The 58,394-nt window shown below is 36.3% G+C and overlaps 1 protein-coding gene across 1 annotated transcript; it reads left to right on the top strand.

Moving 5' to 3' along the window:
- The first annotated feature begins 28,612 nt into the window (after positions 1 to 28,612).
- Positions 28,613 to 32,423, top strand: LOC132271055 (probable LRR receptor-like serine/threonine-protein kinase At3g47570). The gene is made up of 9 exons (XM_059772312.1): positions 28,613 to 28,775; positions 29,143 to 29,196; positions 29,277 to 29,452; positions 29,547 to 29,569; positions 29,699 to 30,232; positions 31,145 to 31,246; positions 31,334 to 31,482; positions 31,696 to 31,938; positions 32,065 to 32,423. Exons 1-9 carry the CDS (start codon positions 28,613 to 28,615, stop codon positions 32,421 to 32,423), a joined length of 1,803 nt encoding a protein of 600 aa, XP_059628295.1.
- Positions 32,424 to 58,394: the final 25,971 nt, after the last annotated feature.

Here is a 58,394-nt window from a genome sequence, read left to right as displayed (position 1 = left end):
AATAAAAATAAACTAATCTACAAGTGCTAAGTTTAACGTCTCTAGTAGACGTGTGGCCGTGTGGGTGACTCACTAGTCAAAACTATCAAAAACGGGATATAAAACATCCACATTTAACCTCTTATCAATTTTCTCCATTACCTCCTCACTTGTAACATTAAAATCATCTTCCAAAGGAATAATTTGAAAAAAAATGGAAGATTTAATATCGTTCCCTTCATCCACAATCTTGAAAACAAAATCAACAATGGTCTGCCTTACATCCTTGTTGTGCTCTGGAAGTATATTCAAAGAATTACTTCCTTTGTTATTTAGCAAGACAGTATCTTTCAAAGACTCAATTGGATCTTTAGGAAACTCACTCAATTTCTCTTCCTCCAAATGATTCACCTTCTCCTCACTCTCTAAGGTGACCTCATTGACTTTATAATCCAAATTACAAGGAATGTCCTCATAAATCATGTTGTGCTCTATTAGATTGGCCATTGGCGGACTTGCCACTTCCTCCTTTATAGAAGATAAATTACTTGCCATTTGCTCACTTTCCTCATCCTCCTCCTCTTGACGAGAAAGAGAACATGCAATTTCCCCAATTTGAACCTCTAGCTTGGCTAGGGTTTGAGAATGAGAATGAATAAATTGGGTTTGTGAATTAATTACATCAAATAGAGCTAACACTTTTTCTTCAAATCCAAGCGAGTACTTAGAAGATGATGGAGTTGGTTCATCATAGAATTGTTAGGGATGGTAGTAGTTATAAGGAGGATAATAAGAGTAATCAAGTTCATAATAAGATGGTGATGCTTGTAGCGAATTGGACTTAATTTCATAAGGAACAAAACATGATGGAGGGTTATAAGTAGAATGGATGTAATGGTCCTTATAACCTGTATCTAAAAATTCCTCCATTCACGCTCAATCTTCTTCAACATAAAAATAATAATAATAATAATAATAATAATATTATTATTATTATTATTATTATTATACAACAAAAAGAAGTGCAAGGATAAGAGTAAGAAAAAATAACAAAAGGTTCAGAAAATTCTATTCTTTCTGCTTTGTTGCTCTTGCGCCTAAAATCTTGCACCTGAAAACAAAAAGAAATTAAAACAAAAATATATATATAAAGTCCTAAACTATAAATTAAAATAGAACTAATCTCGAACTCAATAAATCCCTGACACAGTCCCCGGCAACAGTGCCAAAAATTGATGTGTGTTTTTATTTATCAATAATAAAATACCACTCGCAATAGAACGAATCCTTGCAGGATAGGGCTATATTGATGGTGTCGAACCTCAAGGACTGTGGTGGTTTATCGAGTCTTCAATTAATTCCTATTTTAATTTAGAAGGAAGATTTGATTTGTTGTGTTGTGATGCAATTTAATAACATAAAAGAAAATAAATGGAATAAAAGGATTGAGATTAAGAAAAGAGATACTTAGGAATTGACTTCACCACGAACCTCATACTATGGTCAACCATTCAACCTTGGGATTTTAACAATTTATATACCATATGAATTAAACTCAATAACATTCGTTTAATTCAGTTTTAAAGAAAGATATTTCATGAATTTCAATTAACTATAACCTATATGCGGTTAGCATGGACTATCCACCTACCTACTTCTAACTAATTTTGTAAACAATCCATTTTTCCTAAGCATAGCCTATAAAAACATTCATTCACGAAAAATGTTTGAACACCATTACATGATCTCCATTCTTATGTCTGGCATGGCTCCGCCAGATACCGTCCAATAAGAATAAGTTGAGAAGATAAGGTAATAACTATTCAGAAACTCTTAATTCATTAAAACACCAATTGAGTTGGCTAAATTGTTCAAAATCATGTAATCAAAGTATATAAATTATTAAATTCCCAAGGTATAAACAATCAAACTATAGTAGTTGGATCGGGTTACATCAATGCCCTAATATAGAGTTTAGCTACTCATAACGATGCAAGATATCATCTGCGTTGTTGTGGCCTTCGTCACCATGGACCGCCAAGAAGTCCTTTGGATCTTTGTCTTCAAAACCCTAAAAGCCGCCGCGAGATAGACGAATGAGATTTATAGAATTGATGGATGGATGGATGATTCCCTTAAATGTGTCTTCTCCTCTTCTTTTATAGTGGAGAACAACTCCCAATCCCCTTTGGATTGGTTTTACAGCTTTTGGTAACAATTAGGCTCTTAAGTAAACAAAGAGGGATGATTTTAGGTAATTCCCGCATATATTTTTAACCTCTGGATGCTAGAGTTCGAGCTCTAGAGTCAGGGCTCGAGCTTAAGCTGTCAGCAACTTGTTCTGACGTTGTAACTTGATTTTGACACATTTAGAGTGCGAATCTCGAGATGTCTATTAGAGACAAAAACATTAGGCTTCGAGTCCTCTTTCCTGAGACAGTGCGTTTGATCAATTTGAAGTTTCGAGTCAAAAGTGTTATCCAAAATACTGAAGCAGGTCTAAAGTTTTCATCACTGCTCAAGCTCTAAAAAGTTGGGCTCGAGCTTTCTGAGTTGGGCTCGAGTTTTTGAGTTGGGCTCGAGCTTTCTAAGTTGGGCTCGAGCTCTGGGACCAAAATTTGTCCAAAACGTCTTTTTATTGATGGTGCTCGATCCTCTCTTCATTGTTCTCGATCCTAAGGTGTTGGGCTTGAGCTCTAGGTGTTAGCACTCGATCCCTTGAGGTCTGGCATGAGGTCCTGGGACTTGGATCAACTCTTTAAATTCTAACGCATTGAGCTCGAGCTCTTAGGCAAGGGCTCGAGCTTCTTGAAGTTGGGCTCGAGCTCTACGGATCAAGGCTCGAGATTTAACACTTAAATTCTTCCAAAGTTTACCATTTTGACTCTCGGCTTGCTATGAATACTCAATAACGACACGGTAAACTTCATTATCAATCTTTTCATCATAAAAGCTCAGTTTTAATCGTTTCTTTGGGAAAACACCTAAAAACATGAAATAAACATAAATCAATATAAAATAAGATAAATGTACTACTAAAGGTCTTAACATACGTATATTTAGGGGCTTAAATATGCAATATTAAGCGCTCATCAATGCTCTCACTTCCAATGTGCTACCTCTAAAGGCTGAAGCAAACCTACTAGCCTTTGGTGCTTGGCCTTCACTTGCTGACAAGTAAGACATCTAGCCATAAACCGTGCCACGTACCTTTTTATCCCTTTCCACCAATATTGTCGCCTTAAGTTGTGATACATCTTGGTACTATCGGGATGTACTGCAAAACGAGAAGTATGGAACTCCCATAAAATGTCCTCACAACAAGGCAAAGGAGCAATTGTCAACCCTTTGAACCGTAATGTTTTATCCAAATGTAAGGTCCAACCTTCGACTGTCTCACCACCTAAAATCCGAGAGCAAACAACATTAAGCTCCTCATCTTACTTATATGCCTCAATGACTCTACCAACAACTGTCGGCTGAACCATTAGACTAAATAATATATCAGGCTCGCCACCATCACTGAAATGCAATCCCATTACTATGATATCCTCCATCATCTTCCATTCTCGAATGGCAAGACAAGCCAAATCACTATGAGATTTCCTGCTTAAGGCATCCGCTACAACATTCGCCTTTCTAGGATGATAATGCAAGTTAAAATTGTAGTCCTCCATGAACTCAATCCATCACCTTTGCCTATTGTTCAAATCCTTTTACACAGAAAGATACTTGAGACACTTATGATCTGAGAAAACTTCAAATTAATTTATCACCATATAAATAATGTCTCCAACTTTTCAATGCAAAAATAGCTACCGCTAACTCCAAATCACAAGTTGGGTAGTTAAGCTCGTGAGTTTTCCACTGTCTAGACCCATAAGCAATAACTCTTCCTTCTTGCATCAAGACACAGCCCAACCAATCTTGGGAAGCATCACAATAAATGACATAACCCAAACCATGTTCGAGTATGGTCAAAATCGGTGTTGTGGTCAATCTAGTCTTCAACTCCTGAAAAGTTGATTCACACACTTCATTCCACACAAACTTCACACCCTTGTGAGTAAATCTCATCATAAGAGCGGCTATGCAAGAAAAATCCAACACAAACCTCCAATAATATCCCACTAAGCCCAAGAAGCTCCGAATCTCAAACATATTCTTCGGACTTTCCCAATTCAAAATAGCTTCAATATTAAAAGGATCAGCTAAAACTCCGCCTCCAGAAACAACGTGTCCTAAAAACTTCACGTGACAACCAGAATTCACATTTCTCAAACTTGGCATATAGCCGATGAAGCTTCGAATCTCAAACACATTCTTCGGAATTTCCCAATTCAAAACAACTTCAGTATTAGAAGGATCAACTAAAACTCCGCCTCCAGAAACAACGTGTCCCAAAAACTTCACATGTGACAACCAGAACTCATATTTCTCAAACTTGGCATATAGTCGATGCTCTCTCAAAATCTGCAATACCGTTCTCAAATGCACTTCATGCTCCTCCTTAAAAGGTGAATACATAAGTATGTCATCCACGAACACAATAACAAATATATCAAGATAGGTATAGAAAACATGATTCATTAAGTCCATGAATACCACTAGTGCATTTCTCAAACCGAATAGCATGACTAGGAACTCATAATGACTATACTGAGTATGAAAAGCGATCTTTGGAATATCCTCCTCCTTTACCCTTAACTGATAATAACCCGTCCTCAAGTCAATCTTTGAGAGACAGTAAGGGCCCTTTAATTGATCGACTAAATCGTAAATTCTAGGCAACGGATACTAGTTCTTGATGGTGGCATGATTCAACTTCCAATAATCAATGCACAATCTCAAAAAACCATCATTCTTCTTTACAAACAAAACCGGTGCTCCCCACGATAAAGTACTAGGTCGAATAAACCCTTTCAACCTTAAATCATTCAACTACTTATTTAACTTTTCCAACTCTACCGGTGCTATACAATACGGTGCTATAGAAATAGGTGTCGTACAAAGCAAAAGATTAATGGTAAACTCCACTTCCCTTAGTGGTATTAACTCCACCAAATCCTTTGGAAACATATCTAGAAAATCACACACAACTATTAGATACAACTCCTCATGAAACTCGTCATCATCAGCCAAAAGACTAGCCAAAAAGAAAACACGTCGACTACGAACCTTAATACCATAAAACAAAGAAATGAGATAATCTCCTTGATCTCCCACAAAACAAAAACAAGCTGCTTCTGGAGTTCAAACTAACACTCTTCCCCTGAAACAATAAATGATGGCCCAAAATGATGCCAACCAATCCATCCCAAGAATGACATCAAAACTCGACATCTCAAGAAGAATGAGATCAAACTCAAGCGTCTGTCCTACAATCATAATGGCACAACCATGACAAACTATATCAAGAACAACTGAGACTCCGACCGGTGTGTCAACACTAAGTGGTCTATCTAACCTAGTAACCTCTAATCCCAATACATGTGCAAAAGATGATGTAATGAAAAAATAGGATGCACCCGAATCAAACAACCCTCTAGACCACGAATGGAACACAAGAAATATACCCCTGACAATTGACGAACCAAAGTATGGCTCAACTGGAGCCAAAGCTAGAGTAACCACGTACACCCGACCCTAGGTCCTTTGTCCCTGAGATCTACTGGCATAATAGCTCAACTGCTGAGTAGGTACACTAGACGAAACCCCTTTAGCTAATTACTAATGAGAAGACATAGCTAGGCTGTGGTGGTGATGGTGGTCAAAACCCTGACTATAATATGGCCAACTACGCTGGCCTCTACTATGACTTCTTGTCACAGACTACATTGCTTCCACGTCATGGACAATCCCTCTTGATATGGCCCTGCTGGCCACATCCAAAACACGCTCCATCACCTGGTAAGTCCTGAGGACACTGTGATCTATAGTGGCCTAGCTACTGGCATAGGAAGCATACTACCCCGGCATGGAAAAACTAGTCAGAATGGAAGTGGTAGGTGCAGACAGTGCCAACTGCTACCCCTTAAAACCTGATGATCCACTCTTATGCTTCTTCTTCGACTACCCCTTTGCAATAGCACTTGTACTCCTGCCCTATCTCTATGACTCCCTGTTCGCATTCTGGTCATTTGCCTCAATCTCCACTATTAAGGCTCTCTCAATTGCCTCTGCATATACCTTGATGTTCTGAGCTACCATTGCTAGCCTGATAATGTAATGAAGGCCAAAAATAAACTTGTATGTCTTAGTTCGCCTCATCTCTCACTAAGTCTGGAGCAAAGCAAGAGAGAGTAGTGAACTTGCCCTCATACTCTGTCACTATCATACTATCCTAAATGAGGAGATCAAACTCACTCTGCAACTCCCTCCTCTTGGTCATCAAAAAATACTTGTCACAAAATAAGTCCTTGTAAGTATCCCAATCCATTGCTTCCACATCATACCGATTCATAATTGACTTCCACCACAACTCCGCTTCTTTAGAAAAATTATAAATGGCTAAAAAAATCTTCAAACAATCATTTGGCACACCTATGGTCAACAAATGCTTCTCCACCTGGTCAAACCAATCATTCGCAATCATAGGGTCAATATCGCCCTCAAATAACATAGGCATAAGCTTCACGAACCTTGAAATAAGCTATAGGTGTTTCTCCATTTTTGCCTCTTCTGGTGGAACAACTGTTTGTGGTACTGGTCAGGGCACCGATTACAGAACTGTGGCAACCATAGCCCGCAACACATCCTGCAACAAAATGGTTAAGGTCTGCCTAACCGAACCCTCACCAGCCTCAACATTCTCCTTTCCTGTAGGAACACCCCTAGGTGGAACCAAATCCCTAAGAAATATCTCCTCATCAGTCTGCTCCGCGGGATTGGAGCTATAACTTTCCCCAACCTTTTCCCTTGGTCTAAGACACGATGGCATAGTGCTATGGAATGAGAAAACGAGTCAAAGAAAGGCAACACAAATAATCCGTCCAAAAATCACTTCATCATGCAACTCACTCGATAGTCATGGAAACATAAATCATCATAAGTATATGCTTAGAACACTTAAAACATTTCATATACATAGCCACGTAACACATGCTTCAACATTAAAACATGTAAGCACATAAGACAAGTAAGCATGCTCGCAAAACTTTAAACATATTTGCACGTATCACATAAACAATGCAAATGAATCGTCACGACAACTAGGTAGGCCTTTCCTATTGTCCTAAGGTTTTCAAACCTTTGCACTAATACCAAATCTGTAACGACCCAAACCTAAGGGTCCGGATCGTTACACGGGTCCTTACCCGAACCCAAGGCCACATAAGGGTACTATGGTCATTTCTTATCAATATAGTGATTCTTAGGGTCCTCATGGGCATAGTAGTCATTTGGCATGGTCATATATGGCTTGGGGCTCAAAAAGGGTAAAATTATCATCTATTAAGGTTATTCAATGGTTAGGAACATGTCCAGGGATAAATATGCAATTATACTAGAGTCTAGGTCCAAATACAACTACTGGACCATCTGTGCGCACACTATCGTTAAGATCAACATTTCAATGAAGACAACAAATGACAGGGGTCATATGTACGCACACATAAGGGGATCTGTGCATACGGATGCCCATCTATGCACATACATGGAATGATCTGTGCGCACACTTCTGAGGATCTATGAGCACAGATGGGAGATCTGGCCAAAATCACCCACTGCCAAGCCCATCTAACAGATAGGATGGGGACATCTAACCAGTCAGATGGTGCCCAGATCTGATCTAACCATTCAGATCACTTCTCAAGCCTACTTCAATGCAATTCTAAAGCAACCAACACGTAAATAAACCCCGTAGAAATCATTTAAACATACGACCATTGCATTGAATCATCGAAATAATATCCTTCATTCATCATTGACCATCAAATCTTCATTTAAACATTCATACATCCTTGAATTGATAAAATACGATTCAAAAGAATAAGATTACATTACAAGGCCTCCGTGGCCATAAATACAACGGTTTGTCTTAAAACCAGCAAAAGAATAAGGTCATTACATGATATCAAATACTCAAAAGAACGACTTTACAAAAAGATAACAAAAATAATCGTCAAGCTATGTCTAAGCATATGAGGGCTCTTCATCCACCACAACCTTACTACTTCCTGAAAATATTAAATATAGGGTGAGCACAATGGCTCAATAGAGATAGCCTAAAATACTCTTCTTGCAATCCCGTGAATTACAACTAAAGCATAGGATAACAAGAGAAAGGGGTCATATAATGGGGAAATATATCAACATCATAATCCAATTTCTATGTCTTACAAATAATGAAATGGAATGCCGTGAAATGCACTCTCCCCATTTAGAAAACCATTCCTGTTGTAATACAACCCACACCGAAAATGTTAACACAACCCGACCCTAGGTGTCTTTTAGGCGTCACAAAGGGAATTGACTAGCTATCCCTAACCTAGGGCGTCTCCCTAGCCTCATTTGGGGCCTAGTTAGTTTAACTACACACGTCCAAACCATATCGTTCCCCCTTTTAGATTCATTAACGCTGGACCACATGGCAACTCCATGGCGCCCGTTTTACAAAATCATTTTCAAAACCTTTCAAAACTTTCAAAATTAACTTTATAAAACCATTGGAAACCATTTAAAACATCTTTTTCCAACCCATAACCCAACTAATGTCCATGATATGTATGCTATACATCAACATTAACATCTCTCAAGGAAATCAACACAATACATCATCATCATATCATGCTTTAAATCAAATACATCAAATCATCACATTGAAAGCATGAATCATGCAAGGTAAATATCATCTCAAGAACATCAACTTGCAATTAATAACACATTCACATACACATCATCCTTTTTCATCAAGTACACATAATAGATGACTCACAAAGATTAAAAACCTTGTAGTTTAGACTTCCCTACCTCAAGGAGATGAAATCTAGCTCAAGATCCAAACCCGAATTCCACCAAATGTATGCAATGCCGGTGTCAAGATGTTCCCCTTGCGAAGATCTACATTTTCTCTAACTACGGCTTCCCACGATTCTCACTCATAAAGGCAAGATCTAAAGAGAAAGTGAGAAGAAGAAAAGGAGAAAAAAGGAATGGAGGAGAGAGAGAGTGTGTGTAACAAGAACAGAGGGAGAGAGAATGATAAGAATGAACTCTAAGGCTTAACCTTAGCCTTTAAATGCCACACACATATACATATATACAGCTCTATATATACATATATATATATATATATATATAACACACCAATGCCCTAATAACTAAATAAACATATGCAATAAAAATATGTCGGGTCCCACTTAGCGCGTAAAACGATGCATGAAAAAAAAAAATGAATAAAATAAAATAAAATGAATAAAAATCCGGGACATAACAACGCCCCTGGCTTTGGGACTTCCCGTCCAACAGCGCTCGACTTTAGACTTATGCCTCAAACTTTGTAGAAGCATTGTTGGAAGATCAACAACACTCCGCAAGTTCCTTAATCCCTTCAAAGTGTGATCAGAAAATCTTCTTCTTCAAATCTAAATTTAATGTGAAGGTAGATAAATCATGTTTCTCAGAATTTCTGAATCCTTAATTAAACTCTAGTTCCAATGAGATAGAGAATAACACTCCTAAGTCACTCTTGTGTTTATATATGTGCTCCCAAAACAAAATAAGAAAAATGAGGTTTGATTTTCTGAAAAACATCTCTCAAAGGCTCTCTCAAAATATATGAATTTTTGTTTGCAAAAACCGTCATTAATTTTGAGAAAAAGAGAGATTATATAGAATTTTGGAAGACCTAAAAATACTTAAAAACCAAGTCAATTTCGTGCATGTTCAATATTGCAAAAGTCTATCCAAAGTAGAAAGTCAAAACATACCTGGAAAACAAGTTACCATATTAGAAAGTCTGAGGGACTTGAACCGGTTCAGGAGGGACTTTAACCAGTTCAAGTAGGCCAGAAGTGAATTTGAGAATTCATCATTGTACTTGAACAGGTTCAAGTTTGCCAGACTTGAACTCTTATGAATTTTGGAAACATTGAACCTGTTCCAACAAATCTTGAACCAGTTCAAGTTAGGTAAAACATAAATCGTTCAAAAACCTACTTTTAAATTTCTCAAGTATCCTAACACACTCTCTTACCTTCCTACGGCGTTATTGGAATACCCTTAGTTTTCAAAAGGATATAATTGGAATTTAAATTTTTATTTCTTGTGCATTTTAGTTGTTTACGTGGCTATGTGGTTAGATGCTTTCATGATATATGTGTAATTGAATTAATTGTTTAATTTTGTATGTGTTTAAGTGTTTTGTTTACATTAAGTGTTAAATGAAATTATTTGTTATTTGATTTTGATGTGTATTTTATTTTATTTTATTTTTAGTTTAAAATGATATATTTGGATAGTAGTAATGGACCAACAGTAGGTCTCATGGACTACTTGAATAGAGGTTGCAGATGGGTACGAATAATTCCCATATATGGTTGGTTGTATATATATATATCTTCGCGTATATATATTGGAGAATATAGATTGTTATTATTGTTTGTTATTTTAATGATGATAATAATAATATTATGTTACTAGGTTATATATATATATATATATATATATATATATATATATATATATATATTAATGAGAAATTATATGTATATAATTGGTTAATACGTATAGGGCAGTATATGTATATGTAATTGTATTTTTATTTTATTTTCTTTTCTTTTAGAATTAACCGACTTAGCATTGGGTTGGGATTAGGGTTGGTTTAAACCTATATATATTTGTAGTGTTGTCTGCCTTAGGGTTCATAAAACCCTATTCACGCCACCTTATAGACGAGAGTGGTAACAGAGAATTAAAAGAAAGAACAGAGAGGAGAGAAGAGAAACCCTAAGACCAGAGAGAGGGTTTGGGCAAATTAATTAGGCCGGACCAAGGAGGAAGGTCAAGGATTGTTCGAGGGTTAGAACTAGAGCAATAGGAGGCTTGGACGGCGGCCAAGGATGGCCGAAAAGAAAAAGAAGAAGTTAAAGGTTTCAATTCAAAACCTAGAGGCAAGTTTTATTCTTACTCTCTCTCTTTAACCTGTGTTCTGTGCATGCTAGGTAATCTCCAGGAACTAAAAAGATATTAAATGGATTAAGTATGCATGTTAATTCAAATTTTAAACTGTAATTTACGTGATGAATGATTTAGTTTGATTTTTTGAATAACTTGTTTTAAATTCCTATTAATGATGCATACTGGAGTTTATATATTTTCTGGGTAACTTTGGGATATAGACGGATTTCTAGGAACTTAAATAAGACATTACAGAGTGTTTATAACATTGATGGAGGCAAGGACGATGATAGAAAGTAGGGGCAGAGCCGACTCTCAAAGGATTGGAGCCAGCTGCATAGGATTTTTGGACCACGGCTCTTTGTGAGAGAGGGAGCCAGCTCCATGGAATTTGGGAGCCAGCTCCCTAGGTCACAGAGCCGGCTCCCTTGTGTGGGAGCTTGCTCTCACACTTTGAGAGCAAGCTCTCATGCATAGTAACTTTCTGGAGTATTTTTTTTTTTTTTTTGAAAGCACAGGTTTGTTTTTAGATTTCTGGACTAGTTTAGGATATCAATGGGGGTTCTAAATATTAATTTTCATGTATATTAAAACCCTAGAATGCATAATCTTCAATTATATGTTAATGGTTTACGCAGTATGAAAGGTTAAACAACTTTGCATGCTGTTAACGGATATAAGGGATTTAAATTGCTTTACTTTATTTTAGCAATTTAATGGACTGTAATGTAAGTTTTAAATCTATATGGGATGCATAATAGGGTTATCTACGTCTTAGATTTTATTATGCTTATTTTGGATTTTAATTGATGAACCATTTAAATTTTGTTCTATCAATTACATGCATATTGTTCGGGATTTTAATTGATGAACCATTAAATTATGTTCTATCAATTACATGGATATTGTTCTGGATTATAATTGATGAACCATTAAATTTTGTTTCTATCAATTATATAGATTTTGGGGATTTATTTGATGTACTGTTTTAAATGTTGCATCATTTATGGATCATGTGCATTATATGCACCGGTATGGGACGGTGGCATATTAGGGATGAATTAGATCAAAACGCTAATTCCTACCTATTCATACATACAGAATGGATTAACTAAAACAGTTAAATCCTACATGGATTCATGTCTTGTCAACTAAAACAGTTGAATGACATACTGGATGTTTGTTTATTTATATTCTGTATTAGGAAGGATATTATATATATATATATATATATATATATATATATATATATATATATGTTTATGATGCCGTGATATGAGCTTGAGTCTCAGGATCATGGTTAGGGTGCGTATATTGCCTAGGATGAGTAACTAGACATAGTTGATGTTCCCTGGTAGGTCTAGGTATACATGGCATTGTAAAGTGCGATTTACATGTTACCTTCTATTCAGGTTGAGACAGACTTATGGACTAGCGAGCGTCCTATAGTGTGTATTTATATATATATATGAACTACTTAGCTATTGTTGAGTTATCTAGGATGTATCTGCGTATCGGGTCTCTACTTGGACTGTAGTAAAGTAAAACTTGAATGTGGGGCTGACCCACTATCATTTTTCAGGTATTCATCGGGAGTAGGGATTGTTCGTGCCGAGCAGGGATCGTCTACTTCACTCTTCCAGATTATTTACATAGAAGTTTTCTTTATGTTTTCAATATTCTGATGAAGTCACTTATTCAGTTGGGATTTTCTAGGGGTCCACATAATATGAATTCTCGAGTTGTATTAGTCGTGGAGGATTGGATGTACCAGAATATTTTCTTATTTATAAAATTTTATTCTGAGGTTTTCATTAATGGATTATAGTTTTAGTTTTCTTTCAGCAAATTTTATTTATTCCTAGTTATCATATTTGTATTCTGTGTTTGATTTTTGCCATTTGTTTTGATATCCTTGGGTATTCGGGCGTGGGCCTGGCCAACCCGCGTCTGGAAATCCGGGGGTATCACAGTTATTCTTATCATCTCGGAGTGTATCAAAGTATGAGTACTTGAAATTTTTTAATTCCGCTTTCAATCTTGAGTCTTGACAAATTAAACAAAAAATATACAACTCAATCGGACTTATTTTGATAACGAAATTAGCCAAGTTACAAATTTACATTTCATAGGTTTGCTACAAAAAGTTACTAATGTAGATAAGGCAAAGCAACTATAGGAGATTCTTCAAATTTCCTTCCAAGGAATTGATAAAGTTAAGAAGGTTTGCCTCTAAACATTACGAGGTGAATTTAAAGCATTGCATATGAATAATATCTGAAATAATTTCAGATTATTTTCAAGGGTCTTGGCTATGGTAAATCAACTAAGGAGATATGGTGAGACCACCATGACTGATACAAGGGGCGTTGAAAAGATCCTTCGGTTCAAATTCAACTAAATTGTTGTAACCATTGACGAGTCAAAGGATTTGGACTACATGACTGTTAATCAACTCATGAGTTCACTGCAAGCCCACAAAGAAAGGGTGGTGAAGAAACAAGAGTCTTTGGAGCAAGTGCTACAAACAAATTTGTCGTTGAATGAAAGAGACAAAAAATATGAAGGAAATCAAAGGGGCCGAGGATGTGGAAATGCACAGGGCCAAGGAAGAAGAAAAGGAGAAAGAAGCGGTTAACACACAACCAACAATGAAGAAAAAAGACATGACTCACAACAAATAAGAGGTCGTGGTAGAGGAAATTACTCAAGGTCATATGGAAGGAGGTATGATAAGTCTTAAATTCAATGTTACAATTGTCAAAAGTATGGTCATTTTGTTTCGGAATGTAGAAATGTTGCTAACGATGTTAAAAAAGAGGCTAATTATGTTGATGAAGAACTAGAGCATACTTTATTGTTGGCATACAAAGGTGAAAAGAGTGAAGAAGACATGTGCTATCTTGACACCAGTGCTAACAACCATATGTGTGGTAGCAAAGACAAGTTTGTTAATCTTGATGAATCAGTAAGTGGCAAGGTAGCATTTGGAGACTTATCACAAATTTCGGTAAGAAAAAAAGGTAAAATATTGATTTGTTTGAGGAATGGGCATCATCAATTCATTTCTAATGTGTATTTACATGCCTAGTATGAAGAACAATATTTTGAGTGTGGGACAACTCTTAGAAAAAGCCAATAATATTTGCATGAAGGATTATAATCTTTCAATAAGAGACCCATTGGGTAATTTGATTGCCAAAGTTCCAATGACAAAGACCTGATGTTTATTCTAAATATTTAAGCTGATGAGGCTAAATGTTTGAAGGCTTATTTAAATCATTCAACTTGGCTTTGGCAATTAAATTTTGGAGGACTAGAGTTGTTGGCCAAAAAGAAGATGGTGAAATGATTTTCGGTCATTAGCAATCCAAATCAATTATGTGAAGGATGTCTCGTTGGAGAGTAATCAAGGAAAAGTTTTTCTAAAGAAGCAACCACATGAGCTACGACGCCACTATAATTTATCCACTCGAATGTTTGTGGTCTAATTTATCCATTATGTAATACCCCTAATTTTAAAAAGATAGTATCGGCATTTTAATTAATGGTTTTATTGCATTTTATTTGCTTATATGTTTATTAGCTTATTTGTTTAAATTGTTATTTATTTAATTGAATTATTTGTTTAATTGTTTTGTTTAATTAAATTATTTGCTTTAATGATTTGTTTTTCATTAATGTTATATGCTTATGTGGAAAATGAATTAATTGGTTTATTTGATTGAAATTGGTTTTATTAATTAGGAATATATTATTTGGGTTTTATGTTTTATGGACTTGTGGGTTAGCCGACTTAGGGTTAGGTTTATGTTTGTTTTCCTTTCTTTTCCTTCTCTAAGTATGATTAGACTTAGGTTTAGACACCTATATATTTATAAGTTATGTATCTGCAAGGGTTTTTAGAACCGTATTCATGTACTGTAAGGCAGAGAGAAACAGGGGGGGATTTGGGAGGAAAAGAGAGAGAAACTTGAGAAAAACATACAGAGGCTCAAGGAGGAAGGAAAGGGTGTTACTTGTGGGCTGAACCAAGAGGCAACAGAGGAGGAGAACAGTGAACCAAGGCGGAGAACAGTCTTGGGATTTACCGGAACTCAGAGATGGTGGTTTAAGGTTTCAAAACTGAAACCGAAGGCAAGTTTTATTCTAACTACTTCCCTTAAACCTGTGTTCTGTGCATGCTATATAGTCTCCAGGAATTAAATTAAACTTTAAAATGGATATTTATGCATATTAAATCTGATTGTGAACTATTCTTATATTTTGCGTAACTGAAATCGTTTTATTGCATAAACTGTTATAGATTATGTTTTAAATTTTGTTAGTAATTCGTATTGGAATTTGACGAATATCTGGAACTTTAGGATCTTAGATTGAACATTAAATCTCTTAATTAAATCCAAACAGTGGGCTTTGTACTTTGCCAGAGGTAAAGAAGACAAACAAGAGAAAAAGGAGCGTAGCACGGCTCTCAGGGGGTGAGAGCCGGCTCCCTAGGTGAGAGAGCCAGCTCTCTATGAGGGAGAGCCGGCTCTAAGTGTGTGAGAGCCGACTCTCATGAAGGGGGAGTCGGCTCCCTTGCTGGAACACCCTCCGGGTGTTTATTTTTATTGATTTTCAGACTGCAGGGGCCAAAGAAAATTTCTGAAACTTATTTTGTGGGATTTTAAATAATGTATAGAACATACTTAAGGCCCAGGAATGTTGGTTTATGCTATGGTAAAGGACATCATGAAATTTAGATACTAATTTGCATGCTGTCCGGGATGGTGAAAGATTTAATTGCTAGTTTTTGTTTAGCAACTTAAATGGACTAGTATGAGAATATTTTTTAAATATCAGTATAATGTGCTCAGTTTATACTTCTGAGTTTCATTATATCATGCTCTAGAATTGAAGTTGAGGATTAAATGGACATCATGAAATGTATATATTAATTTGCATGCTGTTAAGGATGGTGGAAGATTTAATTGCTAATTTTGTTGTAGCAAATTAAATGGAGTTGTTTGGAAGTATTTTTGGAATTCCAAGATAATGTGCTCAGTTTATAATTCTGATTATCATTATATCATGTTATGGATGTTAGTTGACAAACTATTATAATTTATGTTCTGTCAATTAAATGGAGATGGATGATTTAAATTGTTTATTATACTCTAGCAATTTAAACGGAGCTTATATGACTATAATTATATACTGGATGCATAATAGGATCTCGTATATATCTGACTTTTATTATGTTTGTCCCTGGATGTATTTGATGTTCAAATGAGTGTGCATCATTTATGGATCATATGCATTATATGCACCGATATGCGACGGTGGCATATTAGGGATGGATTAGATCAAAATGTTAATTCCTACCTATTCATACATATAGAATGGATTAACTAAAATAGTTAAATCCTACATGGATTCATATCTTGTCAACTAAAATAGTTGAACGACATATTGGATGTTTGTTTTATTTTCTGTATTAGGAAGGATTTATATATATACTTATGGTACCGTGATGTAAGCTTGAGTCTCAGGATCATGGTTAGGGTGTGTATGTCGCCTAGGATGAGTAACTAGTTATAGTTGATGTTCCCTGGTAGGTCTAGGTACACATGCACAGCGTAATGTGTGATTTACATGTTACCTTCTGTTCAGGCTGATACTACACTATGGGCTAGTGAGCGTCCTATAGTGTGTATTTATATTTATATGGACTATTTTAGTTATTGCCGAGCTATCTAGGATGTATCTACGTATCGGATTTCTGTATGGATTGTAATAGGATAGAACTTGCATGTGGGCCTGACCCACTCTTATTTTCAGGTGTTCGTCAGTTCTAGGCTTAAAGCTTGATCGTGCTAAGCAGATACAGTCATTCAGTCCTCCGACTGCATAGGATGTCCTTTCATATTTTAGTGTTGGGTTTTAATTTTGTATTTCACTTTCATTTGGGATTGTTAGGGGCCCACTAGGTGGATTCCCGAGTTGTACGGATATTAGAAAGTTTAAGTTATATTAATCTATAATTTGGAGGATTTTAATATTTAGAACTCTTTTCAGCTTTTATTATTTTATTTATTAATTCATTTTTGGATTCCGTGTTCAATTACATATTAATTGTTTGATATCTCTTGGATCTGTGCTCGGACTTGATCACCCGTAGCTCTAGAATCGAGGGGTATCACAATTGGTATCAGAGCACTCCAAGTTCAATGTCTCTAGGATATTTTGTATTAAGACTTCCGCGTAGCATATTCTCTTGATTAGAGCTTAAGTTTAGGATTCGTTGTATACCTATACGGTCCCTCTAAATCGTACTAATGTATGTCTTCTGTATTAACATAATGGTTTACGCTAGAAGAGGACAGAGCATGCAAGGAAATAGGTGGCAAAGGAGAGTGACACGTAGGCAACAATATCTCCTACACTGTCAGCAAATGGAGGAAGAACAACAACTGCCTAGGTTTTAGGAGGAGTAGGAGGAAGATGGTCAGTTGCACATATAGCGTGAGGAAGTTTAGCATACTCAGGAGTCTCAGGATCAGGCCTACAATCAAGGCAGGAATCCAGAGTATTCTCCTCAGTTAGTTTACATCATAGCTCAGGCTATAGCAGCAGGCGTAGCAACTGCATTTCAGAATCAACCACACGTTCAGCAGACACTAGAAGCAGTACCAGTGGTGTAGAATGTGATTGCAGTTCATTGTTTTTGCCTGCGGAGATGATGGGCATATAGCTAAACAATGTCCTGGGTTAGCTTAGAGACAACAGAATAGGGGCCTACCGGCAGGACGGGATTAGCCACAGGCTAACCAGCAGAGGAGGCCGTTTGGTACTTTTAGGGGTACTTGCTATACTTGTGGAAAATATGGCCACACTTCCAGGCAGTGTCCTAAACAAGGACATATCGGGCCATCCAAGCAGAAGGGTACCAAATCACAAGGAGGATGGCTCTTTTAAGAGTGATTTTTATTACTAGTAGTAATGGAGATATTATTAGAAGTGTAGTACTGGTTAAATCATATACACTAGTAGTATGTTAAAGAATATTTTACGATTATTTTTTTGACTGTTTATGGTTTAAAGAAGTTCTTAATAAAGTGAACTGGTGGTTTTGGTTTTTCTCTTGTGTTTCAAGAGAGCATTTTAGTAATGATTACACAAATGGTTTTATTAGACTATTTTGGAATGTGTGTTGCGATGATAAAGGAATAGCACAATGGAATGGTTGGTATTTGGTCAGGCAAACAAAATTTTGCATATAACTATGCTGTGTGGGTATGAGACGATTACCAAGGCATTTATAAAAGTACTTGTGTAAATCAATACGGTACGTTTGATAGCAAAGGAAGGACTCTCAGATAGAGCGATATTCTAAATGTAAAAAGGCTTCAGAGTATTTTGTATACCTTACATGTTTTACTTTATGGAGTATTCAGACATTTTGGTTTATGGTTTGGATGGTGACATAAGTATTTGATAGACCTCATGGTATTTCTACACCTTTAGGCGATACTACCATTTTACTTGAGAGTGATATGTTTGTGACACTAAATATTGGTAGACTCAGATTTCTAGCCAATCTAGTGGTCCTGGACATGTACATTTATGATGTTACTTGGGATGATTCGTTATCTCACTACCATACCCAAGTTGACTGTTGTGATAAGTTTATTGTGTTCACCATACCTGGTCATGATATGTACGTCGTCGCTATGCCACGTTCTAACGGGGTCACTAGCACGTGTTTATTCTATGTGGAGGAGGAAATGGAGGAGGAGAATACTATGTTATTGGATAGCATACCAATTGTACAGAAATTTCCAGATGTTTTTCAGGAGATTCCAGGATTTTCACCTAGTTGAGAGATAGACTTTATGATGGACTTAGCTCCAGGCACTATGCATATTACTAGGGCACCATATAGGACGGCACCAGTAGAGATGCGAAAGCTGAGAGATCAGATTTAGCAATTACTCAGCCAGGGTTTTATTCGTAGGAGTATTTCACCTTGGGGAGCACCGGTTTTGTTTGTAAAGAAGAATGACGGTTCACTTCGCCTGTGTATAGATTACAGGGAGTTGAACAAGGTTACTATTTGTAATAAGTACCCTTTGCCCAGGATTGATGATCTTTTTGGATCAGTTAAGGGGAGCTACATACTTCTCTAAGATTGATCTGCATTCTGTATATCATCAACTTCAGGTTAGGGAGTAAGATGTTCCAAGGATAGCGTTTCTCATTAGATATGGATCTTATGAGTTTTGTGTTATGCCGTTCGGGTTAACTAACGCACCAACAGTCTTCATGGGTTTAATGAACAGAGTCTTTAGAGCTTATTTGGATCAGTTTGTCATTATCTTCGTTGATGATATCTTGATCTATTTTAAGTCAGAGGATGATCATGTTAGACATCTTCACATAGTGTTGCAGGCACTTCGTGAACTCCAATTATTTGCCAAGTTCGAGAATTATGAATTTTGGAAGCGGGAAATGAAGTTTCTGGGTCACGTGGTGTCAGAAAAGGGAATAGCGGTAGATCCAGCCAAGGTTTCAGCAGTGGTTGAGTGGGGACAACCTACATCACCTACTGAGATTCAGAGTTTCCTCGGATTGGCAGGATATTATCGTCAGTTCATTCAGAGGTTCTCTAAGATAGCGGGACCACTCACTCATTTAACTAAAAAGGGTGTACGGTTCATGTGGGATGAGCACGGTCAGAAAGCTTTTGATGAGCTAAAGACTAAGTTGACTTTTGCACCGGTTCTGTCTACTCTACAGAGCGGGATAGAGTACCTTGTCTACACAGATGCTTCTTCAAGGTCTTGGATGTGTTTTGATGCAGGAGGAGCGACCGATTTCTTATGGATCTCAAAAACTTAAGCCTCATGAGCTTAATTATCCAACACATGATTTGGAGTTGGCAACTGTGGTCTTTGCCTTACGTATTTGGAGGCATTATCTGTTGGGCGAGTCCTTCAAATTATTTAGTGATCACAAGAGTCTACAGTATTTGTTCACTCTGCGGGAGCTGAATATGAGACAGCGCCAATGGTTAGAGTTTGTGAAAGACTCTCATTTCTCTATACAGTACCATCCAAGAAAAGCAAATGTGGCGGCAGATGCACTCAGTCGCAAACCCGCTGCTAGTCTTTCTACTTTATTCGCCACTAAGTGGAATACTTTAAAGACGGTGGATAAGTTGTCGGATGTTTTCATGGCTTGCATGGTAGTTACACATTTTATTATTCACAAGGTTTTGAAAGCACAACTCACGGATCAACAGTGCATAGACAACATTGCAAAGATAACTTCTGGGGAGGTTCCATTTTACTATGTTGGGACTGATGCAGGTTTGAGGTACAACGAACATTTAGTGGTACTTTCTGCTGATGATTTAAGGAAGGATGTGATGACTGAGACTCACCACATTGAGTTTCTGTTCATCCCTGAGGAGACGAGACGTATTAGGATAGGGAGCGGCAGTTTTGGTGGGCAGGTATGAAAAAGGACATTGTTATTTTTGTCTCTCAGTGCAGTACTTGTCAGATAGTCAAGATTAATCATTAGAGGCCGCCAGGGGCTCTACAGCCACTACCAATACTAGAGTGGAATGGGATAGCATTTCTATGGATTTTGTGAAGGGATTGCCTAATTCTTCAAGGATCACAATTCCATTTGGGTCATCGTGGATAGGTTGACTAAATCAGCTCATTTCTTGCCTATTCGCACTGACTTCACTTCGGAGCAGTTGGCGAGACTTTACATTACAGAGATTGTGAAGTTACATGGCATTCCATTGTCTATTATATCAGACCGGGATTTAAGCTTTGAGTTAGGATTTTGGAAGAGTTTTCAGCAGGCTTTGGGTATAGAGTTACATCTTAGCACTGCTTATCATCCTTAGACTGATGGACAGACAGAGCGGGTTAATCAGATCATAGAGCATACGCTCCGTTCGTGTGTTCTTGATTTCAAGGGCCATTGGGAGAAATATTCGCCACTTGTGGAGTTTGCGTATAACAATAGTTTCCAGAAGACTATTGGTATGGCACCGTTTGAGGCATTATATGGCCAACAATGTTGATCTCTTGTTTGTTGGATGGAGGTTGGAGAGAGCAGGTTCTTAGGTCCTAAGTTCGTTACGGATACTTCTGAGAAGATTGCTCTTATTAGGGATCGCATGCGCACTACCCAGAGTAGGCAGAAGAGTTATGCCAATTGTTGTACTCGTGCATTGGAGTTTCAGGTTAGAGATCAGGTTCTACTCAAAGTATCTCCTATGAAGGGTGTAATGCGCTTTGGGAAGAAAGGGAAGTTGTCACCGCAGTTTGTCGGTCTATTCATGATTACGGATCGAATTGGAGCTATAGCTTATCGGTTGGCACTTCTGGATCATTTGGATCACGTCCACAATGTGTTTCATATTTCCATGTGGCGAAAATTTTTGCGCGCTGAGGATCGGTATCAGCATATCGATGTTGGGGAGATTAAGTTGCAGCCGGATGCAACATATTTGGAGCCACCATGTCGTATGGTCGACCGTCGGGATCAAATTTTTCGTAATAAGGTTATTCCTTTAGTGCGTGTTCAATGGAGTCACCACAATAAGATTGAGTCTACTTGGGAACAGGATGATGTTATTCGCTCGTAGTTTCCTGGAATAATGGAAGAAGGTAAAAGTGAATTCCGTCGGAATTCTTTTTGTTAGGGGGGAAGAATGTAATACCCCTAATATTAAAAGGATAGTATCGGCATTTTAATTAATGGTTTTATTGCATTTTATTTGCTTATATGTTTATTTACTTATTTGTTTAAATTGTTGTTTATTTAATTGAATTATTTGTTTAATTGTTTTATTTAATTTAATTATTTGCTTTAATTATTTGTTTTTCATTAATGTTATATGCTTATGTAGAAAATGAATTAATTAATTTATTTGATTGAAATTAGTTTTATTAATTATGAATATATTATTTGGGTTTTTATGTTTTATAGACTTACGGGTTAGCCGACTTAGGGTTAGGTTTATGTTTGTTTTTCTTTCTTTTCCTTCTTTAAGTATGATTAGACTTAGGGCTTAGACACCTATATATTTATAAGTTATGTGTCTGCAAAGGTTTTTAGAACCCTATTCACGTACTGTGAGACAGAGAGAAACAGAGGGGGATTTGGGAGGAAAAAAGAGAAAAACTTGAGAGAAACATAGAGAGGCTCAAGGAAGAAGGAAATGGTGTTGCTCATGGGTTGAACCAAGAGGCAACAGAGGAGGAGAATAGTGAACCGAGGAGGAGAACAGTCTTGGGATTTGCCGGAACTTAGAGACGGTGGTTTTAAGGTTTCAAAACTAAAGCTGAAGGCAAGTTTTATTCTAACTTCTTCCCTTAAACCTATGTTCTGTGCATGCTATATAGTCTCTAGGAATTAAATTAAACTTTAAAATGGATGTTTATGCATATTAAATCTGACTGTAAACTATTCTTATGTTTTGCGTAACTGAAATCGTTTTATTGCATAAACTGTTATAGATTATGTTTTAAATTTTGTTAGTAATTCGTATTGGAATTTGAGGAGTTTCTAGAACTTTAGGATCTTAGATTGAATATTAAATCTCTTAATAAAATCCAAACAGTGGGCTCTGTATTTTGCCGGAGGTAAAGAAGACAAACAGGAAAAGAAGGAGCGTAGCATGGCTCTCAGGGGGTAAGAGCCCGCTCCCTAAAGGAGGGAGCCGGCTCCCTAGGTGAGACAACTTCCTCTCCATGAGGGAGAGCAGGCTCCAAGTGTGTGAGAGCCGGCTCCCATGAAGGGGGAGCCAGCTCCCTTGCTAGAACACCCTCCGGGTGTTTATTTTTTATGATTTTCAGACTGCAGGGGCCAAAGAAAAATTCTGAAACTTATTTGGGGGTTTTTAAATAATGTATAGAATATACTTAAGGCCCAAGAATGTTGGTTTATGCTATGGTAAAGGACATCATGAAATTTAGATACTAATTTGCATGCTGTCAGGGATGGTGAAAGATTTAATTGCTAGTTTTTGTTTAGCAACTTAAATAGACTAGTATGAGCATATTTTTTAAATATCAGTATAATGTGCTCAGTTTATACTTCTGAGTATCATTATATCATGCTCTGGAATTGAAGTTGAGGATTAAATGGACATCATGAAATGTATATATCAATTTGCGTGCTGTTATGGATGGTGGAAGTTTTAATTGTTAGTTTTGTTGTAGCAAATTAAATGGAATAGTCTAGAAGTATTTTTGGAATTCCAGGATAATGTGCTTAGTTTATAATTCTGATTATCATTATATCATGTTATGGATGTTAGTTGACGAACTATTATAATGTCTGTTCTGTCAATTATATGGAGATGGATGATTTAAATTGTTTATCATACTCTAGCAATTTAAACGGAGGTTATATGACTATAATCATATACTGGATGCATAATAGGATCTTGCATATATCTGACTTCTATTGTGTTTGTCTCTGGATGTATTTGATATTCAAATGAGTGTGCATCATTTATGGATCATATGCATTATATGCACCGGTATGGGACGGTGGCATATTAGGGATGGATTAGATCAAAATGGTAATTCCTACCTATTCATACATACGGAATGGATTAACTAAAATAGTTAAATCCTACATGGATTCATGTCATGTTAACTAAAACAGTTGAATGATATATTGGATGTTTGTTTTATTTTCTGTATTAGGAAGGATTTATATATATACTTATGGTACCGTGATATGAGCTTGAGTCTTAGGATCATGGTTAGGGTGTGTATATCACCTAGAATGAGTAACTAGTTATAGTGGATATTCCCTGGTAGGTCTAGCTACACATGCACACCGTAATGTGTGATTTACATGTTACCTTCTATTCAGGCTGATACTACACTATGGGCTAGTGAGCGTCCTATAGTGTTTATTTATATCTATATGGACTACTTTAGTTATTGCCGAGCTATCTAGGATGTATCTGCATATCGGGTTTCTGTATGGATTGTAGTAGGATAGAACTTACATGTGGGCCTGACCCACTCTTATTTTTAGGTGTTCGTCAGTTCTAGGCTTAAAGCTTGATCGTACTGAGCAGATACAGTCATTCAGTCCTCCGACTGCATAGGATTTCCTTTCATATTTTAGTGTTGGGTTTTGATTCTGTATTTCACTTGCATTTAGGATTGTTAGGGGTCCACTAGGTGGATTCCCGAGTTGTATGGATATTGGAAAGTTTAAGTTATATTAATCTATAATTTGGAGGATTTTAATATTTAGAACTCTTTTCAGCTTTTATTATTTTATTTATTAATTCATTTTTGTATTCCGTGTTCAATTACATATTAATTGTTTGATATCTCTCGGATCTATACTCAGACTTGATCACCCATGGCTCTAGAATCGAGGGGTATCACACATTATCGTTGTGAAACGACCCACTCCACCACATGGTATGATATTGTCCGCTTTGGGCCTGAGCCCGCACGGTTTTGATATTGGACTTTACCCCAAAAGGCCTCAAACCAATTGGAGTGACACACTTACATATAAGCACTTCACCTTTGTTTTATCCAAGCAATGTGGGAGTACGCAACCGTAGCTTGCCAATGTGGTAGCCTGTCAGTGTCTTTCGCACCCTCCCACGGCACACCTGCCCACAGGGTCATCACAATCCACCCCCCTTGGAGGCCCTACGTCCTCGTCAGCACACTTCTGGCTGGGTCAAGCTCTGATACCATTTGTAACGAGAGGCCTTTTAGGGTAAAGCCCAAGATCAAAACTGTACGGGCTTAAGCCCAAAGCGGACAATATAATACCATGTGGTGGAGTGGATCGTTACAAATGGTATCAGAGCCTGACCCAGTCGGAAGTGTGCCGATGAGGACGTCAGGCCTCCAAGGAGGGTGGATTGTGATGACCCTGTGAGCGGGTGCGAGAGACACTGACAGGCTACCACACTAGCGAGCTACGGGTGCACAATCCCACATCGCCTGGGTAAAAGAAAGGTGAAGTGTTTATATGTAGGTGTGTCACTCAATTGGTATAAGGCCTTTTGAGTTAAAGCCCAAGATCAAAACCATGTGGGCTTAGGCCTAAAGCGGACAATATCATACCATGTGGTGGAGTGGGTCGTTAGAAATGGTATCAGAGCTTGACCTAGCCGAAAGTGTGCCGACGGGGACGTCGAGCCTCCAAAGGGGTGGATTGTGATGACCCTGTGGGCGGGTGTGCCGTGGACGTGTGCAAGACACTGACAAACTACCACACTGGTCAGCTACGGGTGCATAATCCTATATCGCCTAGGAAGGGAAATGAGGAAGTGTTTATATGTAGGTGTGTCACTCCAATTGGTATGAGGCCTTTTGGGGTAAAGCCCAAGGGCAAAACCGTGCGGATTCAGGCCCAAAGCGGACAATATCATACCATGTGGTAGAGTAGGTCATTACACATTGGGTAAGAATAATTATGTTATATTATTCGTTGATGATTTTAGTTGAAAAATATTAGTGTGTTTTCTTAAACAAAAATCTGATATGTATGGAATTTTTAAGAAATTTAAAGAAATTGTTGAAAAACAAAGTGGTTATAATGTAAAGACTTTCCGATCCGATAAAGGAGGTGAATTCACATAAAATGATTTCAAAAAATTTTGTGAATAAAATGGAACTCACAATCCTTTAACGGTTTCGAGTTCGCCCCAAATAAATGAAGTTGCAAAAAGGAAGAACATAAGCATTCTCAATATAGCTCGAAGCATGCTAAAAAGCAAGGAAATGCCTAAAGAATTTTGGGCTGAAGTTGTTGATTGTGCGATCTATTTGTCCAATTGGTGTCCTACTAGGAGTGTGCAAAACAAAACACCACAAGAAGCATGGAGCGGATGAAAGTCAAGTGTCTTTCATTTGCGGGTTTTTGGGAGCATTGCCCATGTGCACGTGCTAGATGAAAGGAGGACCAAGTTAGATAACAAAAGTGATAAAATGGTATTCATTAGCCAATATGCAAGTTCTAAAGGCTATAAGTTGTACAATCCAAGCAATGAAAAGATTATCATTTGTATAGATGTTGAATTCGAAGAGGAAGCTACATGGGATTAGAACACTCCAAATAAAGATTTTGATATTTTTTCAATTTCAAAGGAGGAGTAAGAAAGTGATGGCATGGAGCAACCCATTTTTCCACCAACATCACCTCCACCACCATTAATTCATGATCAATTAACTCCATCATTATAAAGCTCAAGTGGCACACCACCATCTCATATGAGGAGTCTTCGGGACATATATGATGAAACGGAAAAGGTAACAAAAAGATTTGGTGATTTAACACTTTCTTGTCTCTTTACGGATTATAAACCCATGGGATTTGAAAAGGCGGCACAAGACAAACAAAAAATAAAAAATAAAAATAAAAAAATAAAAAAATAAAAAAATAAAATAAAAATAGAGAAATACTATAAATGAAGAAATCAAATCCATAGAGAAGAATGACATATGGGAGCTTGCTACGGTTCCAAAAGAGCAAAAGGCAATTGGTGTCAAATGGGTGTATAAAGCAAAGAAGAATGCAAATGGTGAAGTTGAAAGATATAAAGTAAGATTGTTTGCCAAAGGGTACAACTAAAAGCCCAGAATTAACTATGATGAAGTATTTGCACCCCTAGCTCATTTAGAAATAATTAGATTGTTAATTTCTCTGGCAGCCCAAAACAATTGGAGAAACCACCAAATGAATGTGAAATTGGCATTCTTGAAGAAGAGATGTATGTTCAACAATCCATGGGCTATGTTGTGAAAGGGCAAGATGATAAAGTCTTGAAATTGAAAAATTCTTTATATGGCTTGAAACAAGCACCAAGGGCGTGGAATATATGGATTGACAAATATTTTCAAAATAACAATTATTTGAAGTGTCCATATGAACATACGCTTTACACCAAAATAAGTGAGAATGGAGATATATTTTTTGTTTGCTTATATGTTGATGATTTAATCTTCACAAGTAGCAATCCAATTTTTTTTAATATTTCAATAAGGCTACGGCTCAGGAGTTTGAGATGACGGACATTGGCATCATGGCCTACTATCTTGGCATTTAGGTCAAGAAAATGGAGGATATAATTTTTATTCACCAAGAAGGCTATGCTAAGGAAATTCTCAAAAAATTCAAGATGGAAGATTGTAAATTAGTGAACACAGCTATGGAAGTTGGAATCAAATTGTCAAAAGATGAAGATGGAGAGACGGTGGATCCAAAGAAGCAACCCATTGGCACCCTCTCAATTTGTGAAGAGCAATATGTTGCAGCCACTTCAAGTGTTTGTCAAATAATTTGGTTGAGGAATTTGTTGAAGGAATTACATATGCCACAAGAAAAGTCAACGGAGATTTTTGTGGACAACAAATCAGCAATTGTTTTTGCCAATAATCTAGTGTTTCATGGACGAAGCAAGCATATTGACACAAGATTTCATTTCATTAGAGAATGCATAACAAAGAACGAGGTGGAGCTCAAGTTCATCAAGTCACAGGATTAAGTTGCAAAGATTTTCGCCCAGCCCCTTAAGTTTGTAGAATTTCACAAGTTATGGAGTTTGCTTGGAGTTGAAAAGTCAAGTTTTTTATTAGGTGTTTAATTTTATGTTAATTAGAGTTTTTTATTAGAGTTAGTGGAAGGCATGAGAGTTTCAACTAGTAATGCTCATTGTTAGTGGAGATTACGCCTACTAAATGTTATATTAATGGAGTGTTAATTTTCATTTACATATAGTTGTTACGTGTGATTTGAAAATTATATAATTTCATGTATTTTTACTCATTTTTAATCAAGTGAAATAAAATTATTTCCTCCATTCAATTCTTTTCCAAATAATAGCATATATTGAGTGTTGTGTGCCACTATTTCTAACAAACCAGTCGGTTTGCATTTTACAATAGTAAAAAAGTCATCCTGTTCTTGTCGGAATTCCTAAAAACGCACATGAACCGAAAATATATAGGACCACAAGAGTATAATCAAGCTTGATCCCATGTTATATATGGTGCTAGTTTTCTATTTAAAAAACCTCCTCAACTGATCAGTATGGAAAATCACATAATAAAATTCAATAATAAAACAACATGAAAGCAAATTATATAAAACCCAAAAGTGAATGTTGTATAAAATTTATGGAGTTAAGGTTATAAAGAGAACTATATAAGTTCTACAAAAATTATCTTGATTTCGAATTATTAACAAAGATAAATTATGACTCGTTATGAGATTAACTCAAATTGATACGAAATTTGCTGAGTCTAAAGAAAAAAATTTAAAGATGTATTTTATTCAAGGAACGGGTACAAAAGTAATATATAACCACATATATATAAACAGACACAAACACACGCATCATGTTTTTTTCTTCTTATCAATATGAAACAGGAATAATAATTGTTATTTGATTAGTAGTTAGAACATGAATAATGGTAAATTGTATCACGATTCACGAGTCCTCTTTTTATAAATGGTAAATTCTTTTGCAGGAGAAATTCCGAAAGAGATGGGTAACCTTCTAAATTTGGAGGCATTAATAATAGAGAATAATAGCCTCAGTGGTCTCATTCCATCCTCCATCTTTAACATCACTTCTTTGAAACAGCTTGTTCTTGCTAGAAATTCCTTGACAGGTACAACCCTAGCCTTTTATTCGGCAATTTTTGCAAGTTATTTTTTTTTTTATGCTTTTTAAATTTTGCTACTGCACATAGCTTCATTTGTAGATGACTCTAGCCTTATTGAGTACACTTGTATAAACATGGAGTTTTATTATCACTAGTAGAACTTGCATGCATGAACAGGAGAACTTGCACACGTTAGTTTTTGTTATATATATGTGAATATATATATATATATATATATATATATTATTTTTGTTATAACTCATACGCCTTAAACTTTCCAATACATTTTTGCAGTAGTGAGGTTCTTCAACTATTGTGTTTCAATCACCACCATTGAATTTACACATTATATTTTTGTTTTTCGGTTTAACAGGTGTAATACCACAGGAGGTTTGTGACCTTCACAACTTGGAGGGATTCAGTTTAGGTTTGAATGTCCCATTCCAGCATTGATCTTTAACATCTCGACACTACGAGTCCTTTCACTTGTCTCCAATCAACTCTCAGGGAACCTTCCATCAAGCACAGGGAACAGGCTACCGAATCTTGAAGTACTTCATCTTGCAGATAATAACCTCAGTGGAATTCTCCCCGACTTCATCTCAAATGCATCTCAACTCACTTTTCTAGACCTCTCCCATAACTTATTCACTGGTTCAATTCCCAACTCACTTGGTAATTTGGTACACCTTCAAATTCTAAGCCTGGGAAACAACAGTTTCGTGAGTGGGCTTCATCTCCGAAATTGAGCTTCCTTAATTCTCTGACTAAATGCAGACAATTAAGAAGATTGTGGCTAAGTAATAATCCTCTAAATGGTATCCTTCCAACCTGGGTTTATTGGATTTCAGCAAAAATAATGTTTCTGCCCATACCGGCATGCTTGGGGAATATTACTTCTTGAGATATATATATCTACATTCTAACAGATTAAATTCCAGCATACCAACCTCCTTTTGGAGCCTCACAGATCTTCTGGAGTTGAGCCTCTCCTCAAATTCTTTAAGTGGTGGTCTACCCCCAGATATTGGTAACTTAAAGGCTGCGTATCTAATAGATCTATCAATGAATCAATTTTCAGGTGATATCCCAAGCACAATTTCAAGTCTGAAAAATCTGATCAATCTATCTTTGGCCCATAATATAATACAAGGGCCTATTCCAGACTCATTTGGCACCTTGGTAAATTTGGAATTCTTGGATCTATCCCAAAACATTCTCTCTGGTGTGATCCCCAAGTCATTAGAGGCACTCTTGTATCTCAAGTATTTCAGTGTATCTTTCAATGGACTAAGAGGAGAAATTCCCTATGGAGGTGCTATCACGAAATTCACGTATCAATCTTTTATGTCGAATGAAGCATTGTGTGGTGTTCCTCAGTTCCAAGTCCAGCCATGTGACAATAGTTCCCCACACAAATCAAAGACACAAAGAATGTTTCTAACTATGTTACCCAGAGTCGGGTACAGGTGTCGGACACGGGTGCGTGTCTAAGGGTCGGATTCGTCAATCTATCAATTTTCAGGATACGGGACACGGATTAAAAGTGTCCAAATATTGGACACGGGCACTTGAACACTTTGAAAAGAGAGAAAAATTTGTTAGTTTTTTTTTATGTTTGAGACATTAATCATAAAACTAAAAAATATATATATCAATTGTACTTTTTTATAAAAATTTTATAATTATTACTGCATTTGTTTGCCTCATTTGATTGGTGGCATGTCATGGCTATGCATTCCCCTGCTACTGCTGTTTTATGGAACCTGTAAATAAGAAATTCTGAGCTGTAGGGCTTCTTTTGTATACCCAAGGGCGGGTTTGGGCTTGGGCTAATATGCCTCTGTATGTGCATCTTGGCATTTGGGCCTGTACAAGTCAAAGCACAATTAAAAAGGATGACTAATTCAATATGGGCTAATATGTCTTTGTATGTGCATTTTAGTCATGGATTGATGCTTGGGTTTTGGGCCTGCACAAGTCCAAAGCACAATTAAAAAGGAAGCCCATTCAATGTACACGATATTTATAAGAGTACTGTAAAAAGCAAAGTTACAGCTGTAACCCACCACAGTAATGCTTTACAGCTGTGTCCCATCCCTTATCTTTTCAGATCCAAATAAACAAGTGTTAAGTTATTAACAATTGCATGAAACCACGCTCAAGATGGCACAAAAAATTGCACAAAAGCTAGCGCGTGCTGGTTCACAAACAACAAGTCGTCTTCAACCTCTAAACCACCGATCCGAACTAGAACGCCATTGTTGAAATAGAAAGCTTCGTATGGCTACAGATTTAACAAAAAAACACAAAAAAAATTCCTGATCCTTCATAAGAATCAAACTACACATCATTTTATGTATTTTCTTGGTCAGCCGTGTCCGATTAAAGAATGGAGGGTCGGACGCATATCCAGTGTCCGTGTCCGTGTCATGTCGTGTCGACACGGGCACTCTGGCTTTCACTGACGAGTCCAGGTAACACAGGTTTCTAATATATATTTTGTTGCCAATCGCATCAATACTTCTTGCCTCAGCAATTCTATTTTTGTGCCTCAAACACAGATGGAGGAGAAGTAAAGTTTCAATTCAGACTGAATTGATATCCATAGTTAAAAGTGGAAGAATTCCATATCATGAACTTGTGCGAGCAACAGATGGGTTTAGCGAAAGCAATTTGCTTGGCATGGGGAGTTTTGGTTCGGTTTACAGATGTACGCTAACAGATGGGACAATTTTGGTTGTAAAGCTTTTCAATCTATAACAAGAAGTTGCTTTCAAGAGTTTCAACACAAAATACGAAATATTGGGCAATATTTGCCATCAAAATTTAACCAAAGTCATAAGCATTTGCTCTAACTTTGATTTCAAGGCCTTGATACTCGAGTACATGCCTAACGGGAGCCTTAAAAATTGGTTGTATTCAGACAACTACTTCTTGGATATCTCGAAGAGATTGGACATAATGATAGATGTAGTGTGTGCATTGGCCTATCTCCACCATGATTACTCAATGTGTGTGGTTCATTGTGACCTCAAACCTAGCAATGTCCTTTTAGATGAAGATATGGTTGCACATGTGAGGGACTTCGGCATTGCAAAGCTCTTAGAACAGGGGGAGAGCATTACAGTAACCAAGACTCTAGCCACATTTAGGTATATTGTACCAGGTGAAGCTTTTAACTTTTAATTTTGCTTAAATTTCAATTTTTTGATTCTTTTTCTAATAACAAAAATTTAACCTTGATCACAACACTCCACGTTGATCTTTTGATTAATTATAATTTTTGATGTAGAGTATGGATTCGAAGGATTTGTGTCAATAAGGTGTGATGTTTATAGCTATGGCATTATATTGATGAAAACATTTACAAGAAGGAAACCCACTGATGAAATATTAGCTGGAGACATGAGCCTAAAGAGTTGGGTAAACCAGTCATTGCCCAATAAAATAATTCAAGTTATAGATTCCAACTTGCTAAGGCCAAAGGAAGCACACTTCACTGCAAAGCTGCAATGTTTATCATTCATCATGGAAATGGCTCAGAATTGCTTGACAAAATCACCACAAGAGAGGATCAACATAAAAGATGCTCTAGTAACACTTAAGAAGATCAAACTTCAATTGCTGCTCAAAAATTGTGACGGGACTTGAAGTAAGAAAGTAGTTCATTCCTACATTTATTTATTTTTGGATTAATTTTACTGACACCCCCTCAAATTTGACAAAATATCACCCCCAAACATATTTTGAAATTAACTACCACTCAGACCCCAATTTCTTTTTCCATTTCTTTTTTCCGTTAAAAGGTGCAAAATGACAATTTATCCCTATTTTTTTAATCTATTTTAAACCAAAATATCAAAACTATGAAGTAACCAAATTGCCTTTATTTATTACTCTATCACCCCCAAAACTATTCATCTCACTGTTTTCTCCATAAATATATATTTTTTTGGTGTACATGATAAGAGAGAGAGAGAGAGAGAGAGAGAGAGAGAGAGAGATATATAAAGAACAAATTTAAAAAATAATTATAAATTTATAATTATAATTTGGTTTTAAAAAATAATTATAAATTTATAATTATAATTTGGTTGGTTTTTAAAAAATAATTATAAATTTATAATTATAAAATTGATTGGTGTAAATAATGAGAAATATATATATATATAAAGAATAATTTTAAATTTATATAATGAAGGTCAAAGGGTATTCAAGTCATTTCAACCATTTTTTAAAGTCAACAAATAGTTAGAAGGGTAGCAATGTCATTTTACATACAAAAAGTATCCGACACACTTGAAAAGTAACTTTTGGGATGTAAGTGAAAAACAGACCAAGAGTTTGTACTGCGAGTGATAGTTATTTTTAAAAGATGATCATTCAATGTGATATTTGGCCAACCTTAAGGGGGTTTCAGTAAAATTAACCCTTTATTTTTTTTTTTTTTTAGATGTTTAAAGTTTTAACTTTCTCTAAGGCATGCAAATCCAAATGGTCATTAGTAACAAATGTCTAGTCATTCAACCTATCTTGAATAGAGGATGAGTTAAAAATTCAGTCATTTTTAATGCGCTAATGAAGTGATTTATTGCAATCCCTCGCAGGACTCTAACAGGTACAAGTTGCTGTGGCTCCTCTGTTCCATTGTACTAGAATCAAGGTAGACCTTTTTAATTTTTTGTTTTATTTTTAATAGCTGTTTAAATTTGCTTTCTTTGTATCAAATGCTTAATGTAGTAGTTAGATCCATTAATATTCAGTGTTTCAGTTATGCAGTGTTTGGTCTTTTCATGTAGGCCTCTTTGCCAGCTGCATTTATAATGATTGTATGCACGGAAGAACTCTGGAGAAAGAGTTTGTTTACTCGACTTTGTGTTATGCAAAAGGTCCATGAAAGATGAAACCTGACCAAAACCCGACTCTCACCTGTCTGGCCCAATATTTCCATTACAAACCAGATTAGCCTAGCCCGATTTAAGTCCAAATTAGTCATATACTATACTGTATAAGATTACAACGTTTGACTATTAGCGAATAGGTAGCATTTTAATTACAATACGTTACAATATATGACACATGCATATTTGACAAATATAAATTAATATAATAGATTATAGAACAAGTTATCATGAGAACACTTCACTTGTCATTAGCTATGGATGCTTATAATTCGTGATCCATGAGCCAAATAAGGAGGGCTAGGTTAATATAAAATAGAATCTTTATTTAAGAACAAGTTATCCCACTTTGCTTGTCTCACCATCTTATTTTCAAATTGTTTGATTCAAAATCATTTAAAATTTTAAATTTAAATATTCAAAACTTATAAATTAGTAACTTTTCAGAAAATAATGCACGTTCCACGCATTCCTTTAAAAAAATGTACTCTCCAAAAAATATATATATGTGTCTATATATTTTTGGAACACAGAGAGTAATTATCATTGGCATGACAATGAGAAAGGACCACAGTAATTTTAGGAGAAGATAGCTTAAAGATTGTTCCATTGACTTGACATCCATTAAACTTTATAGAAAATTTATGTTACAAATATAGTTTTCATTGTTTACATGTGAATTGCAATCTGAGTTGGTATTCCTAATTAATCACATACACTCGTGGAGAAAACATGTGTTGCTCTTTATCATACAGTGTTGTTACTGCCTTGTCTTGTGGCTTGTTTAGTTAAGAGTGCACCCAACATTACCAGTGACCAATCTTCTCTTCTTGCCTTGAAAGCCCATATCACTTTTGACCCCCATGGTGTCTTGGCTAACACCTGGTTCACAGCTACCTCCATTTGCAACTGGGTTGGAGTCACTTGTGGCACTCGCCACCTGCGAGTGACATCCTTGGACATTTCTGACATGGCTCTTGAAGGTACCATTCCACCACACCTCAGTCTCTCCTTTCTCATTTCCCTTGACCTTAGTAACAACACTTTCAGTGGTCATCTACCCGAAATCTTGCTAACAATAGTTTTACAGGTGCCATCCCACCTTCCCTCTCAACATGTCGAAGCTAGAGACCTTGCGTTTACATTCCAATTTTCTACAAGGAATGATTCCACAAGAAATTGGTAATCTTCGTGACTTGAAGATTTTGGATATGCAACGTAATCAGCTTACAAGTTATTTGCCACTCAGCCATCTTCAACATCTCCTTATTGCAAGTTATTGTGTTTACAAATAGTAGCATATCTGGTAGTCTTCCAATGGATATGTGCCATGGTCTTTCGAATCTCCATGAGCTTTATCTATCTTACAACAACATGATAGCCAGATTCCATCAAGTTTATACGAGTGCTCCGAACTGCAAATTTCTTGAGCCGAGAGTTTTAGAAATTCATTTTTATTATTTTAAATCAATTAGAAGTGACGGGGTCATTTTTATAATTTTTCGGAAGTCGGAACGATTTCCAGGCTCGAGAATCTCTTCCGGTTTTTCCATTTGCATTGAAGGGCATTATAGACCTTTCACTCATATATACGTTTACATGTATTTATATATTAGAGGAGATATTTTGGAAATAATCATGGCATTGTGATAGAAGGGGGAGGGCAATGTGGTAAGTTTGCTTAAAGTTAGAATCCACCAAAATGAGACACATGGCATCTTTGGGACCATGGAACCAATTTGAAAGTTGACTAACACCCCTCTTCTAATTCCCCTCATTCAACCAACCCCATTATCTCTCTAAACTTTTTCCTTCTCTCTTTATATTTATATACATCATATATTCCATTGTTTCAAGTTAAGATTGGAGAGGGTTAGGGTGAGTTTTTGACGAAGGCAAAGAAGGGAAAGTGAAAAAGCTTGGAGAGGGTTAGGGTGAGTTTTTGAAGAAGGCAAAGAAGGGAAAGTGAAAAAGCTTGGATAGGGCTATCTTTGTACACCTATATTGCAAGGGGTTAGAGGAATTCGAAATTTGGGTTTGCTTAGGGCTTGTTTATCTAGCACAATTTGAGGCAGGGATTTCTACGCCTCATATCCTTTGGTCTTTTGTGAGTATTTTGTTGTAAGAGTATGCTAAAGTGTATGCATGTAATGATGTTCTATGCATGATGAGTATATGGTATAACTTTCAAGAATGAATTTCATGTCAAAGTTAGTCAAGAAGTGTAAATTTGCATGCCTATGTGATTGAGTGTGCCTTTGCTTACATGGTTATATGATGAAATTTATAAGCCTTAACACGCCACGATTGTGATAATTTCTATGTATGTTATCATGTGCCCCATTATAGAGATTGTGGCTAAATTGAATATAAAACATTGGCATATGATATATACATTATGTCATTGAGAGGGAGCATGGATGGGGATGAAAATTAGAAACTTGGTTTCTAAAAGTTTCTAAAAGAAAATTTTGCGAAACCGGACAACAAGGAGTTATCTTGTGTCCGTGGGGTTAATACAATCTAAAAGGAACGTGGGGTGAATAGCTTACGTGTGGTTGAGTCACCTAAGTCCTAAATGATGCTAGGGAGTCGCCCTAGGTCAGGGATAGACAACCAATCCTTCTCTTGTGGTAGTGGGGAGTCACCTCGTATCAGGTTGGATTAACAAGTTCAGTGTGTGTATGATTTGTATTTGAGGATAAAAGGGTTTTGAGACGGACATATGCATTGCATGGCATTGCATTGCATTCATATACATTATGATGACGTACTATTGATATAATGATGAGGACTTGTATCATTTTCTTATGTCCCCTTTCAAACTTACATGATCCCATTTCCTTTTTTTTCGTTCTTCATTGGGTGTGACTCATGGGATTGGAAGGGGTGCATCATAGGTTTCATCTACTGAGCCATAGTGCTTACCCTATTATTATCATTTTTTAGGTCACGGCAAGGATGTGATTGATGACGGACCCTCACAAAGGTAGCTAGGGTTGACGGATGTACTTTTTTGCAATCTTTTGTAACCAATGCTTCATAGACTTAAATTCTTTTGTAAAGCATTGTATTCACGACCTTAAGCGTCTCAAACTTGTAATTAAATTCTTTTGAACTACTTTTGTATAATTTGGACATGTAAGTGATGAGGATGACAACTATATTCACACCTAGGAGTTTTAGGATGATGTAATTTGAATCATTCTATTGTAGGGATGTTATTTTGGTAGTGTATCTATGTATGTGGATGTTTTTGGACAAGTTTTGAGTTATATGAATGGGTGCATTACCAGAATTGTAAGGTATTATCAAACCAGAGCTCCCTTGGGAGCCCATGTACGCACATTCTAGGTTCAGTCCGATCAATCGGAATTCAATTCGATCGATCAGATTTTTTCATACTTAGAATATTTTGAAAACCCTCCAAAATTTGCTCTCAGTCCGATCGATCGGATTTTCCTAGACTTCGAAAATTTTGAGGTTATCGAAATCAATCGAATTGACCAAACTTTAATTAATCATAACTTGGTCATTTCTAACCCAATTTAAGCCATTCTTGAGTCTAGATTTATGAATTTGGTGCCACCTTTCCATTGGCATAAACCTAATTTTATGATTTTAACTTGAAATGACTATTTTACCCCTCGTGAACCTAAGGTTCCGGCATGAACCTGAAGTCGAAGTTACCATCCTTAAACGATCCATTATGATTATAAATGACTAATATGACTTCATTGTGACTCCTAACACTTAGTAAGGTGCATAATGACCATTTTCGCCTTGAGAATCCTCGGGGTGGGTTAGGACCCAAATAACGATTCAGACCTACAGGTACGAGTCGTTACAAATTTGGTATCAGAGCAAAGGTTCGAATAACTTTTGGAGGACAAGTAGTGGATTATCTAGACGGGGTAGAAAGTTGACTTGCATTGACTATGTGTTTCATGCTTAAGTGTTTACTGTTTTGAGAAACATGCTTACTTGCTAAATGTTTATGTGTTTAAATACCAGTAGATATTAAAAATGTGGCCATGTAAATGAAAGGTGTATAAAGTTTAGAAGCATGTATAGAATGCTTATGTGTAAATTGTTTAAGTAATTAATAAAAGTAAGTAGACTTTTTTAAAGTATGATTGTGGATTGCATGTTTTATTGACGAATTACTTGTTAATGACAAAATCATGTTATTCGTAATGAAATGGTAAGTAGTGATGCATGGTTTATGCAAGTGTTGAGTATGATTATTCAAGCATGCTATGCATAGAAAGATGATAAAGATGAACGTGATGTTTAATTTCACATGATGACTTAATAAGCATGATGTTAAATTTTAAATGAAAGGACATGGTTGTGTCAGAGTATGTGTTCCAGTTCATATATATATATATACGTGGATACGGTTGAGCATGGGATAGTTACTAGTATGGCAGGGTACTTGATACGATGTAGTTTGTCGTGTGGGCTATAACTTGAGTAAACAGGGAACTCAGTTGTTCCAAGGTTATTTGGGTGCTAGTTCTTATCGAACAAATAACGTGGGTTCCTAGCTCATGAATTGAGCTACTTGACGTGTGATCATTTTACTCTTCTCATTATTTTCGTAGTGTGATGCTTAGGGCACGACTTTAGAATGGGTTCACATTTCATGGCATGGTGTCCATGTTGTGTGTGAGTTTCATGCATTGGTGTATGGGGTCTTGTGACCGTGGAGGTCGGGTTTATAATGTGAAACTTTTATAAGGGATGTGGGATTTTAAGGATTTGGTGCATGTGTTTTAGATTACGATTTGGTGTGGCGGTTCTCTTCGAACTGATTTGTGGTAAGTGTAATAGAGATTGGTGGAGTCGTGAGTATGATCTAGAGGTTATGGAAGTATATTTTGTGTATTTTAGTACGGTCCGATGAGACATGTTTACTATGGGTGTTTAGGAGACTTGTCTGATCCTAGTATGTATAGATTAACATAGGTATTGTACGGGGTCATGCTGGTGTTGGGTGACCGACTGGTAGATGTGATTCATTTAGTGGTCTTGTAAGAGTCTGTTTTAGAGACTGATTTGTTGAGTGGTGATTTCCATTTTGGAAACCTATAGGGATATGTTATAAGTATATTGACTCCCGGTGGGTTGATTGTATGGCACGGTTGTCGAGTGAGTCTCGAGGTTGTGTATAGTGGTCAGTTTTAGCTAGATGGCATGGAATTTATGTAATGCATGTAGTGTGTGGTTGTTGAAGTGTTCGGTTGTTTTTCGAATATGCTTGGGGTATCGGGGAATGGTACTCATCGTTTGAGGATTCAAAAGAGGGAAATATTAATTAGAATGAATTGGGATAGAATGATCTCACTAAGTTTAGTAGATAGCCCCATTTGATTCTTTCGTTGGGGCCAAGAGTGTTCCTAGGAATCAGTGAAAGAGAAGCTAACGATGTTGACGCTAGGGTGTGTGGTTTTTTTAAATGGGTATGTAGGTTGCTTGTAAAGAATGGTTCAAGTGACTGGTTAGATGTCAGTGATTGATTATTATTGTAGCTGGCTTTGGGAGACAATTTTGTGTTGAGCACTATAACCACAGTGCTCATTTCCATTTTTGGGATTTGTTGGCATGGCGTTGCTGCACATAGATTCTTATTCTCGTGGAGAGTTAGTGGTTGTCGTAGGGAGTTTCGAGCGTGATATATGCTCTCCCGTTGTATTAGTATCATCCTACAAATGCTAAGAGGGAAATTAACTAGTACAGGCTTATTGTTCGATGGGATGAGGGTTCAAGCAGTCATTCAGGAAGAATGGTGATAGAGTTGTTAAGACTTAATATTCTGGTGTTGATGAGTAGGATGATTAAAGGTTTAGTCCGAGTGCAGATTGAGGACCATGGGTAAAGCCTTTGGTTTTATGTAGCGCTTGTTCTGAGGGTGGTCACGACCGGTGGAATATAAGGCATGGGTTGCCGAGTAGTGATTGTGTGTTCCTATTATCTGATGCTAACGGTGATGGCTGGGGATGTATCATGAATCATAAGTTCGAGGATAATTAGGTGCCAGATGTCTTCATAGATGTTTGGCGTGAGCAATGTCTTGAGGACAAGCGTCGGTATCATCTTAGTACTATGTGATTAGAAAAATAAAGGTGTGATTCCTTTGAGGGGTGACTGTGTTGATTATTTCTGGCTTTGAGGCTGTAGGCAATAAATAGTCTTATGAAATATTTTAATAAGGTAAGAACTGAATCGAATTATGTCATAGGGTTTTTCTAGTACGGGTTGTTAGGAATAGACCGGAAAGCTTTTACACTTAGACATTGATTGTGGCATTCAGTACTGCATTACTTTCAGCTCATTATAAGTCACATGATAAAGGTATAATTGGGATTCTTAGAGCAGTGTGTATGATTGTATAGCAGTTGAGGTTGCGTAAAACAGTGAATGTATAATGAATAACTCTTATGGTTGTCTTATGGACTGTGTGTGATACTGTTTTTGAGGTTTAGACCTAAGGATGAGAACAACGTTGGTGTTGAGATCGGATTGATGACGAGAATGGCCTGGCCAACCAATTCTCCCGAATCAGTTCCTCTAAAACACGATGTCGGTTCAAAGGTCAATGACTGTTTTGAGTGATTAACGACAGTGAGAGTGTGGTGTTGTGCGTTACGTCAATGCAATAGTGTGGTTTTGGTCTGAAAAAGATTCTCAGTTGGAGATGATTGTGTTTTATGGATTCAAATAGTTTGTTTCGGGTGATGAGGCGTTTTTTACGGGACTACGTGTTCGATGCAATTAATGGTCTGATTATTTAATTCTTGAGCTATGTTTTTGGGATTTGTGTCTTGAGTACATGATAGTACACCTTATGGTTTGAGTGACTTGTGTTTACGCAGTCATTGGAAGATTTGCTATTTAGCTATTTTGAGAGATATTAAGTATAATGATTGCTAGATGTTGCGGTTTATAATCTCTTGTACGGTTGCATGATGTGTGGATCCTTCAGAGCTTCGCGGCGTAGGGCTTCGATTATAATGCTTCAGTCTGATTTTTAAATGGATCAAAGATGGATCCTTGCATTATGGTAACAGTTACACACACACACACATATTTATATATATATAACAGTTACACACATGCACGTGCGCGCGCACACACATATATATAAAGACAGACTAAAAGGGAAGGGAGATGTTGGGGGTATTTCAGGTATTTTTTTTTTTTATGAGCACTTGTGTGTCACGCGCTCCCTTTTGGACGGCAACTTAACGGATTTGAATAGAAATGGAGCAATGTGATGACCTTTTATAGTTCAGGGGGGTGTGTAATTTTCGTGGGGGCTTTTTGCACGAAAATGATAGTATAGGGGGGCCATGTGATTTTTCCCCTTAAATGTTATAATATAATCTTAATTATTTTACTAACACTTAATTAAATGCACAATCTTAATTATATATATTATTTTTTATATATACCTATTTATTATTATTATTCAACACTCTCATAATCTCAGTCCAACACACCTAATTAATATTAGGGTTAATTTCACTGACACCCCCTCAGATTTGGTTAAATATCACATTGAAATAATTTTCGAAAATTACTATCACTCACGTTGCAAATATTTGGCACATTTTTCACTCACACCCCAACCATTAATTTGCAATGATGCTAAACACTTTTTACGTATGAAAAGACACTGTTACCCTTTAACTTTGTCAACATTCCCTTTAACTTTAAAAAATTGTTTAAAAGATCGAAATACCGATACTTTTTCCCAAATTTACTCATCAACCATCCAAAAGAATTTTACAATATATATATATATATATATATATATATATATATATATATAAATATATATATATATAGGTTTTATATATGCATGTCGTCGACGGCACCATGATTGATACAAGAACGATCTCAAACTCGTGATGTGTTTGGGGCAGCACTCCAATATCTCTAAATATTTTTAAAAATTACAATTATGTTTATATAGTTGTATGTATCTATCGTATTGCCACCTCTCCTCCCTCGCCATCACTAATGCCGTCGGCATTAGTGACCCACCATTGAGTCCCAATTCACAACCACTATGAATACCAACCCTGCCTCGTTGGAGTTGCATCGCTGTCACCATCGAGCCCAATACCCACATCTCTGTGCAAATTCTATTTTATTGATTTTCAAATTAGGGTTCTTAATCTCCAAAACAAGATAGAGAGAGAAACTACCTTGATTCATTTACTACCATGATCGGAAAGGTGAAGCTGAAGAAGCCCATGGGAAAGAGCAGTAAAAGCAGATGCCGCCACCACCAACCGAGCTGGTGGCAAGTGGAGAGTTTTTGGACAAAGTGGATAATTCTTAATTGGATTACTATGAATAACTGATCTCTAGTGCCACTAATTCAATAGTAACGAAATCTTGGATTCTGAATTTGTGTGCAAATTGAGGAAATTATCGTCGTTGTACAGGCTCTGTTGCCAGAGAATCACGCTGTTGAGCTACGTTGGACTAACACCGAATTGCAACGCTTGTTACGACGACTGGTGGTAGTGCTCCAGCATTATCTTGGATGGTGTTCCGGCTGCAAGTATTGGTATTATTTCACATTAAATTTTTATTTTGAAAAAACAATATCCAATAAGAATTATTATTACTATTTCTGTTGCCGGAGAATCGCGCTGGTGGTGCTCCTTCTCTGGTGGTCCTTTCCCAAACTAGTTTTCGCAGTGGCGAGGTTCGCCGAAACTCCCAAAAGCGGCGAAAGAGTCAGACAAACCAGATTCTTTGGAATATATCATCCTTGACAAAGGACTGATTTTTTTTTTTCTTCCCTTCAATATCTAGATCTAGGAACTTATTGGGGCTAATAAAGTAAGCAATCTCTCTAAACTCAAATAGATGAGAGAAAGAAAAACAAAGAAAACGCACTTATTGGAGCCAACAGAGTGCAATCTCTCTGTGTGCTTTTACAGAATAATTGGTAAGATGATGATGCCCTAAGAGATAAAAAGCTCGGTATTGGTCAGACTAATCTATGAAGGTAAAATAGACCTTTTAAATTGTTGATATTTTTGGAATAAAAGCTATTACAAAATTAGGTGTAAATTTGCCTTTTCATATATTTTTTAACGGTGTCATTGACCCAAAAGTCATTTTGGACCTAAGTAATAATAATTTTTGAAAGATATTTTAGTGTGATATTTAGCCAAATATGAAAGGGTGTCAGTAAAATTAACCCTTACATATAATACAAATATATATATGCAATGTAATACTCATATTCATCACCTATCTAATGTACACTAGTACTTAATTCACATCATAATACACCACTAGCACACATGCACACCAGCCACTTCACAACATCCTACCATTTCTTTTCTTTTCTTTTCTTTTCTTTTCTTTTTCCTTTTTTACGCTACTACATACTATTATTATCACTATTACATAAGTTCTCAAATACTGAACAAGGGTAATCAAATGTAAGTAACAATCATTGCCTTGCAACAGCATTAAATTCCAAAATAATTCTCAAAATACTTTTAAAACAAGTAAAAGAACTACAAAGGCATTTCAACGTGCATCTAAACTTTTCAAATAGATCATTCAACATTTAAAGAACTAATTCATTCTAACAACACTTATTATTATAAGATTTATTATTCAAATAATTTTTATAGTGATTAAATGAGGAAATCAACAAATTTATTAATTCTTGTTTATTCACCTAGTATTTAAACCTTAATACAAGAAAATACACAATTACTTACCTTGACTTGTTGGGATTTGTATGCCTGACATGGCGAATTTCTATTTGGATTATAGAGACATATGTTCTTTATCTGAAATAATATTTATGCGCTATACAATTGGTAAATGAAAATGTACTATGTTTCAATTCATTACGAAATTAATATTATCTACTTGGTTAAAAGAGATATTTATATGTATGTGATAATGATCAATACAAGAACATAAATAATAATCATAAACAGTTTATAGTCGATAATTAAGGATGGACTCTTATTTAACTAAGATTTGAACTAGATCCGTGTTAGATTAAGATATATTCCGAGAGCTATCATATGCAATTACTCTCTATCATCATCATGGCATTTGACTTTTAATCATGAGAGAAGTATAGACTCTTTTATTAATTAGTAATTATTTTGATTTGTTCGGCGGAGCCTTCAGGATCCTGATTTAGTGGTTATTTACTATTTGATTTGGGGTTAATTAATTTTTTTTAGTGAAGTAAAAAATTAATTTATGAATTAATTGAATTGGGTCCATAGTATAATGGACCAGGTCAATTATTAATTCATTGAAGGAAAGAAAATGGCAAGTGTTGCCCAAGTAATGACTCTAGAGGGGGGGTGAATAGAGTTTTGGCAATTAATGGTCAATTTTTTATTTCAATTAAAATGCAAGTATTAGACTAATTTTCTCAGCAATTGTTCAATGAAACAAACAGAGTTTTAAGCAACAGAATATCATTTTATCAAATGATTATACATGCTGAACTTTAAGTAATAAATATAAGAGATAAAGAGAGAGAAATTGCAAACATGTACTCAGCAGTTTTAGCGAGGTTCGGAAACTCCTACTCCTTGGCTTAAGACCCCTTTTGAGACTTCTCAATCCACTATGGCTTCTCCTTACAGGTAGAGAGCAAACATTTTACAAGAAGCACTTCCTTGCTTCAATTTGCTAAGAGAAACACCTTCTCCTAGTCTTCCTTGGGCCACACCAGTCCTTACAAAGTTTGAAGAAGAGAAATGTAATACAAGATAATCTCTCACAGATTTTTAGTACAAATTTCAGCTCACTCTAGAGTATGTATGAATAAATTGAAGCTTAATACTTTATTGATAATATGTGATGTATGAATGTTGGTTGAATGACCTTTTGATTTCAGAAATATGTGTCTCAAATGTTCCACACACTTTTCTTTAGACAACAACTCATTATATATATAGTTTCAGATGAGTCTGATACATATTATAGCTGTTGGACACACAGTTTGAGACAAAATAGCCGTTCAAATTTGAATCTGTGCAAAGTCAGTCGACTGAAATGAATCACCAGTTTGTTTCGGTCGTCCGAAATAACTTGAGGCTGTCTTGTATTATTTACTTCGGTCGGCCGAAATGAATTAGGCTTTTATTTCAGTCGTCCGAAATAGCATGAGGCCTTGATGCAGCTATACTACGGTCATCCAAAATGACATTTCGGTCGACCGATTGTGACTTCAGTTTTAGCTTAGCTACTGCCCAAATCGGTCGTCCGATTCAAATTGTTTTTCCATTTCGGTAGGCCGAAATGGAACTTCACTTTCAAGAAACTTGTTTTAATTTACAGATTTTATTCTTTATGTTTCTTGATTATGATGTAAGTGATTTAATGTATAACCCTAGATATATGAGCTTCAAAATGTTCATACATACTTTAACAAAGATTCCTAAAAGCTCACCACCTTAGCTACCCCATTTGATATGGCATGATATTGATGACTTCAATTGGAGCCTTGATTCCTTTGTTTGACATGATCTAGTTGACTTCCATTTGAGCCTTGATTCCATTGTAACCTTTCTTGTATCTTTATGATGCTCCTTTCCATTTGTACTTTATATGTAATGTCTTGTCTTAATGGATGCTCAGATCTGTAATTTGTCTAAGGTAGACATTAGAATACATAGAACATCATTAATGAATTATAATCATCAAAAGCCTTAGATTAAAGGTCAACAATCTCCCCCTTTTTTATGATGATAATTCATTGATGTTTTCAATAAATAAAAGTAAAAGTATTGAACAATGCTCCCCCTATCAATGTGCATATTTTTTAACATGAAATCATTCATGTAAGAGATTACAAATCTCCCCATTTCCTTGTGCATCTATTTTATCATAATATGTAAGTTGAGATTTCTCATAACATATTCAAAACATCCCACACATGATTGATATGAGTTCAAACCATCCATTACATTAGAATAATTAATCAATAATGTCATATCTCAGCATAGACATCCAAAAAAAAAGAATTTCTCATACAGCTTAGACATCAATAAAGCATAGACATAAAGCATATATATAGAGACATTGAGCACCAAAAGACCAAAACACACATCAAAACACATCATCCTTTCTCCCCCTTTGTCAATAATAAAAAAGGTGGGGAGGGACATAACAAACGACTAATCAGAAATAAGGGAGTCCCGTAGCTTGAAGATCAGCAAGGTCGCGCTTTACAAGGTCGACTTCATTTGCGACTTCTTTAACTCATTCGCGTAGAGCTAAAATGTGTTCCCTATTTTATTTGCCAATGTTAATTTTTTGTTTAGAAAGAGCAATACTTTCTAATAATAGCTCACGAAGGGAGATTTCTTCTGATGAAGGAGCTAGATGATCATTAGTTGCTTCTTATTCTCCTTCTTCTCCTTCTACCTCTTCTTCTTCCTCTTCTTCTGCAACATCTACCTCTATATTTTCTTCTTGTTGCTCTACCATAACTATAATCTCTTGGCCCACATTTGCTGGATCACCATATTTAGGGTCATACCAAGTATTGTTTTCAAATTTTTTGAGACCCATTCGGCCAAGCAGATATTTGTCAACCCTATGAAGATTAGTCAATTTCTTTTCATCCTCTCCTACGATCCTTACTTTGTTGGCTCGGAATATCATAGTAAAAGCCATGGCATAGAATAGGTGCGTGTTCTTCTTCCTAGCACAATCTTGCATGTGATGAAAGATTAGAAAGGCAAGGTCAAACTTTTTCCCGTTTAGGACACACCAAATTAGGAATGCTTCCATAGAGGACACATCCGAGTGTTCGCCAAATTTCGAAAGTATGGTATGTATGATAACGTGGTAAATAAGTCGAGCTTCCATGGTTAACTGACTTGTAACTATCTTGTCAGTGTTTTCAGTAGGATATTGGCTCATTTGCTAAACTGATTGGTGCTTGTCAAACCCTTCCCCATTATACCAATCATAGGCAGTATAATAAATGATATCTCCTTGAGGTATATTAAGAATACGGCGTATATCAGACAAGGTAAGGGTGATGCTAGTGCCTACGAGAAGGAATTTAAGGTGTTTTGCCCTAGCACTCTCTGGAGATGAGTATGAAACAACTTTACTATTTTGGGATAGTATGGAACTTGCAGAGATAAAAAGTCTCCTAATCCAATTCTATCAAACAGTAAATACATGTTTAAAATCAAGCCTTCACATTCATCTTTACGGAAAAATTTGTTTTTAGCTACTGTTCTATAAAAAAATTTCGTTTCATAGGTTTCTTTGAACTTGGGTTCTTTGTAGAGACGCATTGTTGGGGCAAGATAAGGCTCGAGTTGCTCAGGATTGGGTGGCTCAGACCCTCCGGCATTATGGTCATGAGCAAGCTTGGTGCGTTTCTCTAATCCTCGGGCAAACCCAGAGGGATTCCTTTTAGAGGCCATTACAAAGAGTGAGGGTTTTCTGGATTGAGGGATTAGATGGTAAAGGTGTAAAATAGCTTCGTATAAAAAATAAAAAAAATAAAAAAAATAAAAAATAAAAATCATAATCACAGAGAATAAAGGATACCAATCAAGGAATATCAAAGGAGTAATCGATTTGAGAAGGAGTGTTTGGATCTTACCTTGGAAGCGAAGAGGAGAGAGGAAGCAGTTCAATAGATGCCTTTCGTAAGAGAGAGGGAGGTGATGTATTGATTTTTGGAGAAAAAGGGTTCGCGCGGTTACTTAAAGCCAAACTTGAGCTTTTAAATCTATGGGCCGCGAAGAATCGATCGACCATAATGACTTCATCGGTCGGCCGGTTTGTATCCTGAAGCAATTTTGACCTGCTCATTTTAATCGGCCGAAATAGAGTTTCGGTCTGCCGAAATGCTTATTTCGGACGGCCGAAGTGACGTTTCGGTCTGCCGAAATAAGTACAGAAGCAACCTTATGAATGATTTATCAGGTGTTATAGAATCTCGCTTTCCATGGTCATTCCGATTTCCCGTCGAAGAGTACAAAATCTATCTACTTGAAGTGGCTTCGTAAGAATGTCGGCTAATTGATTTTCAGTGCTGATGAACATCAATTCAATATCTCCTTTTGATACATGATCCCTTAAGAAATGATATCTAATTTCAATGTGTTTTGTTTTAGAGTGCTGAATGGGATTTTTTGATATACAAATGGCGCTGGTGTTGTCACACTTGATAAAAATTTTGTCGTAGAACAATCCAAAGTCCTCAAGCTGTTGTTTGATATTCAAGATTTATACACAGCAGCTACCAGTAGCTACATAGTTAGCTTTAATAGTGGATAATGCAACTGAATTGTGTTTCTTGCACGACCAAGACGCGAGGGACTGAACTATAAAGTGACAGGCACCATTTGTACTTTCTCTATCAATTTTACATCCGGCAAATTCGCATCAATAAAACCGACAAGTTCAAAGGACGTATGCCTAGGATACCATAATCCTAAGTTAATAGTGTTATTCAAATATTTGAATATACATTTGACTGCATTTAAATGCGACTCTTTGGGACAAGATTGAAATCTAGCACATAAACACACACTAAACATAATGTCCAGCCTACTAGATGTTAAATATAGAAGACTTCCAATCATCCTTCTATATTTCTTAATATCGACATCTTTGCCTTTCTCATCCTTATCAAGCTTTAAGGATGGACTCATAGGAGTTTTAGCATGTTTGGCATCCTCCAAGCCAAATTTCTTTAGTAAGTCTTTAGTATACTTTGATTGGCAAACAAAAATTTCATCAAGAGTTTGCTTAATTTGCAGCCCTAAGAAGAAGTTGGGTTCACCCATCATGCTCATTTCAAACTCGTTTTGCATGGAGGGGGTAAACTTTTTACTTAACAAGTCATTAGTTGATCCAAATATAATATCATCAACATAAATTTAAATGAACAATAAATTGTCATCAATGATTTTTGGTAAAAAGTGTATTGTCAATTTTACCTCTACCAAAACCATTTGAAAGTAGAAACCCACTAAGTCTTTCATACCAAGCTCTAGAAGCTTGTTTCAAACCATATAAAGCTTTAGACAATTTATAAACATGGTTTAGACTTTCATAGTTTTCAAAGCCCGGTAGTTGTTCTATAGTTACTTCTTCATCTATAAAACCATTTAAGAAAGCACTCTTGACATCCGTTTGAAATAATTTGAAATTTTTGTGAGATGCAAATGCAAGCAACATTCTTATAGTCTCAAGTCTAGCAACGGGTGTAAAAGTCTATTCATAATCGATACCTTCTTCTTGGTTATAGCCTTTTACAACAAGCCTAACCTTGTTTCTTACAATAGTTCCCAATTCATCCTTTTTGTTCTTAAATACCCATTTTGTGCCAATGATTATTTTATTTTGAGGTCTAGGGACTAGATGCCAAACTTTATTCCTTTTGAATTGAATAAGTTCTTCTTGCATTGCTAAAACCTAAGATTCATCATTTTTTGCCTCATGTATATTTTTAGGTTCGAATTGAGAAACAAATGCCACAAAACTGCATCTATTTCTTAATTGTAACCTTGTTTTAACACCTTTAGATGGATCACCAATAACTTGGTCTAATGGATGATTATGAACTGACTTCGATTCATTTGGAGTAGTTTTATTTTGAGAGATGTCATTACTAGAATTGGACTTTTAAAAGATATCAATCGGAGACTCATTTACATTGAATTCATTAATACTTTTCTCAAGCTCAATAGGAGACTCATTTACATTGAGTTCATTGGAACCCTTTTCAAGTTCAATCTCTTCTTCATTGTCCATCATACTCTTTATAGGTGGAGTTGTGGATTCATTAAATACTACATGTATAGATTCAACCACAGCCAAGGTCCTCTTATTGTAGACTCTAAATGCTTTGGTTCTAGAAGAGTAGCCAAGAAAAATGACTTCATCGGATTTGGCATCAAATTTTTCTAAATTATCTTTATCGTTAAGAACAAAACATTTACACCCAAAAACCTTTAAATAACCTATATTAGGCTTCCTTTCGTTCCATAATTCATAAGGTGTTTTGTTAAGAATTTTTCTAATGACAACTCTATTTATGACATAGCATGAGGTATTAATGGCTTCGGCCAATAGAGATCTAGGTGATTTATGTTCATTTAGCATGGTTCTAGCCATCTCTTAAAGCGACCTATTTTTCCTTTCAACAACTCCATTTTGTTGAGGAGTCCTACGTGCCGAAAGATTGTGATTATAGCCATTTTCATCACAAAATCTTTTTACGTCTTGATTTTCAAACTTTCTACCCCCTATCACTTCTAATAGTTTTAATCTTACACTCTTTTTCGTTTTTGACTCTTTTACAAAATTTTGAAAGAATTGTATGAGCCTCATTTTTGCATATAAGAAAGAATACTCAAGTAAATCTAGAGTAGTCATCAACAATTACAAAAACATAGAGTTTTCCACCAAGACTAGCAATTTTCTCCGGCCCAAATAAATCCATATGAATTAATTTAAGAGGATTTGAAGTTGTTATATCCTTTTTTACTTTTGAAAGAAGATTTGACTTGCTTACCTATTTGACAAGCACTACAAGGTTTGTCTTTTGAAAAATTAGTCTTTGGGAGACCTTTGACTAACTCATTTTTAGACAATCTTGAGATCAAATTCATGCTAGCATGTCATAACTTTCTATGCCACACCCAACTGTTTTCATTTGATGACATAAAACATTTAACATCTTGATCATGAAGTTCACCCAAAAGCAGAGTATACACATTACCACTCCAAGGGACACAAAATATTTGAGTTTCATTCTTTTTAACAATGCATTTATCCATTTTAAAAATCACATCAAAACCCTTGTCACATAGTTGACTAACACTAAATAAATTATGCTTTAATCCTTCAACAAGTAAAACATTATCAATAGACAAGGAGGAAGAAATACCTATGGTTCCGATGCCAATCACCTTACCTTTAGAATTATCTCCAAATGTGGCGTTTCCTCCATTGTATGCTTTTAGAAAAAAGAATTTTGAGTAGCGCCCGTCATATGTCTTGAACATCCGCTATCTAGAAACCACTTGTCTTTAAATGATGAGGATGCCTTCAAACCATCCTATAAAAGAGATTTTGAATAATCTTCACCTGGTACCCAAATTTTGTTGGGTCCGTAAGAGTTAGGTAGAGGCATGTATATTGCTTTAGGAACCCACTTCTTTATGATTTTCAGCCTTTTCTTTGAGCAATCTTAGATAAGATGACCTATTCTTTTACAATAGTTACATCTAATATTTTTGGCTTCATTTTTAACAAATTAGTTAACCAAAGGCTCTCGCTTTTTCAATAGGCATCCATTTTTGTCAAAAGGATCAGATCATAATCCATGTTTATGAAAAACACTTCTTTGGCTACCTAGCATAAGTTCCAAAAATTTTGTACCTTGAGTAAACATTGTTAGACCATCAATTTGGTCTTCAATAATTAATTTCAAGGATTCATTTTCAGAAATAAGATCATGTGATGCTGATTCTTTCAATAAGCTGCATTCTGATGAACATTGAATATTGTATATTCGTGCCCCTAAATATACGTATGTTAAGGCCTAAAGTAATACTTCTATCCATTGTTAGACTAATTTATGTTTAATATGTGTTTATAGGTACTTTCACAGAGAAATGGTTAAAACCAAAACTTTATGATGAATAAACTGATATCAAAGCTTACATAGTCATTGCCGATCATTCAGAGCAAGCCGAGAGCTTAAATGGTGAAGTTTAGAAGAATTCAGGATCCAAAGCTTGAGCCCAAGTCTTAAGGCTCGAGCCCTGCAAGTAAAAGAAGAAAAGTCAATAAGGCATTGAAGCTCGAGCCTTGTACCTCCAGAGCTCGAGCCCTAACTAAGGGTGCTCGAGCCTAACCCAGGGTGCTCGAGCCTTGACCCTCAAGCTCGAGCACAAGACGTCGGAATTTGAAAAGTTGATTTAAATGGAAGAGCCAAGCTCCCAGGGCCTCGTGCCAGACCTCAAGGATCGAGCACCATCATCCAAAGCTTGAGCCTTGAGTACTTAAAGCTTGAGCCTAGTACCTAGTGCTCGAGCCCATGAAGCTTGGATCGAGCAATGTTAAAAAAGATAAACCCTAAAAATATTTTAAGTGTTGAAGGAAAAGACGCTTCAAAAAATAGTTGAAGAAAATTGGCTAATGGTCAAAGTGAAGAGCGAGCACCATTCCTTGAAGCTCAAGCACTAATCCAAAGAAACTCGAGCCTTGTTCCCAATGCTCGAGCCTGAACCTCAAAGCTCGAGCTCTACTTCTTAAAGCTCGAGCCTTCAATGACAGATCAGATTTACATTACGGTATTACTCTCTTTACAAGCCGTATCTCATTCCAGATGGGCCAGAAGATCTAAAAGCCCACCACACCTTTATTTTCTTCTATAAAAGAAGGCATAGGCCTTAATAGAAGGAGTCCATTTTTCTCGTATTATTTTTAAGGCTAATACTGTGGTGACAACTTTTAGGGTTTTCATAACCTTAGAAAGTGAAGATCCTGAGAAGAGAAGTGTCGTCCGTGACGATGGAGACAACTACAACACGGATGATATTCGGCATCGTCATGAGTAGCTAATTCCTCTCTTAAGGCACTGATGTAACCCAATCTAGTACTATGGTTTGATTGTTCTTAACTCTGGGATATTTTAATGTATATTATGTTTTTGATAATATGACTGTGAGCAATTAAGACAACTTAATTGGATTTAATGCTTTAAAAAGATTTCAAATTGTTATTACTTTATCTTAGATATAACAATTTGTTTTCTATTCTCAACCTATTCTTATTGAACGGCATCTGGCGGAGCCCTGCCAGACATAAAAATAAAGGGCATATAATGGTGTTTCAATGTTTTTTATAAAAGAATGTTTTCATAGTCTATGCTTAGAAAAGATGGATTATTTACAAAGTATTTAAAGTAGTTAGAGTAGGTAGGTGGATAGTCCATGCTAACCGCAGATAAGTTATAGTTAACTGAATCTTATAAAACATCTTTCTTTAAAACCAGAATTGAACGAATGTTATTGAGTTCAATTCATTTAAAACATAATTTGTTAAATCCCCAGAGTTGAAACAATTAACCATAGTATGAAGGTTATGGTGAAGTTAAAGCCCTAAGACCTTTCTCTCTCTGATCACTTTAGTTTAATTTTAAGTTTAATTTCTGTTTACAACCATGACAACCAATCAAACAATTCAACCAGTTACCTGTAAACCAATAGAAATTAATTACAAGCTGAATATAAATACTCATCTCCCTGTGGGTTCGACACCCTCTCTATGGTGCTATCCTACAAAGATTCGTTCTATTACGAATGGTTATTTTATAAATTGGAAATAACAACACACAACAATTTTTGGCACCGTTGCCGGGGAGATTTGTTATTTAGTTTAGTTTTTAATTAGTTTATTTTTGGTTTACCAGTCTTCGGACTTTCTAATATCTCACCTTAATTCTTTTTCTTTTCAGGTACAGGAAATTAGCAGTGGGGACAAAAACGCTTAAGGGATAAAAAGTTTCGGTTTATTAAACCTTCTGTGCGTTTATGTTGTTTTCTTTTACTTGAAAAAATTTTATTTTTGTCACTTTTAGGATTAGTGGAATTAATGCATTTTAACTCATCAAACTCGGTCAAAACCTTTAGTGCATGATCCTGAAATAGAAAGAACTCTTAGTCAATTAAGAAAACTTTAAAAACATTTGAATACAATAGGAAGTTCCTCTAATAACATGGCTAATAATCGTGATGCACCGGGTAATGGCAATGGTAATGGTAATGGTAATAGAGAACAGGTGCCACCTGTTTCTCCACAACCACAATTGAGGGATCATTTTATTCTTACTACATATACTTCTCCTTATTGTTTTGTATTTCTGGATGCTGATACAACCCATTTTGAGATCAAGTCCGCTATGATCCAAATGCTTCCTACCTTTCATGGGTTTGCAACAGAGGATCCTTATACGTACTTGGATGTATTTTTGAAATTGTGTTCAACTACCAAGTTGACCACTCTTACCAATGATTCATTCAAGATGCGACTTTTCCAATTCTCTCTTAAGGACAAAGCAATAACTTGGTTGCATACCCTTCCACCAAATTCCATATCTACATGGGAGATATTGCAACAAGAGTTCTTGAAAAAGTATTACACAGTGGGTAAAACCTGTGAAATGAGAAGAGAAATTATGGCATTTTCCCAAATCCCGGGAAACAGTTCCATGATGCATGGGAAAGATATAATGATCTTCTAAGAAAGTGTCCACACCATGATATTGCTCAATGACACTTAATACAGATTTTCTATGATAGTCTTTCTAATTCTTATAGAAATATGGTTGATGCATCTAGTAATGGAGCCTTTCTGCGTAAGAGTCCGGCTGACACTTGGGAACAATTTGAGGCCCTAAGTGAAAATTCAACGTAACATGCGTCTTCCTCTAGGTCTAGGTCATCACCTGGAATGCATAAAGTTGAAAAACTCTATGAGGAAGACAAATCTAGTGAGTTAGATGCTCAAATAGAAGCCTTGGCCCGTAGGTTTGATCAAATCTTATCATCTGGCTTTACTCCTATTGTTAATCCACAAACTGCCTTGCCAAAGGAAGTTTGTTCAATTTGTGCTAATCCTTCCCATTTTGTTGACACTTGCCCTATGATGGGACAATCATCTGAGATCCCATAAGAGCAAGTGAATATTGCATTCTCTAGACCAGCATACAATCCATATGCTTCTACATATAATTCTGGCTGGAGAGATCATCCAAATCTATCATGGCGTAATCAAAATAAAAGAACCACTGTTCCTCAATCACAGGGACAATATCAAAATTCATCCAATCCTATGCCATAAAATAACTCTTTCAATCAATCTGGTATTTATCGTCTACCTCAGTTCAGGAATCAACCCACTCAATCCCCTAATCTTCCACCTCATCCTAGAAATTCTATTTTTAAGGATTAAGTACTCAATATTCCTGTTGATCTTAAACCTAATACCCAACTTCTTAATTCTCATTCACAAGCCATAGCAAAGTTAGAGGCACAAGTTGGGCAAATAGCGAGTACTTTATCTCGAATAGAGAATGAAAAGCTGCCTAGTCAGCCAGTAGCCAACCTGAAAGGGCAGACTTACATGATTGATGAAACCATTTCCTTAGGTATTCATCACGAACAAGTTCAAGCTATTGCTACATTGAGGAGTGGTAGAGTAATTGATAATCAAGTTAAAAAAGGATAGGAAGAAAAAGACAGGCTTAGGGTTCCCATTGTTCCTATCATTCATAATCCATATCCCAAGGATGTTTCTTCAAATTCTATTCCACAATCCACAACAGGAGTTGAAGGTGGAGACACTTCTTCATCTACTCCTAACCTTGAGACAGCTTATGAGCCAAGAGCGCATTATCCTAAACGTCTCAAGGAACCCTCCCACTTTGGTAAACAAGGGGAGAAAATCCAAGATATGATGGAGGTCTTTAAACAGGTCAAAATCAATCTTCCTTTGCTTAATGCTATAAAGTAAATTCCAGCCTACTCCAAATTTTTAAAGGACTTGTGTACTCTCAAGAGAAAATCTAAAAGTCAAGTTCCTAAGAAAATTTGTCTCATCAAGCAAGTCAGTGTTATTATCAAGTACAACACCCCTTTAAAGATTAAAGATCCTGGTGCTCCTACAATTTCTTGCATCATTAGAAACAATGTGATAGAGCAAGCACTTCTTGATCTTAGAGCAAGTGTTAATCTTATTCCTTACTCTGTGTATGAGAAGCTAGGTCTGGGAGAGTTAAAACCTACGTTGGTTGTTCTACAGCTTGCTGACCGTTCTGTCAGACAACCGCGAGGTATTGTTGAAGATGTACTCATAAAAGTGGACAAGTTTTTTTTTTCAATCGATTTCTTAGTTCTTGATACAGAATCGGTCCATAATTCCAAAAAGTATATTCCAGTCATTCTTGGGCATCCTTTTCTAGCCACAACAAATGCTTGCATTAACTGGAGCCATGGATTTATCTTTTGGAAATATGAAAGTCAAGCTAAACATCTTCAATGTTATTCATCATCCCCACGATAATAGTGAATGCTTCTTTCTTGATGTTATTAATGAGTTGGTTGAGGAATCACTCCCAACTATTTTATCCAATGATCCTTTAAAAGTTTATATAAATCACTTCAATTATGAAAACTTCAAAATTGAATCTTCAATAGCTGAAGTGAATTCTTTACTCAATTCCACTCCTATCACAGATTTTCCTCCATAGAAATCTAGACTCGAGCCTCTTCCTCCACTTTCTAGTACTCCACCTATTCCTTCTTTAGAGTCTCCACTTAAGCTTAAGCTTAAACTACTACCGGACAAGCTCAAGTACGCTTTATTGGGTTTAAATGACACCCTCCCGGTGATCATTGCTTCCAATCTTACAAGTTTCCAAGAAAGTAGTCTTTTAAAAGTTCTTGAGCAAAATAAAGAGGCTATTGGGTGGAGTGTGGCTGATTTAAAAGGAATTAGTCCCACAATTTGCATGCATCAAATTCATTTGGAGGAGGATTCCCGAACATCTCAGGAACTCCAAAGAAGATTGAATCCTAATATGAATAAGGTGGTTTTGAAATAAGTTGTGAAGTTGCTAGATGCGGGAATAATCTACCCCATCTCATATAGCAAGTGGGTGAGTCCTACTTAGGTAGTACCTTAAAAGACAGGTATTACCGTAGTTAAGAATTTTGAGGGAGAATTAGTTCCATAACGCACCACCACTGGATGGCGTGTGTGTATTAATTACCGAAAACACAACTCTGCTACTAGAAAAGATCATTTTCCATTACCATTTATGGATCAGATTCTAAAGCGATTGGCTGGCCAGAGCTATTATTGTTTTTTAGATGGATATTCCAGATATAATCAGGTGGCTATTGATACTAAGGATCAAGAGAAAACTACTTTCACTTGTCCATTCGGTACATTTGCATATAGATGGATTCCTTTCGGATTGTGTAATACGCCAGCAACATTCCAGAGGTGTATGATGTCTATCTTTTCGGACATAGTTGAAAAGTTTCTCGAGGTCTTTATGAATGACTTCTCTATTTTTGGATCTACATTCGAAAACTATCTCCAAAATCTGTCCCTAGTACTCCAGTGTTGTAGGGAAACTAATCTTATTCTTAGTTGGGAGAAGAGTCATTTTATGGTTCAAAAGGGGATTGTTTTAGGATATATCATTTCAGAGAGAGGTATTGAAGTTGATAGAGCCAAAGTAGATTTGATTTCTAAATTGCCTCCTCCTACCTCTGTAAGGAGAGTGTGATAATTTCTTGTCCGCTTTTGGCTCCCCGGACCAAAGACTTCCTAGGGGGTCACCCATCCTAGTACTACAGCTATTACGGCTTTAAAACAAATTATGTCATAGAAGGGTATTGAATCTACATATTGCCCCATCCATACCCAGGTGATGTAGGATTGTGCACCTGTAACTTGTCCAGTGTGGTAGCCTACTAGTGCCACCTGTACACGATCACACACACTGACCCACAAGGTCACCACAATCACCCCCATTTGGGCCCAACGTCCTCGTTGGCCCCACTTCCGGCTGGGTCAGGCTCTGATACCATTTATAACAATGCTCACCCTACCCAGACAAAATATTGTCTGCTTTTGGCTCCCCCGGACCAGAGACTTCCTGGGGTGTCACCCATTCTAGTACTACTCCAGGTTAAGCACGCTTAACTCTGGAGTTCTGGTAGGTTCACGACCATCACGACTTTAAAATGTGTTGTGTCATAGAAGGGTGTTGAATCTACAAGTAGTACTTGCCCCATCCATACCTAGGCAATGTGGGATTGTGCACCTGTAGTTTGCCCAATGTGTTAGCCTATTAGTGCCACCTGCACACGCTCACACACACTAGCCCACAAGGTCAACACAACAAATAATTCACATAGCCACGTAGATAATTAAAATGAAATATAAATAAATAAATAAAAGCCTTAAAAAATTTAGGGGTATTACATATGAGATTAGAGTTATCACTTTTATTTATAGAGATTAAGAATTGATATTTTCACTCCATGTGTCTATAAATACATGGAGGTCATGTGTCATTAGTATTCTTTTGGGCACCATTAGAGCGTGAAGACAAATATTCTTTCTCTCTAAGGTCATTCATGGAGGTATATAGGTGATTTCTAAAGACAAGTCCACCTACATGGAAGAAATGTCGTAAAAGAGAGAATAGTAAGCTTCTATAAGTGAGAGAACATTCACTTTTGAGGAGAGTTATGAGGTTTACTCAAACCTCTATGTAAGTTTGCTAACTTTATGTGATTAACATCATAATTTCTTCCATTAAACTAGCTTCTAAAGATGAATCAAGATCCAAAGTTTAAAAACCCTCTTCTAATTTTTGTTTATTCACCTATAATTTAGACCCTAATACAAGAAAATACACAATTACTTACCTTGACTAGCCTTTTACAATCTCTTTTCTTTCTCTTCCAATGGTGTAACCCTTCTTGCCCTACCCATCTCCCCCTTTTTCAATTCATTCTCAACTTTAAAATTAAAAATATTAAAATGTAGATAGCTTTAAATTTTTCGTATAAGACTAAATCATAATCATTAATTCTTTTGGTGGGTAAATTTTGACTTTCTCATCCATATTCCTATATGG

Source organism: Cornus florida, unplaced genomic scaffold (assembly GCF_030987335.1).
Source record: "Cornus florida cultivar Cherokee Brave unplaced genomic scaffold, ASM3098733v1 CherokeeBrave_3.0.0_Hap2_Chr01, whole genome shotgun sequence".
Lineage (NCBI taxonomy): Eukaryota > Viridiplantae > Streptophyta > Magnoliopsida > Cornales > Cornaceae > Cornus > Cornus florida.
The sequence above is the reverse complement of the archived record's forward strand: the minus strand, read 5'-3'. Positions and strand labels throughout refer to the sequence as shown.

What these genes read in the sequence shown, in the direction of transcription:
- LOC132271055 (XM_059772312.1), top strand. Translation starts at nt 28,613, where the DNA reads ATGGTAAATTCTTTTGCAGGAGAAATTCCGAAAGAGATGGGTAACCTT. An exon ending in ATTAAGAAGATTGTGGCTAA is followed by an intron (nt 29,570 to 29,698) that starts GTAATAATCCTC and finishes ACATTCTAACAG; the next exon opens with ATTAAATTCCAGCATACCAA. An exon ending in TTTTGGTTCGGTTTACAGAT is followed by an intron (nt 31,483 to 31,695) that starts GTACGCTAACAG and finishes GGTTGTATTCAG; the next exon opens with ACAACTACTTCTTGGATATC.